At 33.9% G+C, this 72,089-nt stretch overlaps 6 protein-coding genes across 6 annotated transcripts in view; 3 read left to right on the top strand and 3 right to left on the bottom strand.

Moving 5' to 3' along the window:
- Positions 1–909: 909 nt before the first annotated feature.
- LOTGIDRAFT_163419 (hypothetical protein) lies at positions 910–3,409 on the bottom strand (the record flags this gene model as incomplete). The annotated part of the gene is made up of 2 exons (XM_009059495.1): positions 910–991; positions 3,069–3,409. The coding sequence occupies 2 exons, from the start codon at positions 3,407–3,409 to the stop codon at positions 910–912; spliced, it is 423 nt and encodes a 140-aa protein (XP_009057743.1).
- Positions 3,410–18,950: 15,541 nt separating this feature from the next.
- LOTGIDRAFT_191383 (hypothetical protein) lies at positions 18,951–30,670 on the top strand. The gene is made up of 12 exons (XM_009059494.1): positions 18,951–19,032; positions 19,556–19,689; positions 20,055–20,195; positions 20,504–20,708; positions 21,189–21,308; positions 21,521–21,745; positions 22,341–22,506; positions 23,496–23,513; positions 24,349–26,855; positions 27,420–27,821; positions 28,253–28,361; positions 30,548–30,670. The coding sequence occupies exons 1-8, from the start codon at positions 18,969–18,971 to the stop codon at positions 23,509–23,511; spliced, it is 1,071 nt and encodes a 356-aa protein (XP_009057742.1). The 5' UTR covers positions 18,951–18,968; the 3' UTR covers positions 23,512–23,513; positions 24,349–26,855; positions 27,420–27,821; positions 28,253–28,361; positions 30,548–30,670.
- Positions 30,671–34,284: 3,614 nt separating this feature from the next.
- On the bottom strand, positions 34,285–45,368 carry LOTGIDRAFT_122118 (hypothetical protein; the record flags this gene model as incomplete). Its single annotated transcript, XM_009059493.1, has 23 exons — positions 34,285–34,386; positions 34,741–34,870; positions 35,293–35,393; positions 35,674–35,742; positions 36,246–36,292; positions 36,769–36,866; positions 37,231–37,392; positions 38,082–38,186; positions 38,671–38,743; positions 38,974–39,027; positions 39,157–39,213; positions 39,560–39,604; positions 39,726–39,789; positions 40,088–40,197; positions 40,464–40,527; positions 41,011–41,127; positions 41,752–41,851; positions 42,152–42,210; positions 42,892–42,926; positions 43,366–43,454; positions 43,971–44,101; positions 44,582–44,695; positions 45,153–45,368. Coding segments are annotated over 23 exons (2,142 nt in total), but the record flags the coding sequence as incomplete, so codon positions are not given.
- A 1,665-nt stretch (positions 45,369–47,033) lies between these two features.
- LOTGIDRAFT_83213 (hypothetical protein) lies at positions 47,034–49,884 on the top strand (the record flags this gene model as incomplete). Its single annotated transcript, XM_009059360.1, has 5 exons — positions 47,034–47,325; positions 47,455–47,795; positions 48,408–48,641; positions 49,110–49,181; positions 49,618–49,884. Coding segments are annotated over 5 exons (1,206 nt in total), but the record flags the coding sequence as incomplete, so codon positions are not given.
- Positions 49,885–51,054: 1,170 nt separating this feature from the next.
- LOTGIDRAFT_163415 (hypothetical protein) lies at positions 51,055–55,250 on the bottom strand (the record flags this gene model as incomplete). The annotated part of the gene is made up of 4 exons (XM_009059492.1): positions 51,055–51,251; positions 51,509–51,543; positions 52,036–52,146; positions 55,240–55,250. The coding sequence occupies 4 exons, from the start codon at positions 55,248–55,250 to the stop codon at positions 51,055–51,057; spliced, it is 354 nt and encodes a 117-aa protein (XP_009057740.1).
- Positions 55,251–69,926: 14,676 nt separating this feature from the next.
- The window catches only part of LOTGIDRAFT_163414 (hypothetical protein), a gene marked incomplete at both ends in the record, with an annotated part of 5,132 nt that continues 2,969 nt past the window's right edge, over positions 69,927–72,089 (top strand). Inside the window, 4 exons of the mRNA XM_009059491.1 lie at positions 69,927–69,939; positions 70,374–70,643; positions 70,932–71,080; positions 71,483–71,618. Coding sequence (XP_009057739.1) covers positions 69,927–69,939; positions 70,374–70,643; positions 70,932–71,080; positions 71,483–71,618 — 568 coding nt within the window. The remainder of the gene's footprint in view (positions 69,940–70,373; positions 70,644–70,931; positions 71,081–71,482; positions 71,619–72,089) is intronic.

The following is a 72,089-nucleotide window of genomic DNA, read 5'->3' as shown; positions in this document are numbered from 1 at the left end:
ATTATCAAACAATAAGCATGATCTGACCGAAAACCCAACATTAAGATTATTTGATTGACGACATTTGACTATTAAAGGTATATTTTAAGCATCTGATAGATATTGGTTTTATTCAGGTAGAGTGGTATCTAGGAAAACGTGGAAGTTCAGAAAGTGGGATTAACTTAGATTCTGGGTGATTCACAGAATGTATGACCTTCGTGGCCAGGTTATTGCGGGGGTTGGTGTTGATATTCATCTGACGTCAGACTATCACCTGAAGAAACTATGTTGTGTATAGGCATACATCGATCGAGTCACGTGACATAGATATTTATACCAATAATTGACGACTGCATTCCAAGCCGACTGAGTCATCGCATAAAAACAACATGGCGACCGGCACAGCTGTCGAATCCCGCCAAAAATCGATAAGACATTTTCAGTTCAATACTTCAATTTAACAGGTGATATATCCTAGGCCAATAGCCGACCAGTTTTATCAACCAAAATAAACATTTCAAAAAATAATGTGAAGTTTTTCGTCTCCCTTTTTTAACTCTATCGAACTGAAATGACATGCAGATTTACCTCCTTATCTTTTTGAAACATTTTGAGTTTATGGCCTCATGTTCTTAAAGGGACGGAGGCGCCATTTTATTTGACCAATCATGCTTTAGTCTCAGAAACGGTAATTTTCTAGCCAAGCCCAATCAGTATTAGTTACACAGATCACGACCTTTCTTGTATAAACGTGGAGCAAAAATTTAAAAGGGATTTGGTCCCCCACTTTCAATTTTTTATCATTTTACATGTGAAAGCATAGCCTGTGCCCCTCTCTGGAACATTTTGTGGCCTCGGTTCGCCCCCCCCCCCCCCCAACCTCTAATGTTTCCTAGTAACGCCACTGGTGTTTTACCACAAGAAAAACTAACACAAGCTTATATTTCGTTGTTGTTTGCATTCATTTATCTTTAATATATTATGTGGTACGACTCTCCTACACTTAGGCCTACAATAAAAGGAAATGTTTGCACCGACTTGTGATAAAGATTCTATAAATAGTAACCAATTAACCTCGTTTTCGATATCTATTACTTTCGATTTCACTTTTCACACTGTATAAAATCAACTAACACCTTTTTCATATTTAAATTAAATCGTTTTTGATTGATTTTTATTGTCTAGAAATGTTGACAAACGTGCACATAGAAAATGTGTGTTCGATAAAAGTGGATCGAATTTTCAAAATATTTACGTTACCAGCTAATAGAGCTCAATATCAGCTATCTGTATAGTCTTCTAAATATTTACTTTACCAGCTGATAGAGCTCAATTTCAGCTATCTGGATAGTCATCTAAATATTTACTTTACCAGCTGACAGAGCTCAGTTTCAGCTATTTGTATAGTCATCTAAATATTTACTTTACCAGCTGATAGAGCTCAATTTCAGCTATATGTATAGTCATCTAAATATTTACTTTACCAGCTGATAGAGCTCAATGTCAGCTATATGTATAGTCTTCTAAATATTTACTTTACCAGCTGATAGAGCTCAATTTCAGCTATCTGTATAGTTATCTAAATATTTACTTTACCAGCTGACAGAGCTCAGTTTCAGCTATCTGTATAGACATCTAAATATTTACTTTACCAGCTGATAGAGCCCAATTTCAGCTATCTGTATAGACATCTAAATATTTACTTTACCAGCTAATAGAGCTCAATGTCAGCTATCTATATAGTCTACTAAATATTTACTTTACCAGCTGATAGAGCTCTATTTCAGCTATCTGTATAGTTATCTAAATATTTACTTTACCAGCTGATAGAGCTCAATTTCTGCTATCTGTATAGACATCTAAATATTTACTTTACCAGCTAATAGAGCTCAATGTCAGCTATCTGTATAGTTATCTAAATATTTACTTTACCAGCTGATAGAACTCAATTTCAGCTATCTGCATAGTCATCTAAATATTTACTTTACCAGCTGATAGAACTCAATTTCAGCTAACTGCATAGTCATCTAAATATTTACTTTACCGGCTGATAGAGATCAATTTCAGCTATCTGCATAGTCATCTAAATATTTACTTTACCAGCTGATAGAGCTCAATTTCAGCTATCTGTATAGACATCTAAATATAAACTATACCAGATGAGAGAGCTCAATTTCAGCTATCTGTATAGTCATCTCAATATTTACTGTACCAGCTGTTAGAGCTCAATTTCAGTTATCGGCAACCTTTTCAGAATTAATATCAGAAGTTTAGTTCGATTGCTATTGAATAAATAAACTGGCGGAAGTGACGACATTTTAGGAGGTCCATGACGTCCAAGTAGCCTGTCAGTAATAATATTTTGATAACACAAGGAATTTCAGACTAACGTCATGTCCGCCAGTGTGTTTTTCTTTGATATCAAACGAACATAGCCTTCGAATTCCATTCTAAAAAGTGTTATTAAAAGCTGAAATTTAGACTTTATGAACTGGGCGATAATATTAATTTAATAAATATCCATGAATTTAAACAGAATAGAAAAAAAAATGGAGCAACCATAGAAAGGCTGTTGTGACAGATGGATGTAGTCAATTTAAAATCATCTCCCGCTAAGATCGTTGTATTGCTTAATTTACTGATTGTGTAATGCTCTAAATGGGTTCGCACTAGTAGGCTAATAAGCACCCGGAGTTGACTTATAGGAATTAAATTTTGCGTGAATATTTATTCCATGACAATGAGGTTTGATGTAAAACGTGTAATGTTATTGAATTACCTTTAAGTTGCCTATCGTGTATGTAAATTAATTTATGTAAGGGGGTTGGCTCTTAGTGGAGGGGTTGTACATGATCCACAGATGAAGGTATTACGAACTTCGTCTTATCCCTTGACTCTACCTTTTATTGTATTATTGAAGATCGTAAATGCAGCAATTTGACAGCCAATCAGAGCCTTCGACAGAAAGTCTGTAAATAATAAGTTATACAGATTACAGTCTGTCTGTCAGGAGATCTGATTGGCTGTATTTACAAGCGTACAATTTCCTTTTGAGTCCCTAATGTGAAATAAAAAGAGAAACCTACCATGTCAGGCTTTTCAAACTATCATCCAAGCCGGTATTAGCATACAAATCATTTCCCGCCAAACAATCCATAGAGCTCGCGCTCTTCAACGTCTGTCGTATTTTCTCGCGAGATTTGCCTTGCATAGCCTCGTTAATTTCTTGAAAACCACGTGCGAATTCTTCCACACTGATTCTACCGTCGCCATCTTTGTCCAACTGAGAGAAGACATCTTTTAGTTCTTCCACGTCCAATTCCGTGCAAACTGAGGCAAGTTCGGTTTGATCAATAAACCCAGATCCATCCAAATCACAAGCTTGGAATAACTGTCCTAATCGTTCTTGTTCCGAACTGTCGCCCATAGTTCGAACCAACTGGGACAGTCACACGGTTAAAATGTCAATAAATCTCAGATTTCTGTGTCTTTGTTTCTCAAGTAGCTTGACTTGATATCTGAAATGGATAGAATTGAATAGATTTAAAATTTGTACATTTTATCGTTATTTATCTAATATTTTGGCGCTGCTTTTCCTTAAGGAAATATGCCCAACAGTCTTATAAGAATTAGACAAAACTTTCGTTCTATTTTTCACTAGTATAGCTTTTATATTTATATAGCTACTAACATAAAATAAAAGGTCATTCAAAACAGAACGAAAGTTTGGTCTAAATTCAATTAAACTGCATGTTCATATTCTTAAAGCTATGTTCAAATATGAAATATCTGTATTAAGGTGTAGATTGAAATAATACAGATGAATTCCTGAAAATAACAAATCAATTTAATGCATCAAATTTTAATAGGATAATTCAATGCATAATATTATCAACATTTACAACTATCTGATACGTGATATTTAACGCTTTTTGCCGCCTACAATGACTTGCATTTTGTATCGTGCAATTTATATCGAGTATATCCACACTTGAAGGTACAAAGCACTTTGTATCGTGCACTTAGTATCGTCATTGTCATATCGTGCACTTTGTATCGAGGTACAATGCACTTTGTGTCGTGCACTTTGTATCGTTCACTCTGTTTCGTGTAGTCTGCATCGTGCCCTTTGTATCGTGCACTTTGTATCATGCACTTTATATCGTGCATTTTGTATCCGCACTCGAAGGTTCAATGCACTTTGTATCGTGCACATTTCTATATTTGTCCGCATTGTGTATTTTTGGTCTTGTTAGTTTTTAAATTGCCAAAATCCGTTCCCTCTTTCTGTATACTATAAAGTGAAACATTCCCCCTAAGTTCCTCCCCTCAAAGAATTCTTTGATTTGAATTGCAATAGCCACTATTCTTGTATCACGGAATTCAGCGATTTTATAGGATTGTAAGCCACCGAATACAACCAATCAGAACCTTCGACAGAAAGACTGAAAACATTATTATTTACAGACTTTCTGTTTGGGCGTACAATCCAATCAAATCACTGCATTTACAAACTTTTGTGATACAAGAATAAGGCCTTTTAGTATTGTAATCAAGGTATAAGACGAAGTTCGTAATACCTTGACATTGTGGAGATGTGAATTCGGGTGGCATTCGACTTTGAGCTGAGTTAATAGTTAATAGAACTTATGGCAAGGAATTTTATGTTCTATTCAAACAAGTAGTACTACACTCTAGTGACACATTTTTCATATAAATGTAAATAACAATACAATGATTAATGAATAAATATCTAAATAAATAGATCACTATCAATGGTCAAGTGACAAATATCGATAATTTTGAATTTACATTTTAATTTATCAAAATTTGACACTAGAATTAATTTATATTGATTTCTGTTGCTATGGATACAGTTCTAAATAATTTGAAATATCATATATATTAGATAAACATCACAGTAATATTATAATATCAGTGAATATTCATTAATATGAATAGAGTGATACTGGTATTCAGTAATCCGATTATAGTTTGAGTAAGGCTATGGATCAATTTGTCTTGACGTCCTTTCGGAATTAATCTTAGTTTTATGATTCAAGTAAGGCGTTTGATCAATACAGTTTGACGTCTTACTGAAATAATCTTAGTTTTATGATTTAAGTAAGGCGTTTGATCAATACAGTTTGACGCTCTACTGAAATAATCTTAGTTTTATGATTTAAGTAAGGCGTTTGATCAATACAGTTTGACGTCTTACTGAAATAATCTTAGTTTTATGATTTAAGTAAGGCGTTTGATCATAAGTTTGACATCTTACTGAAATAATCTTAGTTTTATGATTTAAGTGAGGCGTTTGATCAATACAGTTTGACGCTCTACTGAAATAATCTTAGTTTTATGATTTAAGTAAGGCGTTTGATCAATACAGTTTGACGTCTTACTGAAATAATCTTAGTTTTATGATTTAAGTAAGGCGTTTGATCAATACAGTTTGACGTCTTACTGAAATAATCTTAGTTTTATGATTTAAGTAAGGCGTTTGATCAATACAGTTTGACGCTCTACTGAAATAATCTTAGTTTTATGATTTAAGTAAGGCGTTTGATCAATGTACTTTGACGTCTTACTGAAATAATCTTAGTTTTATGATTTACGTAAGGCGTTTGATCAATACAGTTTGACGTCTTACTGAAATAATCTTAGTTTTATGATTTAAGTAAGGCGTTTGATCAATACAGATTTAGGAAGGCGTTAAATTTTCCCTCGATCAAGACTTAATCTATTTAGCATTGTATCTCAACTTTTGCTTTAGCATAGCTCGGTGCGGGATGGTTGTGGCCTGAATCCCAGCTCCTGATATACTTTTATCTTCGCCATGCTAAGGGTGGCCTTCATCTCAGCTTTTTTTTAGTTGGGGTAAGATTCACCTGTATCCCGAAACCCAATATTCTTTAAGCTGTGGTGGGGCAATTGCAATTCCGTCTCTCAATAAATATGGGTTACTACGCTTACAAATAATCATTAGAACTGTCGAATAGGCAACTAAAAGCTATTTATTATTATCAATCATAATATTAAATTACGCCTACTTACTATACACGTGTCAAAAAGAAAAATGGCCTGCTTTAGAAATATAATTTTAATTTCAATACAGTTCTCATTTATCAACTTCTGTAGGTCAGATATAGTGACAAGTGTAAAGTGGAGTAAACTTTCCGTCATTGAACTGAATGCAGTTTTACGTTTTTCCTATGACAGATTAGAACTAAGTATCTGCATGACTGACAGAGGTAAACCGGGATGAGAAGTCCAATATATCATTAGGGTCCATGTCGAGTATCCTCAATAAGTTTCCGTTAGAGAGAACAATTTATTCAACAGACGCCTGGTCCCGATAAAACTAATTAAGATGCCCTATTTTAACGAATGAAATTCCAGTACTAGCTTTTATGAAGCAATAGGTATTTCATGGTATATTTGGAGTATTAATAGCTTAGAGATTCCAAGATATTACACGCATTCGGAGAGTGACATTCAGTGCTTTGCTGCGTTAAACTGTACCGCTACCAGCAAGCAGATTGTAAGCTGGTACCACACGTTTCTCCACTGTTTATTCGTAAGAAAGTGTAAAAGTGGAGCTCATTCAAGACGGAAGCGCTCTATGAAAGTTCCTACCTTTCTGTAAGAATTTTGCCACTTCCGGTTTGATTTCCTTTTAATCTACGTTAATAAATTCCGAAGTCAGATTTGTAAAAAGAAAAAGCCTAGGGCTAAAGTGAAAGTGGAGTTGATCATTACTCAAGATTAGAATACGTGTATTACATATATAACTAAATATAGATATAAAAATATAGATATATCACAGTTCAAATAAGTAAATTAGCAAGACATATAATATACTTATCTAATTACTAAATAAGTGACTGTCGAGATCCTACCAACTCTTAGTGTATTAAGAAAAAGTATGACAAAATCGGGAGTAAAAGTACTACTAAGATGAAATCAGAATATTTAAAGATTTGAAACGTATTGGAGGTTTTTAATGTCCTACATCTTGCACCTGGGTAGAATTTTTAAAAAAAGCCATAAACCTCAAGTAATATGCAATGTGGTAAATTTGCTAGGGTGGCGGCATTAAAGAACACTCTGCCTATTACCAACTGTTTAGGGGCCTCGGTTTATTGTCCCATCCCAACGATTAGACGGCTTTTCTATGTCAGCCCCTATTACCTGGGTCACTGACGGGCGGGAGGGGGGGGGGGGGGTTGATTGAGGAATCCAACGTATTTATGTGGAACTATGCCGAAATTGGACCTTCCTACCTTCCAGAATAAAAGGACAATGGTTAAAACATCAAATAAAATCCCCGTTTCAGCATTAAGAACACTTGTCAACCAAATTTATCAACATACTTACATGCATTGAGGCGTGATATACTCACAGACAACTCTTGTTTTTTTTAAAGGCCTAGGCTACTATCACCAACGTTTGTTTGATATTTTGTCGTCTTATTTTTCTACTTTGGATACATGGTTGGCAAGGGTGAAAAAATGACGTCATATGGTATCGATGATAGACAATATTAAGATTTTGATTTAAAATCTAGGTGTATATTAATGATGAAATGAAATGGTGTTTTATATCCTACTGTTCTGTATCTTATTGGACTAATGAAATGAAATGTAGTTTTATATCCTACTGTTCTGTATCTTATTGGACTAATGAAATGAAATAGAGTTTTATATCCTACTGTTCTGTATCTTATTGTACTAATGAAATGAAATGGTGTTTTATATCCTACTGTTCTGTATCTTATTGGACTAATGAAATGAAATAGAGTTTTATATCCTACTGTTCTGTATCTTATTGGACTAATGAAATGAAATGTAGTTTTATATCCTACTGTTCTGTATCTTATTGAACTAATGAAATGAAATAGAGTTTTATATCCTACTGTTCTGTATCTTATTGGACTAATGAAATGAAATGTAGTTTTATATCCTATTGTTCTGTATCTTATTGGACTAATGAAATGAAATAGAGTTTTATATCCTACTGTTCTGTATCTTATTGAACTAATGAAATGAAATACAGTTTTAAATCCTACTGTTCTGTATCTTATTGGACTAATGAAATGAAATGTAGTTTTATATCCTACTGTTCTGTACCTTATTGGACTAATGAAATGAAATATAGTTTTAAATCCTACATTTTATTGGGCGTGAGAATTTGGTGTAGTTAGAAAGTGAAATTTTAACACTATTTTCAATGTTTATGTTTTGATTAATAGTGATGAGAATAGTCAGGTGGTAATTGTACTATCACTAACAGTCAACACGAGGGTTGGATTTAATAGGCTACAAGTTCTAGTTCATGGTCAAACTTTCCTGACCTATCACTATCTTTACGTCTGTAAAGGTGAGAATAGAGAGAGATGGTATGGTGGTGTATGATGCTGCGATTGGTGCTGGATTATCGGTCTAGCTGAAAAATGGAGCGCAGACATGATGTCAGACATGGTGTCCGGAGTGGTGTGCGGTGTGGTGTCCGATGTGGTGCGCGGTGTGATGTCCGGTGTGATGCGCGGTGTTATGTCCGGTGTGGTGTCTACTGTGAAGATTTTGATACAATAGAAAGTAGTAGAAGCGCATGTAGCATTATGGATTCTCGTCTAATCGCACCTTAATGAAGAGGTTCTTTCTCCGATCCGCAAAGTAGACTTGGTGTCTATCGGATTGTACCTGAGGCTATTTCTATTTGAAAAATATGTATCTAAAATCCAAAAACAACGTCGGCTTCGTCTTTTAGTTAAACATTTGATTTTAGATTACATTTTAATTGCGTCCCAAATTTCAGTGCTATTGAAACGACTTTAAAACATTAAAAATATGCCTGTAGACAATATTGAAATATTAATGAATGATATCAGTATAAAAGCGAAGTCGCATCTAGGCATATTTGCAAATGTGTTGACGTAACCTTTTAGACGTATCATAGACAAATATACACAGACTAGACAACGCAATTCGGTCAAATATACAGAATGGAACATAATAGATAATAATTATGGAATAACGAAACTGAAATTGCAGTGACTTGATGATAAGATAGAAATGAAAATATTTTATCCCTGCGCCAGACAGGGTATGCTTACTCGTCTAGACACCTGATATCACTTTTCATTATGAAATTATTCCCCATCAATGATTGATTTCCTCATATGAAAAGTTCATTACCCTCTACCAATGTATTGCCGAAATGTTGTTTTGAATTTCGGTTTCGTTTTTCGTTTGGGTTTTTTATTTGGGTTATCATCTAGAGAAAGTTGTTGTTTTACATCAGATACAAAAAAGTAAAAACCCAAACTATGCCTTTAACATTCTTAAATCTTAATAAAGCGTGCGCCTTTTTTCTGTTTTGGCTCGGAGCAATGTGATGTGGAGGTTTGGGGCTGGAATGTCAATGAACTAAATTGGCTCTCTCCCTGGACCCATTTTCGTGAAGACCATACTACTAGGAGATCCTTAGAGAGATATAGGCGTATAAATATTTGTATCAGTTTTTGATTCAGTTAACTTTCAGCTATTCGTATCCCCTTTTAAAATTGATAACTGCACGGGAAATGACGTTTGTTTGTTTTTTAATTGTAGGCCCTCCGAGGGTCAGATTATGATTCTGAAAGATGATATAAACTTTAACTTTCGAAAAGAAAATATTTAGACGATTGCCGCTTTATACGGACAATTCTGAAGCGGCCACAGTAATTAAGTTCTGAGTATGCCAAGAATCCTGCTCACTCCATTAAATTAGATAAACAACGCTAGTTATACCTAGTATAATACGCCACATAAACATTTCTCAACTTTTAAAAAATTACCAGAATAAATTTTATTGATCCAACACCAAAACAACATAAAATAAATATTCTTATAATAAAAAATTCAGCCATCACCAAAATCTTGAAGTTTAACTTACAGTGAAAATCACTCAAAATTATTCCTAATTTGAATCACATTCTAAATCTGTCATTTTCAACTTCCTTCGTAAAAAATTATCTGAACTGCAGAAATGTTGTAGAATGAGATGAAATATGGCCGAAAGAGAAAATAGTTTGACTGAAATAATCAATGTATGTATACGGAGAGTATATCGTGTCATGTGACTTGATGACGTAGCCGCCAGCTGTTATGGTTGTTACCTATATTATGATTGAAATATACCTGGGCGATATTGACGGTATATTATATTACAAGATAGTTATTTTATATTTACATCGTCAACTCGCTTAACTAGCTATTGATTTGTTAGGCCTTTAGAGTATTAACACTCTACCAATGCAATAGGATGCATGTTTTAAAGCCTGCCCATGTTGTTTATCGATTTTTTAACTTTCTAGAGTTGACATACAATGTAACGGGAGGAATGATCCCCAAAGATTGCTCTTGCTGCATAACTACCTATCGAGTTTTTTTAGAATATCTGGTACTGACACGGCCCCGTCCCCGAATCTTTCCCATGTTGTTAATCGATTTTTTTAGAACTTTTTGAGAAGTAATGACAAATTTATTATCATTGTTAAAACTATCAAAACATTACTTAGCTAACCAGAACTTGTAAATGAATAGTTCTTGCTTTGGACCTAGGCCCGTGCTTTCTATCAGTTAAATTCTCATTTCACCTAAACACTATATATGTAGGAATTTTAGGTTGTAACATTGCGGTTAAGTAATGTTACGAAAGCACAGGCAGAGGAATGTAGGCGTATCCTCTAGTAAGGTTAAGTTTCTGGGAAAGGCTATGACGCCGTCAGGGTCACTGACATCCCCTAAAGTTTGCCCTATGTTTTGAAGAATTTCTGGTAATGTACTGTCGTTGTAATGTCCAAAGCTTGTCAATGTTGCTTCTGAAGGTTGGTCACCATTTCAAAAGTAACCCGGCACTCGTTCTGTAACCTGAAGGTTTGGCTTCCCTTTAAGCAGATTCAATATTCACGACTAAACTTTACAATCTCTCGCGGTACTTTCTCGTGAGAGAGTCAATTTGGAGCTCTCGTGGTCTAACAATTAGATTAATGGTTTCCACTAAATAAACAGGCTATCTTGATATACCAATTGGGCTAATGGTGAATCATTTGGGCTAATGAAGTCAGGTAACTCCTTGAAGTGGGCAATAGGGGAATTTTACGTTGTCAGTCATTAGATAGTTAATTTAGAGGTCTCGTGGTCTTATGATTTCCACTAAACAGGCTATAGTGATAAATCATTAGGGCCAATGAATACGGGTTACTCCTTGTAGTGCGCAATGGTGCAATTTTACCAAGACAGTCATGAGTCCTGTGGTCTACCAAGTGGATAAATGATTATCACTAAATAAACAGGTTATTTTAATAAACAAATTAGACTAATGAAGATGTCCACCTTTTCACTTTCCCATAAATTTTTGCTCAGTTTAATAATATAATGTTATCATTACAGGTACCACTATTGATACAGGGTATACTCATTCTTTCAGAATACCTGAAGTCACTCTCATAGTATTTCTTGATGTATTCTAGTATTCTTCTTGTTACCCAGGCCAGTGCTTCTATAGGAGAGTATTTCTACACTAACTCGACATCGTTCAGAGAGCCACAAAGGTATAATATTTGATAGCTGATTTATTTATGAGGATTTAATATCCTTCTTTTCGATTTCACATCTTTAGCAAATAGCTATGCAGTGTGCAATGGGGAAACTTGGTCAATATCCAAAACAAACGAAGTATTTCATTTAGCGGTCGATGACCCTCGTTTGTTTATAAGTTATATTATTTACGCCTTGTCGAGCAGATAACTCAAACAAAGTCTAGTGAAAATATTGTCATGTGAACTTAATTGAATTATTGACAGTGGGGGATACGAGGCAGCAGGGGCCAAAGGGGTTCGAAAAAAGGTGTCTTAACTTTTGGGTGTGTTTCGGAACACCTGTAAGCCAAGCTCCTATTATTCAGTCAGGAGATGAACATTGAGACATCAAAACTTCATTTCATTTCATTAGTCCAATAAGATACAGAATAGTAGGATATAAAACTCTATTTCATTTCATTAGTCCAATAAGATACAGAACAGTAGGATATAAAACTCTATTTCATTTCATTAGTCCAATAAGATACAGAATAGTAGGATATAAAACTCTATTTCAATTCATTGGTTCAATAAGATACAGAACAGTAGGATATAAAACTCCATTTCATTTCATTAGTCCAATAAGATACAGAACAGTAGGATATAAAACTCCATTTCATTAGTCCAATAAGATACAGAACAGTAGGATATAAAACACCATTTCATTTCATTAGTATATATGACTTCTAACAATTTCAGTGAAAAAAATCGCACTTTTTAGCCTAATGGAATAAAAGGTATACGCGTATCGTGGCATGTCGTATCGCCATACACCGATATATCGTGCCAAGCACTACTGGATAGTATGAGAAAATCAATTATCCCTACCCTCCTCCATCTAACAACTTCTGATGTAACATGTTGACTATATTTACTAATAATATATCTTTCTAATTCGGTTAATATATTCACTTTTACACAGAGAGAAACTGTTTTAATTGCTTTGTACAGGGTTTTTTTATATCCGGTATTTCTTATTAAAACGGGAATCTGATGACAATTTATCACTGAGAATATCCGCAAAACGTAAAAGTTAAAAGTTGATAGCTGCTCAAAATTTTCTATACCAGAATATGTAATATTATTCTCAACAAGATATTTTTTGCAAACTTTTAAAAAAATCCATGAAACGTAAATGTGACAACCGAGTTTCACAATAACTATTATTGATAACAGTATAGAAATCGGTTAATTTATTAGAAAAAAATTACGCTTGGAATTTAATACCATTTTCAATGAATTTCCATAATTAAATTTTGTAGATTATTTGTCTCAAATTAGATATGTCAGTTCTCTTCCATCTTCTCAATGTCAAGCTATTGCGAACTTCGTCTTATACCTTGACTGCAATAGCCACCTTTCTTGTATCACGAACTTCTTCTTCATAATGTCTAGCTATAACAAATTTTGTCTTATACTTTGACTGCAATAACCACATTTCTTGAAACACGGAATGTAGCAATTTGATTGGATTGTACGCCAGCGAATACATCCAATCATAGCTCTCGGCAGACAAACTGTAAACATTATGGGTTTGAATCAAACTTCCTTGATACAAGATTAGTGACTATTGCAGTCAAGGTATAAGACAAGGGTTTTCTTCTTACTGTGGGAACAGTTTAGAGATTTGGTATCGTGGGTTCGAGTCTTCCAGACTAGATAAAATCCTGCTTTCAAGACTCAAGTCCAATGTTCTCACGATTGTCTTTGACCTCTGACCCTATAGTACAGTTTCAGCAGTAGCGGTTTAAGCGATTATGTGCTAAGGCTTCGAACTTTCTTAAGATGATGACTCGATTATGTCAATAAAAGAGACTATTTGCTTAAAGAACTTTAAGAAGTTAATGTCTATATGAAATGAAGAAACATTGTAAAGTATATCATACAACTGTTACACTGTTGCTTAGTCACAAAAACTGTTTTGAAGAAAAACAATTTTAAATCAGTTAGTCCGAAACTTGCTGACTCTTAGACTGGGGGTGAAGAAGCAGAGTGGCGAAAGTGGGGTGGGGGGTTCGGGGAGGGGGGCGATAGATCATTATCTGACACATGATAGGACCAACATTTCTAAATGAATGTTTAGAACTAATTTTTGAATTGGCAAAATCCAGTCACATTATGAGGTTGCCTGAATTTCTAACCTTTTTATGAGATTTTTCACCATAAACATGCCTTCGGGGCTGCGAGGGGGGCGGGTAACCTGCGGGCTCCGCCACTGGATTTATCTACAGAGTCTTTCTAGTGAGAAGGAGTTGTGCACCTTATTGAGCAAATGAAGACGTTAAGTACTTGTCTGAAATCTCTGAAAATGGAACCTTACCTGGCGCCACACAGCGACAGAGTTCGTCAACTCAATATCCCTTAAAGAGTCCTATAGAGTGTACAACTCGGACTACGATCCACTAGTTCGCACCTCTTTAAGAGAGTCCACATAGTAAGTAAATTATATTTGGTATACTTTCCGTTACGGTTATATGAATGTAAATAGTTAGAACTTGTTGAAATGGTCATTGCGCTCTGGTAGTTAGAGGAGATAATCCGTAGGTAGATCAACCGTTTACTTTTTAAAGACGGTGGGATAGTTTTACAAACAAGCAAACTGGTGAAAAAAAAGTGAAAAAAACTTTTTTTAGCTAGAATAATGAGAAAAGATGACTTATTCAGTATCAAATTTACAACATGTTAATTTACAAATGAGTTGTTAGGCCTATAGATTGTTGAATTATATAAACAGTTGCTGGTAAGACTAAGGCTATTTCAATTAAAGAAATGATACTACCACAGATAGTATTACAGAGACATCCTTAGTTAACATATCTAATTATCTTAACCTTTGATACTACCACAGATAGTATTACAGAGACATCCTTAGTTAACATATCTAATTATCTTAACCTTTGATACTACCACAGATAGTATTACATAGACATCCTTAGTTAACATATCTAATTATCTTAACCTTTGATACTACCACAGATAGTATTACAGAGACATCCTTAGTTAACATATCTAATTATCTTAACCTTTGATACTACCACAGATAGTATTACAGAGACATCCTTAGTTAACATATCTAATTATCCTAACCTTTAATACTACCACAGATAGTATTACAGAGACATCTTTAGTTAACATATCTAATTATCTTAACCTTTGATACTACCACAGATAGTATTACAGAGACATAGATAGTATTACAGAAACATCCTTAGTTAACATATCTAATTATCTTAACCTTTGATACTACCACAGATAGTATTACAGAAACATCCTTAGTTAACATATCTAATTATCTTAACCTTTGATACTACCATAGATAGTATTACAGAGACATCCAGAGTTAACATATCTAATTATCTTAAACTTTGATACTACCACAGATAGTATTACAGAGACATCCATAGTTAACATATCTAATTATCTTAACCTTTGATACTACCACAGATAGTATTACAGAGACATCCTTAGTTAACATATCTAATTATCTTAACCTTAGATACTACCACAGATAGTATAACAGAGACATCCTTAGTTAACATATCTAATTATCTTAACCTTTAATACTACCACAGATAGTATTACAGAGACATCCTTAGTTAACATATCTAATTATCCTAACCTTTAATACTACCACAGATAGTATTACAGAGACATCCTTAGTTAACATATCTAATTATCTTAACCTTTGATACTACCACAGATAGTATTACAGAGACATCATTAGTTAACATATCTAATTATCTTAACCTTTGATACTACCACAGATAGTATTACAGAGACATCCATAGTTAACATATCTAATTATCTTAACCTTTGATACTACCACAGATAGTATTACAGAGACATCCATAGTTAACATATCTAATTATCTTAACCTTTGATACTACCATAGATAGTATTACAGAGACATCCATAGTTAACATATCTAATTATCTTAACCTTTGATACTACCACAGATAGTATTACAGAAACATCCTTAGTTAACATATCTAATTATCTTAACCTTTGATACTACCACAGATAGTAATACAGAAACATCCTTAGTTAACATATCTAATTATCTAAACCTTTGATACTACCACAGATAGTATTACAGAAACATCCTTAGTTAACATATCTAATTATCTAAACCTTTGATACTACCACAGATAGTATTACAGAAACATCCATAGTTAACATATCTAATTATCTTAACCTTTGATACTACCACAGATAGTAATACAGAAACATCCTTAGTTAACATATCTAATTATCTAAACCTTTGATACTACCACAGATAGTATTACAGAAACATCCTTAGTTAACATATCTAATTATCTTAACCTTTAACTTGCACCTTGTTTTATCATAAATTTTTACTTTGTGACCCAGGCCAGTGCTTTCCTGAGACTATGTTCTCATCACCATATAACACTAAGAGTATTGTTCAAACATTTTTGTGCATTGGTAGAGTCTAAATCGGCTTTAAAAGCTCAAATATTTTCAGTAGAGTGCATAACTTTATTACTTTATGCTTTAAGTGATCTATTTTAAGTTTTAACATTTCTATTACCTTTAATTAACCTTTTATATATAAAAAAGGGTTCGGTTTATTCAACTTACATTTATTACAACAAAGACATTGAATTTTTCCCTTTAAAAGTTGATAATAAAAGTCGTATTATAACGTGTTATTATTGGCCTAGTATAGTGTATTATTATAGGGGTTTATTGTTAATAGAGCTGTTGTATAGACACACTATGTAAGTAAATCTCTTCAATAATGGGAAACCCCCTAATACCTTTCACTCTAGGTTATTTAAAGGGTCTTATTGATTATTTTGTTGTGAAATCGAAGTGTCAATCCACTTGTTCATCTTGTTCCTAGATACATTGTAATACACGTTCAGTTCAACTTGAAACCATTCAAACAATGAAATTGCGGCATTCACTGACATAGAAGAAATATGTCGAAACGTTGCATACAACCAGTGAATATTATTCAATAAAGCGATATCTATATTAATAATGATGTCCTTACCTGACTATAATCTTCAATATATTCTATTGCTGATTTCGTCTCAATCTGGTCAGTTTGGGGTCTTTTCCGATGATTTCATACACCTTTACAAATAAAACACTCCAACTTTCCACTTAGTCTGTTTAATTCTAGTCCACAAATAAAACAATGAGACCCTTTACAGATAAATAAAAACTGTTCCTCTTGCCAAGTCCATTTAAAAACAAAACGTGAAACTGTTATGAAATAAGCCTTTAAAATAATTCACAGTATGGCTTTGTTTTTATGATGGCCCGCTTACACAGTTCATAAAAATTGTCAACAAGCCAAGGGACAATCGGGAAGTAAAAACATCGGGTTTTATATTACTGAAAAAGGGTGGAAACAAAGCAAAGAGGTCCAATGATAATCAAAATTCAAAAGTTGGCTATTGCTGATGACACAAGAGAGAGTTTTCGTAGTCCACGTCCCTTTTTCAGTTTAAAAGATTAAAAAACATCCAAAAATTGTCAAATTAAAAACATCACTTTTAGGACCTATACCACAAGGTTCACGGAGTCACAAAATTGGAATTTCCTTCAAAATCCGAACCTGAGCACCTTCCACGGAACCTTTTAAGTCCTTTGGTGAAAGAGTTCTGTAAATGAGCGAAAGTTATCCTGTTACGGAAGTTATCCCTCTTCAACTGGTGTAACAGGATCTAGTAATACAGGGTTTTAACTTGAGTTCACGTGGAAACCGCAGTTCAGGTAAATCCGTTTAATTGAATTACCTGTACATTGAAAATACACCTGAGTCAAAACTGACGAATCCTATATAGTAGAATTCAAAAATGGCCTGTCCACACTGTTGATAGAATTACTGTTCCTTCCCAAGGACTAGGCTACCTTCAAAACCTCAAAACATACACTCCGACGTCAGTTGAAATGCCTCACGAATAGAATTAACAGTTAAAAAACGATCATATATCGAAACTACCGTTCACAAAAATCGCTCACACGAGTCCCAATGAATATAGCTCCTTTCACTGCAGTGTAACATTTGGCAAGGTGCCCGGTGGTTGAGGGGTACCAGTGATTAGGGGATCAGGTAGGGGTCTGATTAACAACTATAATACAATGTAACACAATGCAATCAAGGATAATCAATGATAAAAGAAATCAAGCCTTTTAAAACCCTTATTGACCCCCGTGGTATTGTGTGTACAGGGTGCTAATGGATATAGCAAGTTGTGTTTAGGCGGATCCCAACAAGGGCCGAACTTATCACAAAAACCTGTTGTGTTGCAAAGTTTAAGGCAAAAAATGATAAAATGAATCGAGTTACATGTAAAATCCAAACAATTTAATCAATACATTCATTAATAATAACCATCGCGTTTTGGGTATGTACCCATTCGTCAATGACATCTTCAAAAAGTTTATAAAACAAGTATTCCAATAACTATCCTAACTACCCCAAAGGTGATATGTTGAATTCGGGGCTTAAATGCGTATGTAGTTGTTTTGGGTGGTCAGAATGAAATCGGAAATGGCTCTCTGTTAGACAAAAGTAATATTGGTCCGATAGATGGATCCAGAGTTAACTCCTCGTCTCAACGATTTAGGGGTATCCGCCCCTAGTCTTTGATCAGTTATAAAAAGTAAATTCTGGTTGAATGATCTGATTGGACCTGTCAATTTCTTCATACCTCATTGGGTCTATTGTATCATTAAAAATACTAACACTATATTGTTACAGTAGCTTATTACAATATAAACATGGCTTCTCCTTTTATTATGGTCAGACTTAGTTTCAGACTATAAATTACCCCCTCCCCCCTTCCCCTCACCCCCTACCCCGCACCCTTTCTAAAAGGTAAAGCGAAGTGTCAGAGCCAGTTATAGTTGTTCATAGTTGGGGAAACGCTTGCTCTATTTGCAGGCTCCGACAGATTATTTTTATGGCGAGACTCTTTGGAGAGGGTCAGAGAGTACATGACGATGTAAGTGACAGAAACTGAATGCAAAATTGTCCTTCAAAAGCCAAGGCTGCTTTCAATCCAGTTTTTTGATATTTGAGATGTGGGGTATTCCACGAAAATGGTTCATTTCTCTAAGACCCTCTCCAAGGAGACTAACTGGAGTTTCTCGGACGTATATTTTCAATGTATTTAATTTCTTTTTTTTAATCAAATGTCTCGGCCGAGTAATTTTAAAATTCTAAAACAGAAAAATCACATATGTTGCTCTCTCGGTTGATCCTTTTTGTAATTTAGCAGAATTAACAAGAAAATGAATTAACTGTGGTCTGATATTAACAAAGCGTTAAATAGAGTTATTTCCCTTACACCAGATATTGACAGTTAACGCTGTTTTCAAGATGGCGCCTGGAACACCAACCAGCAGTCCTCAAGATGAAAAACCTAAAAGTAGAAGGCCTAAAGGTAAACTAATTTTAATGAATTTACAGCTGATGTAAAGAAAGAGAGTAGGTCTTCGAATCTAGCTAAAATTGATGGAGGATATCGCCATTTTGATCGTGTTTCACATGATTTTCTTCCTCAAGTTCCTGTTTGTTTTGATGTTGTTATTTCACAATCAATATATGGGCTGATAGAGTCCTAGACACTGTCTCATCATTATGGTTATTAATTCATGATGCTTAATGATTAATAGCTAGATAATTTTTTACTAAGCCCACTCAAATTAGGACAATATATTGGCATTCATTTGCTCAGATCTTGAAATTATTACAAGTTATAATAGCCTATTTGTTCTTGAATCTAGGCAATGGATGGCCTGTGTAATCTGGACCCTGTTTCAAACAAAAAATATTGTTGTATGACAAAATTGATTGAATAATTTGTGTAAAAAGGGACCTTGTAGACTACTGTATCGGTTGAGGTCTAGGTAATTATCCTTTAAATTCATTCATTTATTCATTCATTCATTCTCCCTTTCTTTCAGATACAAAATTCAAGCAGCAGAAACTTCCAGCATGGCAGCCTATTCTAACAGCTAATACCGTACTCCCTGCTTTCTTTGCTATTGGTATAGCTTTTATACCACTGGGTGTGGCCCTTCTTGTTACCTCTAACAATGTAAGTTATCCCAATATCTGAAAGGGATCTGTACCCTTTTTTAAAGGACAGATAAGCTTGAGTCTTGAGCTATCTTAGTCCAATATGGTACATAGCAGACAGAAAAACTCCATTTCATTTCATTAGCTCAAACAAGTTGATATAAAACTCCATTTCATTTCATTAGTCCAATGAGGTACACAACAGTAATAAAACTCTATTTCATTTCATTAGCTCAAACAAGTTGATATAAAACTCCATTTCATTTCATTAGTCCAATGAGGTACAACCAATAAAATAATCAACAGTAGACTGTTTAACTCAATACAGTCAGAAAAATTGGATAATTACCCCATTTTTATTTCCAGTTTCTCTAATAATTTCAGATAACAGAATATGAGTTAGATTATACAATGTGTAAGAGTAAAACCAACCCTAATGAAACTTGTGCCGAGTTTTTTGATAATCCTAACAACACTGGGCTAGTCTGTCAGTGTGAATATTTGGTGAATCTTTCAGAATTCCAGGTTTGTACTCGATTCATATCTTATAGTTTCGTCTATTTGACCAGAGCTCCTCTCATACTGCAGACACATGTTCCAGATACAAAATACTCATCAGGATAGCTACTTTTGGAAATGGAGGTAAATTTTCCACTACACAGACATAGAACTTGAGGTATATGAGGTATAAGGAACTGTATTGGTAGCTTTGAATCTTAAAAGGATTTTTGTGTTATATTTTATTTACATTGCTATGTATTTTTAGGGAACTGTGTATCACTTAGTATAAAAGTATTTTTGTCATAAGCTTATTTTATTTATATTGCTTCCAGGGAACTGTGTATATGTATTATGGTTTAAAGAATTTTTACCAGAATCATCGTCGCTACGTCAGATCTCGAGATGATAACCAACTGAACGGTCAGGATGTCAGCGTAGCTAATTTAAACGATGATTGTGTACCCTATAAAACACTGAAGGGAAATTCAAGTTTTGGGTATGCACCATGTGGGGCTATTGCTAACAGCTTGTTCAATGGTATGTACAGGAGTTGCAGGTTGTACACAGTTTGGGTGTCAGCTACATGCAAATTGGGATACAAATTGAGGGACAACTCTACTTAGGTTGAGATTCTAACTGTGGAAGCGTTGTTTAAGCTTCACAGATGTAAACCTGTCTTGGCTCTTGTGTTGGCTCATCTATAAATATTGCCTCTATAAGATTTAACCAAAAATACTTGTTAACTGTTTACTCTACTTGTTAACTGTGTAATCTACTTGTTAACTGTTTACTCTACTTGTTAACTGTTTACTCTACTTGTTAACTGTTTACTCTACTTGTTAACTGTTTACTCTACTTGTTAACTGTTTACTCTACTTGTTAACTGTTTACTCTACCAGCTCGATCAGGTTCTCTCTATACTGTATAAAGGTAGATGACTGTATTGGTTCTAGTAGGATATTGTTATGAACAGTTTTGACAGTTATGAATTTATTTATAACTTGTGTATGTTTTCAGATTCATTCAGTTTAACATATCGTGGTACGACTGATAATCCAGGAAATATCTCTGTCAACTTGTTGAAAACTGGTATAGCTTGGATCTCGGATAAAACTGTTAAATTTCAAAACCCTGCCAGTAAGTTTTATATAGTTTATACTTGGATTGGCTGAAACCTTAATAAAGATTTATACATTCACTTGCTATTAATGAAATTTTCAATCTTAATTGAATATTGCTCTCAAAACTCCAAAAAAAAATTTTTAACAAAAATTTATATGTTTGAAAAACAAAAATCAAAGACTTGATGTACTTTAATGTACATGACACAATGTTAATTTTACTTTCAGGTTGGGGCAGTAATCTTCTCAAGCCACCAAATTGGAAAAACCCAGTGTGGGAACTGGATAATACAACAGACAATAACAATGGGTATGTTAACGAAGATTTGATTGTGTGGATGAGAACAGCAGCGCTACCTTCATTCCGTAAACTCTACCGACGTATTGACCACTCCCAGTCTGAGTTTAAAGATGGTTTAAAAGAAGGACAATATTTGATCTCTATTAATTATGGTGAGTCTAGGTTCTTGTTCATAAAGAACGAATTATCGGGATCACCTGTAGACTAGCTCATCAGGACGTCTTGTGAACAAGTATTCCAAATATTCCCAGATCATTCCTAGTGATAGGTAATCAGAAGAAATAATAATTGGAGAAGCATAATCGATTGTGGAATCAATTGATAATAGAGACACGCTACATTTGATGTGGTTTATGTAAAGTGTTCACGATTAAATAACAATTTATAAATAATTTCAGTCAATACTCAACACAAAGTGCAAATTTATATTTTTTTAATCAACGCAAAATAAACAAAAAAACAACATGAACTGTCTTTTTGAATTATTCGCCAACGATCGATTTTTAGCACGTTTTGACTTTCAACAACCGGTAATTGATTGTCAACAACAATTGGAACATGACTAATTATTCCTAATTTATAATAGAGTTATCATGAATCACATTGGTGGTGGGAGAGTTATTTAAAAATCCTAGTTTATCTCAAACTTAAGAGATAAGGTGATATGAATTGGAATTTCTCTCAATAAAAGAAATGCTGCTATATGTTTCAACAAGGTTTTAATAACTTTATTTTATTTCATTGTAGCATATCCAGTAACAGCTTTTGAAGGAAGTAAAAAGTTTGTTTTGACCACTACCTCATGGTTGGGTGGTAAGAACCCATTTCTGGGTATCGCCTATCTGGTAGTGGGTAGCTTGTGTATTATACTAGGGGTGGCCTTCCTCATTATTCAACTGAAATGGGGGAAAAGGTAAGAGATATACATGTACTAATAATTTTCTTCTTATAGTGATTACTAGTTGTTTATGTTTGTGAACAAGTATAACAGTCATAAGTTAGGAACGTAACTCTCTTGTAACTGAGCTGTGAGTTGTGTTTAGAACTCATGACCACTACTATTATTCACAACCATAAACAACTAGTAATCACTATAGTGTGAGAGAATCTATAAGTGTTAAGAATGTAAGAATGGATAGCCTAATATTTACTCTTTATTTGACGTCTTAGTAATAACAAAAGCAGGGAATCTAGTCTATAGTTACATAGAACTGAAGGAGATACTACAGGTAGCCATCAGAGAGGATGTGAAAGATTACAGTGAGCAAGATTTAGGGAATATAAAGGGCCATATATGAAAGATAGCATCTAAGAGATACAGGCCAATTTAGAGGGTGTATTGGGTTGTAGTAAGCCAGCCTAGAGGATGTAAAGGACTGTTAGATTGCCAATGCCAAGGCTATTAGTACAGCCAATCTAGAGGGTGTAAAAAATTTCATAGTAAGTTTGCCATTAAGTCAACCTAGAGAGGAACAAGTTATCAGTTGTAAAAATTTGGTCAGATAATAATGTAGTGCCGGGTAGATGTCTTGTTTTGTTAAAACATATAGTCACCAATTTCTTCTTGATTGAACATGATGTGTATTTATGTTTCCAATAACTTTGTAAACTAGGAAATTGGAATGGGATACACGATTTGAAGACCAAGGCATTGTTTACTAACCTAACACAAGTAGGCTACTAATACTAGGGTGACTGGCTTCCTACCTGGTCAGGTGCCAAAAGGGTTTTAGGTTTGGAACTTGCTGTGGGCTGTGTTTTATATGGATCCAGTCTTGAGGGCATCATCACTATGTCAAGCTATTACGAACTTAGTCTCATACCTTGACTGGCAATTATGTTTATTTTGCCCTTTTAACTTTTTTTTGAATGGAATATTTATTTATTTATTTTGTAACCTAGACAACAGGCATGGTAAAGGTATGCATTCCTTTAGAATTTTGGTTTTTGAAAAGCACTGAGTGATGAAGTTGAATTTGAAAATTGTTTTTCTTCACAATTTGCCATTTTAATTTCAATTTTTGCACAAATTTTAAAAGTTGATAATTCTTATCTTTTATTGATATGGTCCCTGTGTTACAAAAATCTTATGATCAGAAATTATTGGATAAAAATAAAAATATTCCAGAAAGAAGACTGTCAACAAATTTTGATCTACACAATGATTAATATACAGTTCTGGATGTTTTGTAAAGTTTTCTACAGGTTATTACACCTGCCATCTATGATCTGATGAAATTCTAAAGTGACCTAGAACACAAAATGCATAACAATTTCTTCAGATCAAGACTGGGACTATAAAACACAAAATGCAACATTCAGATTTGTATTTTGATAAGATTGTGATCATATGATTTTTGGTGAAACAGGGAACTGTATTCTGAATTCTTGAGTGATTTTATGATCTACTAATTCACCCAACTTATTTCTGTTCTTTTAAGATGTTTTGTTAAAAGATTGGGATTAATTTCTTTCATTTCTAGCTTACTTTCCCTGTCTGAATTATTTTGGGTTTTTTCCTTATCAAATATTTATATAGAAGATAATTCTATGGTCGTCCTCAGGCACCGAACGATAAAAATTATGATATTAAATTCTATAAATTATATTTAGCAATTGTGAGTAAGATATATAGACATAGCTTTATAGAACAATAATCACTGGTTCAAGTTTTATACAACGTTTTAACATGTTTCTCTTGCCCTCCTCAAGGCAAAAAATTATAAAAATTACGATTCTTTTTTTTTTATTCCAGATCTGTTGAAATGGTAGAAGTGTCTAATAGGGAGGCTTATTAACCAAGACTACTGTTATATTTATGAGACTGGATAAAAGAAGCTAATGCTTTCAAGGCTTATTAATCAAGACTATTGTTATATTAACATGGCTGGATAAAAGAAGCTAGTGCTAAGACCACATTGACAACATTTTTTACTCAGTTTTTTCATCTACAATTCGATATTTAAAGCTACATTTTCTACCCAAAAGTGATCAAAATTATTCAGTTTAGTTTAAGACTTAAAATCCTACAAAATTTTCTACGAAGGATGAAACTTTATAGTGTTGTCAACATCTGATTGGTCTATCACTAAACTGATATCAAACCTGCTTAGCTTTCATTTATCATAAAAAAACGTATTCTCTTGCCTTCAGTTATCTCTTGGTATGACACAAATCTCTAGTAAACACAAAACACTATAAAACATTTTGCTAACTGAACACAGAGCAAATTTTGTAAATAAATTAAAATGAGATGAAATATCTGTGGTCTTTAGCCTTTCTGGATTAAATTTTTCTCGTGTGATACTATACATGTAGCACTAACAATATCTACTTTTTACAATTCAAGCACTTTTTATCATTAGAGATGGTTTTGCAAGTTTGAAGTCAAGGGAAATCTGTATTATACCTTGATTGTTTTTAACATGTACATGTATGTTTATATCATCTCATCGTGTTAGTTTGTACACAAGAAGATTATATTAAGTTGTATATGTGCCCTGTAACGGCTGTTGATCTTTAAAATCTTGAAATAGCCTATATTCTTACCTTGACAGACTTGAGCTTGAATTGCTTGGCTGATTAGAAAACAGGCATACTGAACTCTATATAGTTTAAAACTGTTAAACTTCAGAAATTATTTAATACAGAGTTCAGTTTACCCGTGTTTCAATGGTGGTATATAATCTGATTATTATAATCTATTCAGTTTGTGTAAATATTCATCAACATTCCTTGTTCCGCTGTTTTTTTTAATAAATGTTAATCGTGTTGTGTAATTAAGAAGTCAAACCTAATTCTATATACTTTGACAGATTCAGATACATAAGGAATTGATAATGGATGTATTTTTTTTTATCATTTTTTCAACTTTCTGTATATATTGTATTTTTGTTAGGGTGGGGACCATATCAATCTCTCCAGGGTAAAGAATTTGGATGTGCGAATTAGACCTTACCAGTAATGAAAACATCTGGAGACATACAAGAACATTCAGTACTGGTGTTGCAAAGCATGCTTACTTGTTTAAAACACCTTGTATCAATCTATTTTTCCACCTCATTAACATTCTATTCTTTTGAAACATCTTTTACCACTCACCAACTGAGTTGGACAAATCTGCATGTTGGTTCAGCAAGCCATGGCATGCTTACCCTCTTATAACACTTCATATAAACATTTAATAGTAGTTTAATGATGGTGATAAGGTAGAGAAAATTGGAAGGATGCAAACAGGATCTAAATATAACACATAGAAAACCTCTTTACCATCCATAGAAAGATCAGATATCTGAACTATTTTTCAACCCTGGGGATTTTAAGACCTATTTTGACCTGAAATATAATTGATTACTACTTGTTATTCTGTAATAATTTATTTATTGATTGTTATTATGTACATAATTTTACAAATATTTGAATAATTATATCTTCTTTAATCTACAGCACTCAGTTTACTTTGTCCAGTTTGCCCCATCCACCACTGACTGTGTCAGTCCAGTCTTGGAGCTTTATTTTTGTTTCAACTGACTCTTGTACCATGTATTCAGGCTAATGCTGCTGTCCTGGCAAAATTTCCCTCATTGTACCCTGCATGGCGTTGCCCGTCTTCATTAGACCACAATGTGCAGACAAGTAGTCATTTGGTTTCTTTTGTACCCTGTATTTATCTTCCTCGTGTGTAGCCTACCCACCCACTGGTAGGTTGGTTTGAATCATTACGTGGGGGGGTCAAGTAAGGTCCACCGAATTGACAAGGGTACTCACATGTAATTCCACCCTTTTTGAACTTGAAGTAATAAGAAATTTGACAGTGGGGGAGGAGGGAAGCCAGACCAGCCTTAGTTCTTTGGGTTATGAAACGCCCCAAAGCCCGGTAGAAACGCCACTTAGTCTACCAATATTGCAATTTATTTCGCATTTACTAACCAGCTATGACAAGTACCGTGTATTTGCGTGTATATTGCGCACCTTTTACTCGATAATATTATGCCATTGTGTTGCCATAGTTGCACACTGAATGAAGTTTCTAGTCTTCTAGGCACTGGTGTAGGATGTAAAACTCTTATTTCATTCAGTTGACAACAGATGAGGGGGTTTCTTCCGATACACTGGTCGTATCCAGATTAGGGAGTTTTCGAGCTTGACAGAAAGCTCCCACGAGAACAATGAGCACAAAACTGATAAATAGAAATGATCCACAAGCTATAGCGATATAGTCTCCGTATCCCTTTTTATCTTCTAGCTTACCAAACATGGGAGCTGAAAAAAAGCAAAAAACATTTTTAACAGTTTATACATAGGACTATAGTCTTGGGAACTAAAGCAAGAGTAGTGCTTTGTATCGGAGCTCTGTCTTTACAAATTCATCTAATCGATATTTCCAATTAGCATTTAAAGGGATTGTAAAGAGGTTTTCTAAAGAGTGAGCACTGCCAAAATAATGCCGACAGTTTCTGAAAGAAAGCTTAATAAACTGGGCTGATTACAAAGGAAAATCTTAGTGATTCCTTCACTTTTCTTAGGAGCATTCTAGCATTTTGTCGTAGGTCGAACGCAACAGCCGGCAGCCTCTAAAACCCCTTAGTTTAAAGCCCTCGTTCCCAACCTGGGTTGTTTTCCCCTGGGGATGTGGCCAACTAGTGTAGTAGAATTTATTTTGAATTGAGAGAGCACCTCACATCATCACATGCTGAAAATGTGGATGAAACAAATTTTTGGGGGTGTGAAAGATCCAGGTGATTGCTCCAGGGGTGTGAAGGCTGAAATAGGTTGGAAACCACTGATTTAAGGTTAAGATTAGAGTGATGACTGTAGCCTACATACCTGGATTGGTTTCACAAATAAAAAGATTTAAAGAGTCACAATTTTCTAACAACCAATCCGATCCTCTGTCTATTTTTACACACGATGACATCAGAGATGATGTTTGAAACGTGGACGCTAATTGGCCAAAATTTGGAAAGTCAGTCATGTGACGTGTTTTAGCGTCCATAACGACGAATACATTATTAGACTCATTCTTAAAGAACTGCAAGTTTGTCCAGATTTGTGATGCACTGATGTCAAAAGCATTTCTCAACTCGTCTAATGATTGGTCCGTTTTCACGTCTGCTAAATAACCGCCATTTTGACGACACGATCGCCTGGCACCTGGTAGAGTTTCTGGTAAAACAGGAAAAAAGAAACATCTTTCTTTATATTTTATCCAATTGGACTGACAGGGATCTGAAAAAGATTATTTTTGCTAATAAATAGTCCATAGATACTATTGGCATGGTGATGATCTTGATAACAGTAGCTAGGCTAATGGTTTACGCTCTCGTGAAGATAGATATGCTACGGTAGGGAAAATGGAAAACCAACGAAGAGTCTTTTATAAAATAGTCTCTGATGCCCAGACTTCTCCTCTTTCCCAACGAGAATATAGACAAAGACGGGCTCGATGATAGAGGCTATTTATAATCATAGATTCGTTATGAAATCACCATCGATTTTGAGTTAATAAATACTTATGAGAAAGTTGTTTATTAGTTATCATACTGAGCAATTATGGCTGCTAATTCCTGACAGGCCTCTATATCAAGGATGATCACGCACATGCTACATAATGACGTAATATGTTATGACGTCATAATGGAAATGTGGATTATACTTACATGATACTATGATATTAATTCTAGTTGCCATGGTAACCATTATTAATAAAGCTTTAATTAATACTTCCATCTTTAAAATAAGTATCTGGTGGATTACTGCTTCATTTATCTGGAATTAGATAGAGATATGATCAGGGGCGCCGGATATATTTAAGGGTTGTCGAAAAACACCTCTAACAAGTCATATGATAAGCGTTTACACCCATTGTTATGAGTATATCGGAATTCCCCAGGAGGAAACCGTCTTATGAAAATAGTTGATCCTAGTTTCATAAGTTAGGATGTTGTTTAAAATATTTTAGGAACTAGTGTATAGGTTTCACATCATATTTCTTAAATGTCTGTTTGTCGGTTTGTTAATTATTCCCTCCTCTTATTTGTTAAATTCAGGAAGCTTAATGTCATAAAACTCATTGTATTTCTGGTGAATCTGTCTGATTAAAAACTTTTTACAGTTAAACTGAATTATAATATATGTAGTATGTTTTAAAATGTACATAAACCCATTGTATTTCTGGTGAATCTGTCTCATTAAAAACTTTTTAAAGTTAAACTGGATTATAATAGTACGTTTTAAAATGTACATAAACCCATTGTGTTGTTTTGTGAGATTGTCAGTATTCCCCTCTACAATTAATTGTAATATCGAATAGAGCGTGTATTATACAAGCGAGGTAGCTTAATGACAATACATCAAGGAAGGTGAAGGGATATAGCCGTCGATAAACATATATTTAGACTTCTATTCAGATAGCTGAAATTGGTGCTATCAGCTGGTAAAACATATATTTAGACCTCTATTCAGATAGCTGAAATTGAGCTCTATCAGCTGGTAAAACAAATATTTAGACCTCTTTTCAGATAGCTGAAATTGAGCTCTATTAGTTGGTAAACAAATATTTAGATGACTATACAGATAGCTGAAATTGAGCTCTACCAGCTGGTAAAGTAAATATTTAGATGACTATACAGATAGCTGAAATTGAGCTCTATCAGCTGGTAAAGTAAATATTTAGATGACTATACAGATAGCTGATATTGAGATCTATCAGCTGGTAAAATAAATATTTAGATGACTATATAGATAGCTGAAATTGATCTCTACCAGCTGGTAAAGTAAATATTTAGATGACTATATAGATAGCTGATATTGAGATCTATCAGCTGGTAAAGTAAATATTTAGATGACTATATAGATAGCTGAAATTGAGATCTATCAGCTGGTAAAGTAAATATTTAGATGACTATACAGATAGCTGAAATTGAGATCTAACAGCTGGTAAAGTAAATATTTAGATGACTATATAGATAGCTGAAATTGAGCTCTATCAGCTGGTAAAACAAATATTTAGACCTCTATTTAGATAGCTGAAATGTCATCTCTATCGGATGGTAAAGCTAATTTATGACCAATGGCGGCTCCATTGTGGGGGTGGGTAAACCCCCTCCAAATCCAAAGATCTGCGGTGGTCGTTGATTTAGAGCACTATATCACTTACTAACATATATAAAGTTGTATGTAATTGTTATAGCCCTGTTTCTGTCACTTCCTTACTCTAAATAAATATATCATCTACTAGTACAGTTAAATATAGTCTTGTCTTATACTAGACATTTAAACAGAGTTTACTGTCAATCTTTATAATGGGATGTGAATTTATATTAGACCAAATCTAGAAATATTAAAAACAGAACCTACAGCCCATATCTACTATAGTTTGTCGGCTAATATGAATTAACTTAGACAATATATACTTACTGACTTTAACTGTAGTTTAATGACAATATATAAATTGATATCTGTATTAGACCTATGTTTGTATTAGACCTATGTTTGTATTAGACCTATGTTTGTTTTCAGATCCCTTACTATATTGTGTATGTTGTAATAATCAAAAAAATATTCTAAAAAGCAGAAATTATGTGGCTTCTGTGGAACCGTATGTTCATAAGTTATAAAACACAGAGAATTATGAAGACGGAAAAATATATTGTAAAACGCAAGTTTGTGGTTTCTGTATGAAGGTGGGGTCGTCTTACATCCATCGTCAGAAGTATAATCCTCTCTACAATATCTATAACATTAGACTAATTATATAAGAAGAAAAAAAATTAGTAAACATACCATATATGACATCTGTGATACCTCATTGTTCTTATAATGAAATAAGTTAAATTTTCAAAAACTTTGTGATTATGTGAAGAGTTGGGTAGACCCCGAATCCAACATCAGAATTATAATAATCTTCAATATTTATTACGTTAATATTAAAAAAAGAAAATGACTAAACCTACCGTTTTGTGACATCTTTTCTCAGCGCATCTTTTTTCTACAACTGTTATATCATTTCAAATACATTGTCTTCCTCTTCCTTTCTGAATCACTAAACTTCATTGATATCTGCAACCTAGTCCGTCTATTTGTCCTCCGATACGATATCCTGTGGTCTATAATGGCATTATTACATCCTTCACAATACTACACTTGAACATCAAGACAGTTACAGTCAGTGTTCACCTATCCATATTCACCAGACTGGTATAATCGCGATTAATTGATCTCGATAATTAAACAGACAAGTTGTCATGGTGGCACGTTCTTGAAATTTTCGACTTCACAATGTTTGTTGAATTTTTTTTTTTGAAATCTTAAGTCTAAATATGGGAGTGTTTTGAACTGATTTAAACTAGAAAATCGATTCTTTAAATTTTGATGGCTAAAGATAAATTGAAACTTCCTAAATAAACGGGAAATTCCAAATTCCTTTCTTTTAATCGTACATTATATACATAAATAGGTTTTAAAGCTTGAATTACATGTAAGGGGGGGGGTCTGTTAGCGTTTTCCAGGTTCTACTCCTGTATAGGGACGCTTAATTATTTTATAATGATGATAGTTTATCTACCTACTTCAATCAAGTACTAGGCGAGTCGGAAGATGAAATCAAGCGGCATTACCCATTGACTGTGCTATGGTCAAGGGTCAACGTGGAAAGTCGGTCAATTAGTGTTAGTATTACTCGGTTAGATATTTATACCGATTTCACCGATAATACACCATTTCATCATTCACAGGAGTAATCTAGTTCAGCACGTCTCTCATGTCATCAGGAAATAAGTCCTCCGTGACGTATTTAATCTAGGTCAGCACGTGTAAACTATGTCACTGAGAAATAAGTCTTCCGTGCCGTATTTAATTTAGGTCAGCACGTGTAAACTATGTCATCAGGAAATAAGTCTTCCATGACGTATTTAATCTAGGTCAGCACGTGTAAACTATGTCATCAGGAAATTAGTTTCTCATGCCGTATTTAATCTGGGTCAGCACGTGTAAACTATGTCATCAGGAAATTAGTTTCTCATGGCGTATTTAATCTAGGTCAGCACGTGTAAACTATGTCATCAGGAAATTAGTTTCTCATGGCGTATTTAATCTAGGTCAGCACGTGTAAACTATGTCATCAGGAAATTAGTTTCTCATGACGTATTTAATCTAGGTCAGCACGTGTAAACTATGTCATCTGGAAATTAGTTTCTCATGACGTATTTAATCTAGGTCAGCCGTGCAAACTTTGGTTGGGTGATTAATATCAACCTGGTATATAAGTAAAATGGGACCATAATAATGACTGGGTAAAAGAAATAAAACAACACTGAATACTGATCAATATTAATATAAAAGTTTTCGGAATGTACAAAACAATAACACAAACTACTATATCTAAATAGATAATTTCTAAGACGACAAATTAAAAAATATGTTCGATCAAATTTGTTCAAATATAATACACACTGTATCTAAACCTTCGTAAATATCAAAAAACATTTAACAAACAATCAAACAACCTTTGACCACAATTATTGATGATTATGATTACCAACTCAGTCTTATACCTTGACTGTAATAGTCACCATTCTCATATGATGGAAGATTGAATGATTTTTGATTTGATTGGATTATATGCCAGTGAACACAGCCAATCAGAGTCCCCGACTGAAAGTCTGTACAAAAATAAACCATAGCGGCTGCAGTCTTTCTGTCGAGAGCTCTGATTGGCTGTATTGGCTGTTGTATAATCCAATCAAATAGCTATATACTAAAAAGATGACTATTGCAGTCAAGGTATAAGATGAAGTTCGTAAAAAGTGATATTGCAATCAGACCCGTGTTTCGTAGAATGTAGCTAAACATACAAAGGCCAGAAACCTCTTTTATCCTTTTTTAACAAACTTAACCTGAAAGACTTGGTATGACAAAATATTATAAAATATTATATACATTATAACAAGAAACTGTGACTCAATCTACAGGTCAGACAGATGATTTAAGACGCCTGGGAGAGAGTCAGAGAGAAAAATATACCATTATCCTAGGATATTATACCAGGATAACATCTTGGTAATCAGTTAAAAATCTTGTCTACTAGGTGGACCTTAGCCTAACCTCTTGATCTTATCCGGATTACCCGTACCCATTTACAGCTGGGTCAACTAGAATTATGAGTGAAGATGACTTATTCAAGGTCATCAGACTTTCACATGTCAACGGAGATTGTAGCCCACAACCACCATGTGTTCAGATAAACCAAGCAAATGACATCATGTAAAGAGCCAACACTGTAACGGACTGGTGTTATAGAACCTCATAAAATATATTGCACTTTGATGTAGAAACTGACTCCCTCCCAGTCAACCAACCAAAATTGAGTCTTAGAACATGTAGATAGGTTTCACAGACTTTATACTACATAATTATGTACATTTGCACACAGCAAAAATTGGCTGAATACCAATGGGGTCATCTTCACAATTTAAAGCTATTATGAACTTCGTCTTATACTTTGACTTCAATAGCTGCCTTTCTTGTATCACGAAAGTTTATAGGCTAGCTAATACAGCCAATCAGAGGCATCAACAAAGAGTCTGTAAACACTACATGTTTACATTCTATCTGTCGAGAGCTCTGATTGGCTGTATTCGCTTGCCTACGATCCAAATCGCTGTATTCCGTGATACATGAAGGGTAACTATTGGAGTTTAGGTAGAAGACTTGACATTATGAAGATGTAGTTTGTAATAACTTGACATTATGAAGATGTAGTTTGTAATAACTTGACATTGTGAAGATGAAGTTTGTAATAACTTGACATTATGAAGATGTAGTTTGTAATAACTTGACATTGTGAAGATGAAGTTTGTAATAGCTTGACATTGTGAAGATGTAGTTTGTAATAGCTTGACATTGTGAAGATGTAGTTTGTAATAGCTTGACATTGTGAAGATGAAGTTCATAACAGCTTCACATTGTAAAGATGTTAAGGGTATGACCCAGTCTGATTAGCACCATAGCAAGTTAAAGAAAGGTGATAATTAATTGATAAATTATCTGGTAACTAGTTTGAGCACTCAATATAAAGCAGGTCCTGCTACAAAACACCTTCAATGTTCAGGAATTCTGGAAATGCCATGCTCCAGAATTCCAAGCATGTCCTGCCACAAACCAGTTTAGGTGGACCCATTGGTTTGTTGAATTGCATATTATGAAATCTGTCCCATCCACACAAGCATGTCCTGCCACAATCCACTTTAGGTATTCATGATTTACAAGCATGCCCTGCCACAATAAAAACCTAATTTGTTCAGCATGCCGAGCCCTGCTAGCAAACCACTTCCATATTTGGCAGTGAAACATCTTCTAGATTTACAGAATTAGGGCGAGGTCGAACTCTCATTTCTTCCATTGTTTGTATACAGTCCTGTCTTTCTCTCTCATTTTCTGCCAACCATTCCTGGAACAAAACAGACAGTTATGCCAGGATGCAGCCATCAGGGCACAAATATTTTAAACACATGTCAGTAAGACACGCTACTTTAGGCACAAGGTCAGAAAACGTACGAGCACACAAGATTTTTGTCGCCGACTCGAATCGAGAGTAAAATCTCGCGTGTGCTCGTGCTTCCACGACAAGATTATCGTGTCGCCAACAGGGATACTCCAAAAGGGGCACAAACACGACAAAACCTAATTGGTGTCAGCTTATTGTTCCTACCTTGACCTCATCACCATACATTCTCATACTGAAATCATCTTTAGTCCTTGACCTTTCACCTTTAAAAACATACACTCCCAGATCCTGAAAAAATATAAAATACATACCAAACTTAAACACCAGACCTCACTAGCTATATTAGATTGTGTCACAATAGCAGTAAACCACCATTGATCTTAAAACTGGCATACAAACTTCTGTGATACAAGAAAGGTGGCTATTGCAGTCAAGGTATATGACAAAAAGTTGTGTTATAGACTAATCATCCGCACTTTTTTATGGAATAAAAGGTATCGATACATGACCTTGCGATACGATACGCGTATTGCGATACATGAATTCCCTGATATGCTGGCACCAATGCCTACCTACAGTAGCCCAATCTGGAACTGAAATGAGAGATGTAAAACTCTATTGTATTGTTGTATAATAACTTACAGGTTGTGAATACTGTCGTTGTAAAGTTGACTGATTCTCAGTTTGTATATGATGACTGGTCAGATTACCTACTGGACTCTCACTCATATACAACTCATCTTCTGACAGGGAAACCTCAACTTTAAACACACTATCATCTACAATACAACCAGAAGATTGACATTTTCAACAATTTTATTATCACTATTGTAAAGTTAAATTTTGCTGCTATATTTTCTCCTGCAATTTCACTACAACAAAATGTTTTATGATGTCATTGTCGCAAACACTTTGACTAAAATTTATGGACCTTTTTGATAGTGATGTCATAAAACGCTTAGTTTTAATGAAATTGCAATAAATGAACCCAAATACACACAACCCGAACCGCAAAACAAAATTCAAAATCCAAAATATAAGGAAGTATATCAATCATAAATGCAAAAGTATTTCATAATGAAAAGTGGTATCAGAAGAACCACAGACATCTAACTTAAATTAGAATGATGTAAATTGATGGTATAAGTGTCCCCGATACACATACAATAGAAAACCTCTTTACAATCTCTATACAAAATCTTACCGTCCATATCAGCAAGTTTCATCTGTCGTCGATATTGAATACGAAATAAAAACGATTCTAAAACAAACGCTACTATAATATTCATGACCACCTGTGAAAAAAAAACTATTTTGGGCTCAAGTCAATTCATCAAAGTCAACATGAAAGAATCGCTTCTATCAAAACATCAACCATTTCTAGCCTCTTTAAACTAGAGGTCAAGCTACTAGTTTTCCTTTCGTCTGTACGATTCTGCCTGTTGCCACCCGTCATTGAAAATCCAGTTGTTCTCTGATTTTCTTCATACTAAATAACTTTGCTTGTTTCTCTTACAGCCGTAATGGACGCTGAAAGTCTCTAAACTTGATCAGAAACATTAGAAAGTGTCTTACCATCATAACAATATAAAATAACATAAAATAAACTCTAGTCCATTCACTAACTTTACTAGCATAACCTTCCTGTATTAAATAAATATTAAAAGATGGTGTTTAAAGAACGATAGATCATTTCAATACAATAATAAAATATTTCACTGTTAAAATTACGCTTAATGCAAAATATAAATTAATAAATTGTTGAAAAGAGGAAAAATAATTAAAATTCTGTCAACAGGAAGATTAGACAATTATCAACTCAACACAAATCAATTTTACGGGTGAAGCTTCATTTTTTCAAAAAAGCACACTGATATAACCTAGGTGACCATAGTGATCACTAGTTGTGTATGGTTGCAATAAGAATATCGGTTGTTGATTACGAACAAAACTGAGTTGTGAGTTGCAATCAAACTTATGACCCCTTTAATTAGTCGCAACTGGTAATAGCTATGGTGTGAGGGCACCTTAAGGTTTGAAAAACTGAACCATAAAAAGGTTCACCTGTTTGTTCGAGAAACACCCAAGATGAAGGGGATGTGGGGCGGAATTAAAATTTGAATTATGAAGAGAAAGTTTGGACTTACCATTATAATAAACCAATTATTAACCACAGTCAGTTCAAATAATGTCACTAAAATAATAAACAGAAATGATATTGTGTTTTACGTCCATTTTGTTACTGCGCATTTTTAACTACTTAGGAAGGTAATGCCATGCAGTGTGCTGTGAGGGAAATTTTTGCAAGGGCAGCAGCATTAACGTATTATTTTTTATTTCCCACTGTCGAAAGATCTTTAACAAGCAGTCTATAGCACAGGTTTATTGTCCTTTCTGAATGACTAATTGTGGGAAATTTTGTCAGGACAGCGGCATTAGCCTACCCCTTTTTTATTTCAGGTGTCAAGGGATCTTTAACATACACAGTCTGTTGCACCTTAGTTTATTGTCCTGTCGAAATGATTAGACCCATTTTCCATGTCAGTCCCTCAAAGCAGCCATGACAGCTCCAATGTCATTATGGAGAAAAACTGAGTTGACTTGAGTTGAATATTAGAAACTGTATTAGCTCCTATCCTAGGGATTCAAACCTATAAGCGCTGTACTTACCACCAGATAAAAGGATATTATCAAAGTTGTTGAGGTAATAATAACCTTGAAATCTGGAGTTGTTGTCATATTTATAAAAATCACTTACAGTTGTATTTCTGAAATAAATATACCATAGACTTTCACAACACTAGTATATATAATATCTATAAGTAAAATCATTCCAGTAAACAAAATTCTCGTCAAAATTGAGAGCAATACATGTTTAGCAGTGGACTCCCCATCAGGTGTAAGAGTAGGCATGGTCTGCTTCACGATCTACACCTGCCATTAGGCTCCTAAATATACTGCAGGTCAACATCATGAGATACAATCAGATCGATTTTCATTCAAAAACTCACAATGTCAGTAACACACATAGATTTGAAGGCTCAAATTTCAACTCTGAGCTGTGAACACTATTACTGATTAGATTAGCTAAAAATTGCCGTTTCTGAGAAAAGATACGAAATCTCAACTTACTTGCAACAATCTTTGAGATTTACACCTAGAAATATCTCCATGCCGATAATAGCAAAGAAATAATAAACTAGAATTATAACGATGGCAAGACTGGTTAATTTATTAAATAATACAAACAACGTCCCTAAAACATCTCGATATCTTTTCTTTACTTTAAATAACCTGTAAAATATAACATAGGTACTAGACGGTGAAAACCAATAGACCTTAATCACGCTTCATTTTGGAGACACTGAAAGCGAGGTTCGTAATACAAATTACGTCATATGAATGAATAGCCTATTCGACGTCATCAAACATCCGCTGCACAGCAAGAAAATGGTTTTAAAACTGCTCTTTCTCGAAAAATTCATGTTAAAGTATCATTCAATAGTTTAATCAATTCCAAATTTAATGATGTAAAATATGATCAGTTTCAAGTTAGTGAGATTGGAGAAGGAGGCTTTAAAGACGTCAAGGTGGTGATTTTATGCAATGACATAACGTTAGCTTTTCAAGGTTTGCGTTATGAGCCTTGTTCTGGATTAAATATGGCCGACACGTGAATCAGGTCTATTAGAGGTTGAAAGCCAACACCAGGCCAACTCTTGGTAGGTGAAACCATGTGATGTTAATACAAGGGAGATAATAAGAACTGTTATGGTCGCTTAATTGATTCATTTTGATTTTATGGGAGTGTAAATATAAGGTGGTCACTTATCAGTAGTAAAGTATATTGAAAATCCAAAGAGGGGAACTTTATTGTAGAAGATGGTTGCTTAATAGAGGTGACCAGGATTCATTGTAATATAGCAATACCCTAGCAAGAGTTGAATATACCGTACATACAAAGATAAAATATATAAACTAACCTGAGCAGACGGAATGGTCTAAGTACAATCACATAATAAAAACTACCTTCAAATCTTTCTCCTAATACCCCTATAACACTTACTACTGTAACTAGGAAATCAAACCTGTAATATAACATTTATCGTACACAAACTAGATGTTGGATTTTAATTTACTAAAGTGTCACAGATGGCTTAAAATTAGCTCTATGCTCTGTGATCAGTATTTCATTTAAATCTAGAAAATACGTCCAAATAAAATAGAGTGAAATATACAAAGATTGACAAATTTGATTAAATAAAAAGTTTAACTTAAAAAGTGCCAATTAAAAATGGCAAATCTCCTACTGCCTTAGTGACTTAGGCTAGTGTTTCTGTAAGAGAGTTTCACCTAATGCAACTTACTAGTGTTTCAGATATATAATCTTCATCAGGACAGCTAGTTTTGAAAATGGCAGTTTCTCATATCTGTCTTGAGGCAAATGAGAAAATCTCATCTAAACTCTATCTGATACACAATTTAAAACCTTTCTTTATATATGACTACAAATTTAACAGTCCATACAACTTGACAAAATACAATCAACATACAAGAATATAAAATACTTACATATCCCAACCTGTGGTAAAATATTCCAGTGGACCTTTCCCTAATAACTTGATTATAACTTCTACAGAATATACTGAAAATAACAGAACAATAGAATTAGTTTATAATACCATAAATCTCTCATTGTTAGAACCCTAAAGAGATTGAGTCTGAGATTTTATATTGAGTTTTAATTTGAAGCAATTAAACGAGAAGCCACTTTCATGTCTTTCTGGCTCTAAACCTAATCACTGAGCCATTATCTCCCTTCCTCCATCTTCAATGCATTGTTTTAATTTTCACAAAGTAAATAATTTAACTTACTACAAACAAAAACAATGGAAGTCCAACTAGCTGTAAAATCATAGCCTTTTAAATCTACAGCATTGGCTGAAAAAACAACAGAGCACAACAAAAATAATCCCAAATCAAATTAATAAATAAATAATTTAACAAAGATATTGCTTTGGCTCCATTATCAGACAGTAGAAATAATCTTCAACTTACCTGAAAGTTGTATTGTTTCTATGAGAATCCACAGAAAATTAACACCAATAACTAAATCTAAAATATATAGAAAAATAATCAATTATTTCTTTCATAAAATCAACTAATTTATCTGAATCATGATTTGGACGAGATTTCTTGTCACTGGAATTGTTTTGCTTGTATATATTGTTATCATCTAAATCTATTTGTAAATTTCAGAAGTTTGAAGAGTTTACTATTATACACTTATTGATTCTGTTTAAATTATAGATTTTTGGTTATTGGAATTTGTTTTGTTTGTACAGATTTTTCTAATCTAAAGCTATCTTTGCCATCAAAGCAAATTACTTTTTTTAATTTTTTATGATAGAGGAGAGAGTACGGGAAAGGAAAAGAAAAAAAAAAACACATAAAAACTTACAAATAAAATAATCAAACCATTTTAAATTTACCAGTTTATTGAAAGCTGAAAAATAAATAATAAATTTTTTCACAAATTGAATATTTTAACCTAATATTACATAAATACCACCAAAATAAGTTGAACTATTATTGATTATTTTGATTAAAGAATGGACTGGACATACCTCTAAATATTTTATCAAAAGGTTTTTTAAAACTGGAAGACCAAATCTGATCTGAATACTTCAACTGAAATATAAAAACTTCATATCAGTATAAATCATCTTCACTCATAATTCCAGTCAACCCAGCTGTAAATGGGTACAGATAATCCAGGAAAGATCAATGTCAAGAGGTTTGGCTAAGGATCAGCTGGTAGAAAGGATCCTTAACTGTGAACCTAAGTTCTTATCCTTGTAAAATATAGTTGTTTCTTTTCTGTTTTTTTTTTGAAAAATTATTCCATTGTACCTGTCAATCATTAAGTGGGTGTGTCATTAGAAGAATACTAATTGATTATTGATTAATCATCATTAGCTGTACTTACCTTCCAGTTTAAATCTACCATATCATAAATACTATAAAATTCTTCTAGACTCAGACTGCCTGTTTTACTGGTGTTTAGAGATTTAAATATTAAATATGTATCACGTTTACCTGGAAAGTAAACATCATTTTCTAATAATTTGAAGACAGTGAGTTAGAAAATAAAACATTATATACCCTGAACTGTAAGTAATATAACTTAAATATTATAAAAATTGGTACAGGACACTTTACATGCTGGAAATATAAGTTAATATGGATATCCTAAGGATGAATAACATGATGTATTCCAGTATTTCACCAATGTCTGGATCTATAGGTTAATAAGCAAGCTGTTATTTAATTCACAGACTAGAATAATAAGAATTTTAACTTACTTTTAGACGAATGATAATGAGACATCATACCCATAAAATGTTTGAGCTGAATTTTATTGGGACTCTGAAAAAAAAACAAGTTTGGATGTTTATAACAAAAAAGACATGAAAGAATATATGATGGTATAACTCACTTCTTTAATAACAAAGTATATAACATTTCAACACAATTTACACGTGTTGTCATCAGATGAAATGAAGATGGAGGAAGTAAACATGAGAATATATGATGATTATTCACAGCTAGATGGTCATTATTATAGTACCGTTGATAAAGGAACATGGAGAATATATAGCAAGGGGGAAGCTATAATGCTTGGGTGTATTCATAATATTCCATAAACCCCTACAGATTGGACAAATTAATTGTAAACTGCGATTCTCAAAAATATTTCGATCCAACGTACGTCAAAGGGCTTTATTGTAGATGGCGCTTTTCAAAAAATCATATGAAATTATTGTGAATTTAGTGTAAAACATCAGAGTTTTTTTGATGGGCCGGCTTCATGACTCCTGACATGTAAATAATATAAGCCCCACCCCCTACCTGTTTATTAAGTAGAAGTTTAAAGGCATGTTGACAGCCCTCTCGTTTATGAAAAAATAATTTCTGAAATTTTGTTTTTTCTAAATTTGAAAACGTATCATAAACAACAGCTAATAACTGAAAATAGAAACAAAATCATTTTATAACACAAAAATATTTGTTTTTGATATTTTGAAATGAAATTTGATTTGACATTAATCTCAACATAGGGAGTAATGCTTGGTTATGACCTTTTTTTGCTGAAATTTAAAAAAAAAAAAAACTAGTTTGATTTTTGACCATTTGCCTTATATCCAACTTTTTATTAAAACTATCATATAAATATAATCTTTTAACAACATTTAGGAGTAGAGATAACATTAAATATCATTAAATAACAGAACACAATTGTATTGTATGTATACTACTCCTACTCTAAAATACATCTAACAGACCCACGTACAAGGAAGTTAACAATAGAAGAAACCCTACACAGACTTCAAACAGACCCATGTACAAGGAAGTTAACAATAGAAGAAACCCTACACAGACTTCTAACAGACCCACGTACAAGGAAGTTAACAATAGAAGAAACCCTACACAGACTTCTAACAGACAGGAGTAGTATAATAAAATTGTGTTCTATTATTTTATCTCTACCACTAAAAGTTACTAAAGGATTATTAAATATTCTGGTAACAATATAAAACAATATAAAACAATATAAAACTTTTAACAAAAAATAAAAAATCTAAAACTCACCAAATTCATAAGAAAATATAATTCTAATGATAAATATACAATAAAAAATATAGAGTAAAACATATTGGCTGAATACGCTGGCATCATTACATCAGGAAAACTGAAATAGGAAGTAACATAATTTATAAATTATCTATTCTAAATGTTAAACTACATTCAAATTATCTAAAATTAAATAACAATTTCCGTTCTTTTTTGTTTTCTGATATTTTTAGACTACATTGTAATTTCGTAAATTTTTCTCTCACAATCCTGTTCCAATGATGTTATTTTTAACCAATCACAGCGTGTCATGTAAGATCTGTTTCCTGATGAATTATGGGATAGTGAAACTCAAAGATGCTGTCATATTGTTCTACTTTGGATTTTATTCAACTCAATAGAACACCCGGAAACTTACTTGGCTGTTGTCAACAAAACAAACAAACTAACAAAACTTGTCTGTAGATTGTTAAAATACTAAAATAATAAAAACAGTTTATATTAATTTCATTTCATCTTGACAAAATTAATTAACAGTAACTTGTTTATGTTGGTTTGTAGGTGACAAGTTTACTGATATCTCTGACTATCCTTTCCTATAAAGGGATGTAGATGTCCAAAGATGTGCTACACAAGCTGACAGAGCTCAATTTCAGCTATTTGTATACATATTAAGAATGAAATTTTACTCAAGTCCATATTAACCTTTGCACATACACAGTGGTGCCGCTAGTGGGGTTGGCCCCCTAAAAAAATGGGTTGCACCCCCAATTGTACCCCCACTTTATTTTCAACAAATCTAAATGTCTACCTTTTTCTCTAAAATATATGTCAGAATGCACAAAATCAATTCATTTTTTATAAAATATTCTTGAGAGAACTCTCTAAGACAATCTATGAGAGGCTTGCGACTATGATACCACCACAGAGTAGCTATAATTTGAATTCAGCCTCAGCAGTTGTCCCCCCATTGAGTCAGTCTGCCCCCCTATTTGTACCCCAAGTCTCTGAAGGCTTGCCCAGCCACTGCACATACAGTTATTAAACTTAACTTATCATCGTATTAGGAACTGTGGTAATATACAGAATAGAAAAAGAAATATAGAATGAGGCCACAGGTTAATAAAATAACTATTAATATATAAATAGGGCACTTACTACATCATTGGGAACTTGTGAAAATAAGTAAAAACCTAAAAAAAAACATAAACTATTCTTCAAAAACTTGTAAAAAACATGTTAAACTATCGTTAATTTGAAACATAGGAATGGAACTCTCCAACTCTCGTGGCATCTATCAATAGTTGTTGATTAAAAATTTGTCTACAAGAAACCTTAAAAGGATAATTTTGGTCATTTTCAGAAAGCACTAACAATGCTGATCAATGCGATACGGTTAATGGGACAGAAAGTTCAAAGTTTCTATATATTATATTAATTCATTACTTTATAATTGTGATATTTGGTGAAATAGTTGATAGAAGTGGTTTGCTTCCACTTTTTTTTTGTATCGCCAAGTATCGATACAAGGCATCACAATACAATACGATCGTGTCATGTCATATCTCGATACATTAATTCACCGATATATCATACCAGTAATATTAACTAGGTAATTTAAAGATAACTTACCAAATATAGAAAATATGAGCATAAAGAATATTAATAATATAATCATATCAACAATCGGAGGTAACGACTGTAAAACTTGTCGTGTTATTCTACAAAATATTTAAACAAATTAGTTAATGATAGCACTAGTTACTAACACTGATATACACTCTCACATATATAATACAGGGTGAATACTGCATGAACTAAATAAGTTTATCAGCTAGATTATAAGTTAAGACCATGAGTAATGTAAAAAACAGTAAACAAAAATATAACAAAACCAAATTTAAACAAACCACTCAGTATTTAGTTAGGGCTGTTTCTGTTCGAAGAAAACTTACAAGAATTTATATCTTCATCAATGCAAAGTCATTTTAAGACTAGCAGTACTGCTTTTGATCTGGTATTTCATCTTAAAAACATTGAATAAATTTGATTTGCCAACAAATGTGTGAAGACAGAAGCCACAGACAAAATTCTTTTTTACACGGGAAGACAGTGGTCACAGAATTGGTCACTGTTTGGCATTCGAACCCAAGATAGAAGACAAAGAGAAAGTTCACCCTCGTTCACAGCGATTCAAACTTAAGGAATGAATTATGATATAAGATAAAGATACTGACCTACGAACACCACGACAGTAATAGGAATGTATGAGAAATAATGGCCGTAAAGATCGTGTGACACGGAAATGGTTGGTCTGTCGAACTAACACTACAATTGACTCTATTAACATTATAAATACAGCCAACATCTAAAATAACAATAATTATATCATTTTAACTTGAACATTATAAATACAGCCAACATCTAAAATAACAATAATAATATCATTTTAACTTGAACATTATAAATACAGCCAACATCTAAAATAACAATAATAATATCATTTTAACTTGAACATTATAAATACAGCCAACATCTAAAATAACAATAATAATATCATTTTAACTTGAACATTATAAATACAGCCAACATCTAAAATAACAATAATAATTGAATTATTCACTTTTCAAGATAGCCATAAAAGAAACTGCAGGATAATCTGATCTCTTATTGAACACGAATTTCTTGGTTTTATTTTTTTATATTGTGACATCATTTTTCATTCTTACTAATAAAGTCAATAGTTGATTTTTGTTTATTGTTCACTATGTAAAAATCAATGTTTTTATAACTAGTTTTATGAATTTTGATTGATGTGATTTTATAACATGTAAAATATAAAACTCACCTTTATAACTGTACGTTTATGTTTAAAATACGCCTTCCAACCAACCCATTTAAATCTGATACCAAGTTCTAGACTTAATATCAATAAACATAACATTTCTAACGAACCATGAATCTAAAAACATCAAAATAACTAAAGAGATTCACAAAATAAAATAACATAATTAACAAGGATTCAGTGACAAGAAATATAACAAATAATATCAAGTAAAGTTTCCAATTTTCTGTGCTTCAGAAACCTTTCAAACAGGCTCAGAAAAAATACAATGAGAGCAAATATACAGACACAGAAAAGAAACATCATATTCTCATTGAATTCTCATTGAGTAAAAAATAGGCCATATTTTTCAAAATAGTTTATAATTTTTCATGGAAAATTACTGCAGAAATGAAGGGAAAGGAATATTTTGATCATATTTTTGAAGAAGGAGAAAAACCTGCATCAACAGGCTTGAAAGAGGCAGCATTTATAACGATAACATTAATGATATTCTTCCGGTTGAATGCATAGCAACAAATATCCTTTGATGTGAGTACTTTTTTGTGAAAAATACTGAGAAATTCACACTTACGCCAACAGGAAGGCTAAAAAAAGAGACAGCAGGTCGTTCGCATAAAGCCAGTACAAGTAACATAATGGCGGCCACCATGTCCAATAAATGAAACCACATGTTGTGAGCCACTTCGTACGCTGGTAAGGCATTATGATCTTTAGGATGTGTGTCGAATTTGTCGTTGTTTTCACCTTCTTGTAAAAATATTGCTGCCTCTTGATAATTGAGTTGCCATTGTCGTTGTTTCCGTCGGATGTTGATCTCCTCCTCTAGATCTGTGCTACTGGTGTCTGCAGTATTTTCTGTCAGTGCATCTGTATCATTGTCATGTATTGTTGTGTTGTTTACTGTATCAAAATTTATATCATCTGAAGGAAAGAAAAGAATGAAATGAAGATAATTTTACGTCACATTTGTATATACTTGTACTTCATGTTAAAAAATCTCAAACTTTGAGTACTCTGACACTCACGGTCATCTAGACCAAAACATCTGTCTCTATTCCAGCCTCTGATAGCTATTTGGACAGATGTCAGCTGGTGTAAAGACAGAAAAAATAGACCCTGTTAGATGGGGAAAATATCCATCAGAGGCTGCAATAGAGGCAGATGTTTCGGACTAGCAGTTTAACAGTCCCAGTTTATGTCGGATTACACAAAGTATACTGTCCCTGATCCGTGGCTAATGAAGATGGGCAACACTGTACAGAGGGGGAAATTTTGCCACGGCCGTGACATTAGCCTACTCTTTTTTGAGGGATGGCCTGTATCCCAGTGCTTCAGTTTATTATCCAATCCAAACAACTAGAGGTTTTTCCATGTTCTAAAGGGAAGAAAATTCTGTTTAATAAAGTATTGCGCATCAGTAAGGATTAACAGAATAGATTAGTAATCAGATATTTTTCACAAGGAGTTAAATGTTTGTTGTAGTTTTTTTTTTTTTTTTTTTTATGCAAATTTGAAGTGCACATAAACATCCACATGTGTGGGAGTGGGTCAGAATGGTCTGCTTAGAAATTGAGGACCAACCAAACCTCTTAAATTCCAGGCTATGCCTTTGAACATTAGATACGTGACAATCATAACATGAATAAGGGTAATGACATAAGCAACTGTCTTTTAAATAACAATAATAAACCGAAAGTAGGCCAGTTGTCAAAATGAAAAGCACAATATTTACGATCTTGTAAATAAAATTTATATCAGGTGAACACAAATTTGTAAAGAATCGTGTTCTGCATCCTAACAACCCAAAGTTTAATTTATTTATTAGTTTGAAAACTCACCAGGACCGATTGAACTTGATCTGGGAGGTCTGCCATCTCCCAGTGTTGCCATTTTGAAGAAGCGCCATCTATGAATTGACCTTTGACCTTGACCTTGATGGAAACCTGAAGTAGTACCTGACTACAGCGTATGAACTTGGAAATATGAATGTTAAAAATTCTTACGATTTGTTTTGCTTTTCCAATATTTTGCTTCATAAAAAAGATCTTTCAATTATCAAATAACATAAATTTCAGCAAAATATGTCCCCTTCAAATTAAAAATTCAAAACTTGTTGAGAGTTTTTAGGACTATTTGTTGCTAGTGGATGGATAACATAAACAATATCTGCACACTCCGTCCATTGTCACAAACCATAAACAAGAAGAGTTGTGTTCTGAACATTTTTACTGTTTCTGCCACATAACGGGATTTTTGGATGATGATTTGTGTTGAGTAGTTGTCAGAACTAACAGAGACTGTCAAAATGGCGTCCTCAATAACGGAAACGTTACGCCACGGGCCTACAGGCCATACAGAACCAACACTTCATATGAATTTGACCCATAACCAAACCCTGAAACCAGCACCACCTAATGGACCCCCTCTGCATTCGACCAGAAAAATTAGATTGGACCCTTCAAGAGCCTTGGAACCTTCCAGAAAGAAAATTTCCACCATTGAAGCCCAGAGGGTAATGTCAGTTTTTGAGGAAACAATAAGAAGAGTTGAAATTATAACTTTACTTCCACACATCATCGAAAATTTAGATCGATTCCGAATTTCTCTAGGATCAGATTTAGCAGATCTGCTGCAACATCATCAAGTTATTCAAGAAAGTTATAATGAGATACGAGCAGAACTTGACAAACATTTAGCCAAACGTACACCAACACAGAGTGCAAAATCCAATGTATCAAGAAAAAGTCGAGATTCTGCTCAGAATGAAGATGATGAAGATATTGATGATGATGATGATGAAGATGAAGATGAACTGAAAAGTCCTCCACCATCACGAGCATCGAGTGGTCTGAGCAGACGCTCAGATGATGAAGCAGATGCACAGTTGGAAGAAATCATTAGAAATTTATCCCTTGTGGCTCAACAACTGAGTTTCTCGTGTAAAAATATCCTACGAGCTTTTCAAATAAATCCGTCTGCCTGTAATTCTGTACTGGGTGAATTCCGAGTACGAAATGAAAACTGTAATGAGATGGTCGTCTCTATGCAGGAATTACGAGATATTTTAATGGGCAAGTTATTAACAACGCCAGAAGAAGAGAAAGAAAGAATGGCGTATTTAACAGAGATATCACAGCGTGAACGTTATAATGCTGGTATCATTCAGAAATTAGAAGCTGAATATAAAGCTGGAATGGAAGATAAAGAGGAAGAGGTAAGAATTCTTACATTGATTTTTTCAATTAATTTGATTTATTTATTACAAGTAAGCTTATTAGTACCAGTATTATGTTTATCTATGCTTAAAGAAATTTTTTTTTTATTCTTTATGGTCAGTGATGGGCTGTCTGGTTGGAATGACAAGTTTATGTTTATGACATCACAATAGTATTATTAGTAATAGTAATAGACTTAGTAATAGAAATGTATGTTTTATTATGACATCACAATGGAACAATGAGATGATATCAACTGTCGTTAAAATATAATCTGATGGCAGTATTATAACATATTATGTATATATCTATTGTTTATTATGACATCACAATAGAACAATGAAACAACATCATAATAATCATGACAATCATAATCTTAAATTATATCACAAATTCCCAAAAAGGGGAAACCAATTAAAACTATATTATTGTCCTGTTATTTGACGTTTCGGCTTACTGCCTTCTTCAGAAACACCTAAAATAGATCTCAAGTTTTTGACAACTTATTTGCATATATCAAGCAATGGTATCTAGAAGATCAAATATTCAAATCTTAATTTACATCTAAATATTGTAAACTACAACTCTTATTTTATATAATTATTTTTAAGATAAGAAAAAAGAATGAAGTTATTAGAAGATTACAAGCAGATTTACATCAAATTGAGAAATTTTCAGAAGAACATATCCGCCGAGTTAAAGCTGAGGCAGAGAAACAGGAAACATCAGATGTTAAAAATAGCGAAGGAAAACGGCAGAAATTACAACAAGACATTAACCATCTTCGTACTCAGTTTCAGAGTATGACAGCAGAACATCGGGAAAATGAACAGGAATTAAGAAGGGTAATTGTCTTTTGAAATGTTATAAATACCTTTATAAGGGCTATATCAAAAACAATCTGAAAATTTCCAGTGTGCTACTTATATTCTGCCAGTGTCATATAGAATCATATCTGACCATAGAAAACTATCACTTGCCAAGCATAATCTAGCTGGATATTTTCATATGATCAAGAACACATTATACATTCATTTGAGATCTTTGCTTTTTTCTTGTAAAAAAAATACAGCTTTTGAATTAAATAGTCTACTGTCTGTAAAATTCAATCTTGTTTTGTCAGATTTAAAGTAAATTATTTACCACAAACATCTTTCTTTTAGCTTTATGAATTGAAAAATTGTAAGAAATGCATATCATTCTTGCTTCGTGAGATTCATAGCTAAAATATCCATATTGACAATTTCTATTGACAATTTCTATATTCTGATATCCATTCTTTAAACTCATAATTATTCACATTATATTCACAGAGGAAGTTTAAAGTTGAAACTGAGGTAGAAAATTGGATCCAGAAATTCGATCAGGATATGGGAGAGAGACAGGTTGGTACAAATTTACATCTACATTTTCTATTCAGTCTATTTTCTATTTTGAATGTTGTAGGCAAGAGCCAAGTGTGCAATGAGGAGAATTTGACCCCACTCTTTTTTTTACCTGCTTCTGCAATTCCACTAAAATTAAGCATTTAATGACGTCACTATTGCAAGAAGAGCTGCTATTGATGTATAAGGATCTTTGTGATAGTGAAGTCTTAAAACGCACATTTTAAGTGGAATTGCAAGAACTACAGATGTCTGATTGAAAATTGAAATTGTGATAATTGTTGCTATCAGTGTTCCCTAATCACATACTTAAACTTTTTAGAAAACCTCTCTACAATCCTTTTAACCAGAAATGGTTAAATATGTTTGCCCTATCTTGACTAAACCCTATAATTTGAGGACCATATCACTTTACTGTGACAATTTCTACTTGCAGGATGAATACGAGGAGATAGATGAAATTTACACGGAAGAAAAGAAACAACTTCACGAACTCGAAGAGAGATTTAAAACTCTTGAGGCCGAATACAAACAGATACAAGAAGAAAGACGATTGGCTCGTGAAAGACGCGAGAAGGCAGAACAGGAGATGGCACGTATGGTTCGAGCTTCGACAACCATTCAAGCTTTCTGGAGATCATTCAAAGTCAGAAAAGCTCTTAAATCTAAGAAGAAAAAAGGTGGTAAGAAGGGCAAGAAGAAGAAATAAATTATTAAATTTTTAAAATGTGGGTGAAATTTATTGCTTTAAAAATCTTCATGAATCTTTGGGAAAAATTCTAATATTTATAAGTAAATCTATTGCTTCAAAACTTTTCATGAATTTTTAAGGAAAATTTGATTTTAATGAGTCGGTCTGTCCAATATTTCATTAATTTAATGATCTAAGATTCTGTTGTATTAAATTATTGGAAACAAGAATGCATAAATTGCAAATTGAAGTAAAATAATAATGAAGTATATATTAATTTTTTAGGGGGAGTTTGAGGTCCTGGACTGGTCCAGTTTGTGATACTTATGTACTATAATGAACAAGTGATTTTACATGTATATTTATCAAACGAACATTAAATTATTATTTTTATGTTATCACTTATTTCATTATGTAGAAATAATCTTTTTAAAGATAACAGTCATAACCAGCTCAATTTCAGCTATCTGTATAGTCTAAATATTTGATAGAGCTCAATTTGAATAGTTATATAAATTTTCAAATTACCAGCTGCCTGCGCTAAATCTCAGCCAGTTGTAGCACTAAAAAGAGCTTAAAATGCGTAGCTGGGATAGAGCTCAATCAGCTGGAATTTACTGAGACATTTGTGTCCGTTTAAATATCTTTTAATCACATATTGAGTTTGTAATCAATTTCTCATCTTTCCCAATATATCTTGCAAATCAAAATGTAAATACAGGATACAGTTAATCCAACAAGACCATTGCCAGAGTTTTAGCTCAGAAATAACTAATAGACAAGATCATCTGAGTCCAAGTTTTCATTCTAAAACAGCAATAATTTGTTTAATTGTTTATTTAAAAAAACAAGAGATTCATGATGTAATCTGAATTATTTACATTATCATTGTTAACCTTCACATAATATGTTTCATAATTTACAACAGATATAATGAGATATAACCAAAATGATCAATATTGAAACAGTTAACAAAAGAATAAGAATCAAAGTTAAAAGCATCGTGTTATTTTGTATTAAAAAACGGAATTAAAGCTCAGAGGGAGGTAACCTAATTCAATTATATACTGGGATATCTCGTGTGTTTTTCTGTAGCTGGTAACAACATTAGCAGTCCTTATAATTATATAATAAATGAATAATGAAATTATGAACACTTTGATAGCAGAGCTAGAATAATCACTACTTTTCTATATATTCTGTGTATTTTTCACTTTTACCGTAAACTTTATCAGCTGGATATTTGAGTCTATTTTGTTCTATTTTATTGAGAACGGCTGTCGAGAGATCTACGTGACAACGGTCAGCCAGTCGAATTAAATATACCAAAACATCACTTAATTCCTGACCAACATGTTCTTTCTCTTTTTCTGTGAATTCTGAAATTAGTAAAGTAAATGACTTATTACTAACATCACTATAAAAAATAAAAAAATCAGAATACAACAAGCCATTATAGAGAATTTGATTACAAATATAATTGAACCAACATGTCTTTTTTTTTTGTTCTGTGAATTCTTTAAATGGTAAATTAAATGACTTATTACCTACATCACTATAAAATATACCAATTGTTTTTGACTCAAATTTAATCATGTATATGAGATGATAAAAGATGATAGATTGAAAATCTTACCTGGTAAACCTTTCTTAACCTCACCTTTCCATTGACTGAAAGAATATAAACAGTTGTCACTTTTAAAACAAACAAAATTTTTAATAAATGAATAAGAGTTGAGAAAAACAAGAACTAATTATTCGAACAGCAAAATGTAACCTGAAATTCAAAATAACAGGAAAGGACCCCATCCTGACTTTCTGATAAACATTAATTTATTTTAATGATTTCTGGAAAGAAAATCCACTGACTGTGGTTACATTTCAAATAATTTATTCCAAATCACCATTGGTAGTGATATTATCAGTTTTAGCGAGGGATGCCAAGTCCAAGAGGCATAACAATTTTCTGGGGGAGAACAATCTCCCAATAGCCTCAATTTGATGCTTGCGATAAGATGGGCGTATCCACATTTAGAATCTCAACTCAGACATTTGTCCACCCTCCTACTCCATTAAGTTGGTCTACCCCCTATTTGTACCCCCAATACCAGGAGGATGGCACCACCACTGAAATAAAGAAAACCTCGCTTATACTGTACTTACAATATTTCAGACAACTCTCCCACTTCCCCGACCAGTGCTAGTAAAATATTCCGTGGAGAATGGTACTGATTCCAATTCCTCTCCTCACAAAACTCTTCCTGAATTTTACGACTAGAAGAGAAAACATGAGATGATTAAAAGCCTTCTCCTCTGGGAAGTGGTTTCTAGGAAATATTAAGTGAGGGGGGTGAGGGGGCCAAGCAGGGGACGCAAAATTTCCAAGGGGACCACAGGCAATTCTTTCACTATGTAAAATGATAAAAAAGGGGGTGAGGGGGCCAAAGCCTGGCCAGCGTCTTTTTATTTACTGTATTTCTTAAAATCTGGAATATATACAGGTTACAATAATAAAATATATTTACTGTTAAAATAGTTTGATATAGAAATGTCAAAACAAGTTATAGTCAATTGACTCCGATTTGGTCAAAATGGCCCCAAAAATTATTATTTCATTTCATTGAAATTTTCAACTCAATCATACAAAAAGAAGTCAAAAAGGACCAGCCAAAAATACTGTTTATAATTCTATAAGATTGTGTATTAATTTGAAGTATTTATGTTGAAATAATCAATGAATAACGAAGTCAAACTCGAGCCAGGCATCACAAGACTTTGGAATTACTCCATGCATCTTTTTGAAACTAATAAGGAAAGATGTTTGTGGTAAATGCTTTACATGCAGTCTCTGCTGATAGTAGATGCGTGTTTGATTCTTACATTTTCTCTAAAGAAAGATCTGTACTAAATTTAAAACTCTCTCCATTCTGTTCACCGACTCCATCTAAATCCGGATCCATTTTGGATTTTTTCAAAACTAGTTGGTTTTCTAGATTTTCAGCCATTTTTGCTTTATCTTCAGATTTCTTTGAATTTGACAACCACGTTGTTTACATGTCAAAGTTCATAGGTCATAGGTCAGGGTTTATTAAAAATCGAATTCTTTAGTCAAGAAGTGAAAAAACTTTACAATAACTTCTAATTCCATTATACATAACGTATTCTTCTAAATGCAAATTCTATTTTGGAGCAAATATCAAGATAAAAAAATGAAATATACCTCCGTTTCGTTAATTTATGATAATAAAATGTACGAAGCCAATAAAGAGGTCAAAGGTTATTATGTTGTTTATATCGGGGAATTGACAGCTGACTGCAAATATTGAGTACAAAGTTCACATTTTAAACCAATTAAACTTTGATTTTAGTCCAGAAAGTGTGTTTCTAGCCAATGTAGGAGTATGTTCGAATAGTTAGGATTATTGGACGAATTTCTTTTGGATTCAATTTCAATAAAAATGGAAGCAAACTTTTGTGAGTTGAGACAAAATGGAGATCAACAAAGACGAACTCATCCAGGAAATGTTGATGGTGAAAAAAGACGAAATTTTCATGTCGACGAGAAAATATGGAGTGAATTAGGTCACATGATGAATGTTATCTCTCAGAATAAACTCTTATGTGTGGTTTTAGTGTTATTATTATCAGTATTTACACCAGTTAGGTAGGTGATCTTGAAAATTATTTCAGATTTATTGGATAGCTAGCATCTAATCCAAAACATCTGCCTCTATTCCAGCCTCTGATAGCTATTTCAACAGTTGTCTGCTGGAGTAGGCTGGAATAGAGGCAAATATTTTGGACTAAGCCTCTTCATCAGATTAAATAATAGTAGTTATGAAAAAAGAAGCAAAAAACGAAGTCCTTAAGGTTCATGTCTAGGATCCTTGATCAAACCTCTTACCAATAAGTTCTAACCTTTTTAAAGACCCTGTCTACCATATGTCCCTCAAACCTCTCTCGGCAATGCTTTTAGAAGTATAACAACTTAGGTCTTTTAAGGATCCTGTTATCTGGCCCTTGGTCAAACCCCTTGGCATTGGCACTGGTTCTTGATAGATTAACACCATTTATGCAATTTCGAAGATCCAGCATGACAATCCTAACAGGTTTCGAAAAGGGAGCCGTTTTTTCAGTCGTTTCAGGCAGCTTGGGGTTGGTTTTCCAGGGAACAGGGCCCTTTTTTTGGGTGGGTAGCCCGAAAGTAAATCGGTTTTTTTTTACAAAGTTTTGACTGTTAAATTTTTTCAACTTTTAAAGGGCCCTTTGCCAAGTAACGGTTAGGGTTAAGTTATTTTACTTAATAGTTCAGGCGGGGTATCCTTATTTTTTTACACATTGCCCCCCCATTGAAAATTTTTTTCCCCCCCCCCCCCCCCCCCCCCCAACAAATTCTCAATTGAAGCTGAATGCAGTCTCTATCAGCTATTGCCCTCAATGCAAATGCGGCACAGTGGGCTGGTTACGGGCCTCGTTTCACACTATGCAATCTTCAGTGTAAAACTCTCAGTACCCAAAACTTTTGTTCCGATATTTCTCAATACTCTCTTACACACCATATTTTTCAGAAACAAGGTAAAGCGTGTGTTTGATTATTTGATACATTCTGTACGCAATCTTTCATTTTTTCTTAAACTTGGATATTTTTTTTTGCAGACACACGTACTGCGAGAGGAAATATAACGAAACGAAAACATTTTATTCAATAGTAACAGAATGTTGTCCTGGTTTTAAACAGCTACCAAATAGAACCTGTATAAGTAAGTTGATTTTTAACTTCTTGTAGTCTAAAAAAACAAATATATTTTATAAGTTTAACAACTTAATTTTACAAAGGATTCTTTCTACCAGCTGGTCCTTGGCCAAACCTCTTGACATTGATCTTTCCCAGATTATCTGTATCCATTTACACCTGGGTCAACTTAATTTAACTCTAAATTTATATCATTGTTATATTGTAGACTAAAACTAGTATCTGGGCCAAATTTCCCTCATTGCACACAATACATCTTGATAGTATTGATAAGGCATCATTGTCATATTTTAGGGTCCGGTGATGTGGGTGAATTAAACCAGGAAGAGGATGATGGGATACCTCACGGTGTATTTGCTGGAATAGCGTGTGGAGCTGTATTTATTATTTGTATTACTGTGCTTATTATTCTACATGTCAAGAAAAAGTAAGTATAATCAACCTGAAGCTATGTTTGTATTTAAGGAATGGTGAAATACAAGCTGGTTTATCATGTGACAAGACGTACATGACCCAATGGGGCGAGTCATGTACGTCTTGTCACATGATAAACCAGCGTTTATATCACCATAACGATAACAAGGTCTACATTTATTCCTTATATTTTCATTGACCTGTCAATCATAAAGTGGGTGTGTCATAACGTTTTCAGCCCTTGTTGGGTCATCATGATATCAAGATGGTTGGGTATATTGAAGAACAATCATTAGTTCTGTAAATTTTCATATACAATGATTCTACAGAGAATGTTTTGTGGAGACTGGAGAGTGAATGAGAATTATAAAGTAGAAGAATTTGATATTGTAACATTATCAATTAAGTATTAATGATTAAAGAGTTATCTCCCGTTAATACTAGGCCTAGACCATGATTGGTAATTTGTAAGCCCCGCTTTATATATATGACGTGTTGAGGGATACATCATTGAAGTTGAACACAACTTGTCGCCCTTTTATTCATTTCTTGCGCCTCACATTGTTACAGATATTTTGATTAATGATTGTAGTTTGATATTTTCTTACTAAATAAAGTTATTTCCCTTGATGTATAATTTTCCATCTTCTGTGTTAGGAAAACACTAATATCAATTACCAGAATGCAAAAAAACTTGAGATTATAAATTCGAATGAAAAAATATTTTATCTTATGGTCTTTCTACTTGAATTCCATGTTTTTATTTGTATGGTGAATGTCAATCTAAAGCATGAAGTAAATTTTTAAACTCCAATGCATTTAATTTCATCTGAAAAGTTCATTAGTTGCTACCAATGTATTACTAGTCTATTGTGTATGTGTTGTATTTTGGGTTTCATTTTGTGATTCAGATCTTTAATACTTTGTTTTTTTTTATTTTTCATGTTTTTTTGTTTGTAAAAGAAGTAAAACTCCATGTGACATTTTATTTTACAGTGAAAAGAAAAAGATCATTATGAATAAAGAAAATATCAAGTATAAAGACCAGAAAGTTCATATGATAAACGTTCGCGAACCGACAACACCGGCAGAGGACAGCCAAGATTTACCATCAACTGATTTCTTAACTAAGCCTGATTCGAAATAACTGAAGTTGATGTTTTATTAAAGGTGGCAGCTTTTGATTTTCTCCATGACAAATTTGATGACAAATTATGCAGGCATATATAAAGGCATTAATTTATTCATGACAGTATTTTTGTTAGTAATTGTGATGAAAGATCATTGACTGGGCCGTAAGTACATCAATGCTCTACAAAAGGCACAAGGTGAATTTAACAAATCATTTAAGCCAGAGAAACCTGGGGCCTTTGGCTACCACCAGATCCCTCAACTAATGATTTTTGTCTTGTAGGAAAAACCCTAGTTTACGACCCTGTATTGATGTTGAGATGTGTACATTAGATATTTCTGAGTGTTTTAGGCATAAAGATTTGTTAAAATTGGCAGAAAATGTTCAATATATTTTGAATGATTGACTGCATCGATTATTATATAGGCAATGAAGTACATTTTTATTAGAGATCAGATAGCTATTTGGAACTGTATCAGAGTCTGTAGAGAACTTTCCATCATTGCACACTGCATGGCATTCATTAACTCAATCGGCTGTAGAAAAGTAGGATGTAAAACTCCTTTTCATAGACATCCTAGTATATTTATGCTCCCTTCATTCATCCCTACTTAACTCTTTTAACTTTCATGACTCAAAGATGTCGTCTCAGAAGTTAGATTTGACCAATTAGTTTAGACAGCATCCAGCAATAGGAGGAACATTGTAGAGAATTACAGATTATTTGAACTATTTTATGTTGTTAAACCTAGTGTCATTATCTGTATATATCATTTTGAATTTGATAAACAAAAAAAGACTTTTTGACCTTTCTTGATTGGTCACTTATTGGAATTCTGCTAATTCTCTTCTAATTTAGCTAATTATGAATTAATTATGGACATGTGAGACAAACTGGCATTTTTCCGAATCATTAGAACACTTCTACTTTCTATTTATATAAGTATGAACATTTTCATAAATGAAAATAAGGGAACCCATCTTCAAATCTTTTGATTTTAACAATCTGGTAGAATTCTTTTTCAATATCTGTTTGGTTGTATGTATTTACCTAGTGGCTCAACTACCACTACTACTACTACTGGTTGAACCAAGTGTACAGTACCCTTAATGCAATATTAAAAAAAACTGTATCAAAGTTATTATCTAAAAGGTTAACACACTTATACTGGGGCCCTATCAAGGCCGATATTATGTCCTTATTTAAGAAAATGAGGTCTTATGTCAGCCTTGACTGGCTGGGAGGGCCCTAATACATGAAAATTACTAAGTCCTTTCCTTTACTATAGAGGGCAGCATAGTACCAGTGCCTTTAATCCACCTACAGCCTCTGACTACTCCAACAAATCATTAACAGGCATTCAATTGTGACTATAGGATCGCAGAATGCAGAGGATATGTTAAAACAAAACCCCTGGGGGGGGAGGCATCATCTGGTTGAGCCACTGTTATCAATCATATCTGTAATTATGTTTGAATGTAGTTTTAAGATGAAAAAGGTTTAGGAAATATTTTTAGTTTTTCTTTTCTTTGCTAAAATTATCATATATTAAGATTGCATGATTTATAGTCTTTCTTCTAAAATTGTAAAATAGCATGAATTATATACTGTATATTTTCATACATAATGCGCTAGTTTGTATAATACGCACTTCTTAAAGTTGAATTGATTTCAGTGGATATATATATATATATATTGCATGCAGACAGGCATTTTCCTACTTGGCCTGACTGAATTATAGATGGATGAGATATACACTTGTTTGTATGATACAATTACATTTGTTAGAATCTTAGTTCTTAAAATTCAGAAAAACTCTCTGGGCGTCTTCCTCAACTTGTTGATGGATGTGATATTATATTTATTTTGTATGATAAATTATACATTGGATAAAATCCTTGTAAAACCAATTCCAGTTCCTGATGGCAGTTTAAGTTTGAGTTTGTTACTATAGTTGTTTGTGTTCAGGGTATAGACTTACATTTTCTCTCAGAAGCTCTTAGAGATGTTTTGATGGCTTGTAGTGTCGGAGATAAATGTACCATTTTCTTTGAAGACGTCTCAATTAGATTCAAATGACAGAATAGAAAAGACTTAACCTTTGCTTAGATCTCGCCTTAATCTTGTAAATAAATGTATTGTAGGTCAAGGATAGTTCTACACGTGCATGCCCCAAAAACTAAGAACAGTCTACTTTGTTAGGGTGGAATAAATGGCAAAAATGATAATTGGCGAAAATCTCGAATAGATGGCAACTTGGGTGAGGGATGGACTTTCCTACAGCTAAGAGAGAGGGAGAGAGAGAGTTTACGCCGGTGTACAAATTCTAGCAAACTTATAGACCGAAACATCTGCCTCTATTCCAGTCTCTGATAGATATAGTGCAAATTGTCGTCTGGTGTTTCCAATAACTGTAAGAATATATATCAGAGGGTTGTATAGAGACAGATGTTTCAAACAAGTAAACTTATTGCATTGTTTTTTAACAAATGCACGTGCATAAATACAATTGGCCTGTATATTATAGAAGTAAAATTGTGATATGATGTATATAATAATAATTACAATATTTATATAACTTTCATAGTTTGATCCCAAACCTTCATGTGCAATTCCTTCTAATGTATTCCATATTAAAAATTTGTTAGAAAATGTGTTTTTATTTGTGTGTGTTGTTTGGTCTCCTACTTTCAAATTTCATTTTTATTGTCTAAATAGATAGATCAGAGTGTGACCCCCCACTGATCATTATACGTACCCCCAACGAATGATTCTTAGAAAAGGCCACTTAGCTTTAGTGTTTGACTGGACTCATCTTCACAATGTCAAGCTTTTACTGTGTCTTATACCTTGACTACTATTGCCACTATTCTTGTTTCACAGGTTGTAAATGCAGCGATTTGATTGGATTGATCGACATAAAGTCGAAATATTGGCTATATTCGCGAGCGTACAATCCAATCAAATGCTGCATTTACAACCTGTGAAACAAGAATAGTGGCAATAGTAGTCATGATACAATAAAGGTGACTATTGTAGTCAAGGTATTAGACGAAGTTCGTAATAGCTTGACATTGTGAAGATGCGGGATTGTGCCTTTAACCAACCAGAAACGAGATATACACCGTCGTATTTACCTTTTCTATAAACAATATAATTATATATATTGACACTTTCCGTGTGTTTTGTCTTCTCAATTATCATCTTATACAAGGCTAAGTCTATTATACAACAAACAAATTTCCTTGAAAGAACGAAAAAACGCAAGAATACCACTCTTAGGTCTAAAACCACTTGAAAATAGTTGTTGACGTTGAAGAACGCATAAATGTATGGAAATATTCATTTTGGGATCTTTTAGAGTAAATTTGATATTATACTACTGTGGTATTTTAATTTACACAACGTTTCAACAAATTACATTAGAGTAAGTTTTATGGATTAATTACATTGAAACCATCAGCTATTTCTGGGTTTGCCAACATTCTTATGATCGAAATTTACTGATGAAATGTTTCAACAAGTTTCAGTTTTAAGGATTAAAAAGTTCCGATATGTAAGGAAGACAATGTTTCAACAGTTTACAACGTCATCGTCAGTTTTATGGACAAATATTTCTGAATCCTATTGAACACAACGTTTCAACAGATTACATTGTTAAGTCCTTGAGGATATAGTTGTATTGTTCCATTTCCACATTCCGATTTTAAAACAGTGGATTTGCAGAGTTAAATTTTGGAAGCGGTTATAAACTAGACATTTACCAACCAAGCGATTTGACATTTGAAGATGTTTGGTAAGTAAAACTGTTTCTTATTTCCGCGGATTCAATGATATTACTATCATCGTTACAGTTAACTTCTGATCACAGAAAATTGTTATATCATATGAGTATCAGTTTAGACATTATAGCTTTATAGAGGCTTCTACTTTCAGTGAACATATAAAAAATACGAGTCACTGTCGATAATGTACACCATCAGTTCGACAAGCCCCGTTAAGGGTTAAAAACTGCGTAATATACACGCAAATATATATCAAATACTACAGATGAAGGAATGTGTGGGGGACAGAGGGTGGGAGGGGGCAACGGACCTAGATCCAGTGGTGACGCCATCTTCCCGAAACAAGGGTACAAATAGGGGGCAGACTGACTCAATGGGGGTTCCAACAGATAACAGTTAATCTAACCAAACCAAACCAAACCAAACCAACGACTACAATCCGACTACCAATCAACAAGAAATACCATGATCAGAACGAGTTTGGAAGAATGAAGGAGATCGAGTAACTCACGCCACACCATCCAGGGCCGAGTTTCACCGCCATGTCATTCGACCCGACCAGATCTAACGAAAAATCAACAACCAAACCAAAAACACAGAATCATCCAATTTGAACCAATCCAACTACCAACTACTACGACTACCAACAACTACCTAGTTTGCGATATTAGCATCCGCTGGAAGCAAACGTTAACTTGTCATCTACCTACCTACCTACTCAATGGGGGGACAACTGTCGAGGTTGAGGCGGTGGAGGCGTCATATCCGCAAGGCTGTCGTAGAGCGTGTGGTCCGGGGCATCCACCTTTAAACCACACAATACAGATTTCAGTTCAAAAGAAACAATATGTGAGAACATGTCAATAAAGAAGTGTAAACGAAATTTGTGTTAAGCGCCATTTTAATAGGATGTATTGTCTGCTGTTGACTTTCTGTCGCCATTAGACATTTGACATTGAAAACTGTAGAGGTCACGTCAGGTGTAAGGAGGGTTATTCCGTCAATGTTAAAATGAAATGAATAGAGTTTTACTTCCTGCTTTTCTGCACCTAATTGAAGCTATGTTGTGCAATTGTCGAGAGATCTTTAATATGCACAGCCTGTAGAACGCAATTTTCACAATGTCAAGTTATTACGTCGTTTATCTTAAGGGGCAACTTTGACTACAAAAGCCATCATTCGTGTATCAATGCAGCAATTTGATAGGATAGCGAATGTCGCTAAGTTCCGTGATACAAGAAAGGTGACTATTGAAGTCAAGGTATAAGACGCTTAATAGTTTGAACATTGTGAATATGCGTAATGTATAAGGTGGGTTTCAGGCTAACATCCGGTAATTCTAAAAAAAAAGAGACCCTACGTCACTTGTGCGAGCCCTAGGCCAATGATGTCAGAATTACAGGAATTTAAAAGTGTCTATTTTATTGTCCAACCACAGAAAATTGCCGATGTTTTTTACTGGCTGGTCTTTGGTCTTAAAAAGAAAAATATATAATTTTCAATTGATAACCAGGAAGATGTGTATCTTTATAAAATGGTTGACAATGTCCCTTTAAACGACAGAAGTTTTATTGTAATTAAAACTGTAAATAAATACTATTGTTTGTTTTCTTTGTACTTGAAGTGTCAAGACAAAACCCGACCTTTTATAGCATTACAGTTTAAAGTCTACATTTTACAAGGTCTGGACTATTCACCAGTCTATAAGTGACAAATCTGGTGTCGGGATGTCGACAAACGTCAGCCTGGCTCTTTCCGAGCTCAACACCAGCTTAATAGGGAGACAACTGTCGAGGTTCAGACTCAAAATGCAGCAGCTCGTGATGTACCATGCAGCGTTTGAAAATGTTCTCCCTCAAAATTTGGTGAATTCTGACATATATATTTTATGCCCTGTAAGCTTCTAATGTGTACACACTGTTAAATATCTGATTGATGAAGGAGTTACTCCAGATAATGTCACACATGATAGTAATAGTTCGGCCAGTTCTCTGCCATTCGGCAATCTTAGACAGTTTCTGTAAAACTAATATTAAAATAATAATAATAATAGTTAACTCTTTATCATATCTTACAGAGAGCTAGCGTAACTTTCACGGTAGGTCGTTTAGTGCTCTGTAACATAAGCTTTAGGGAACACTCCTGTGAGTTGCCGGACATTCAATTAGAGTATAGGATATCAACTCTTCTCACCTAAACTAGTTTTTTGGTCGTGAGGGATTGTCGGGGAATGTTTTATCAACATTTTTTATTATCGTTGGGACCTATCCGTTGGCTATTGACATTGGGTCTGTATGTCATGCCCGTGGTATCTGGTTTGAACAAACCTCTTGGAAATATCAAGTTGTTGGTCCTTACTCATCACCAAGTCTCTGTTTTGAAAATTGTTGACTGGAGCAGATCATAATCTGTGACGAAATCAGAGATTCTTTTGAGATTTGGAAGGTGCCTTAGATAAATCCAATGTGATATTTTTTATTAAGATGCAGAAAAGATACAATTATATCATATGACATTATACTCCTCTACGTTATCTTCTACAGCGTCATACCATGTTGAGGTACAGTGTTACATCTTGTGACATCTTTGGAGCTGCATTAAAAATAAAGAATTCGGCCAATCAAGAAAAAAAAATTGACCATCTACTTGCAAGCAGTTATTGATATAACCTTATGCCTTTTCGCAACTGAGATTTGTCAACTCAGTATTCAGTCAATATAGCTTATACATGAACACATGGTATGGAGCAATTGAGTTTGTCAACTCGGCATCCCTTTCAGAGAGTTCACAAAGCTTTTATGTATGAATAATGTTTTAGTTCGTTTTTTCTTATCATTGTTGTTTTGGCCTTTTGGTTTATCAACTCGGCATCCCATTCAGAGAGTCCACAAATTAAATATTGTTTATTTGGTATATTCATCGTACAAGGCTAATTCTCCCAAAAAATGTTATCCCTACTTGTAAAGTAAGACTAACAACTAAGGAATTAGATTAAAAACACGAGTAAAATGGCGTCGTATGAATTTAATATCTTGTAATAGTTCACACAAACCAAATATGGCGTGAAAGAAAGGAAGAATATTTACTTTTTGAGTTTATCCACCCAATTTTAATCATTCATATTCAAACACAGTCCTTCATCTTCAACTTCAGAGAACAAACACTCGACTTGTTTCATCCATTCGACATTTAATACTCGCCACTAGGTGTCACTAGTCCAATAACATCACGTTATTCAAAATGGCCGCCATGCTCAAACACCGACGTCTCCTCTGTTTGAATTATTTCGTTTTATTTTGTTTTTGGAATTTATTTACCTCATCGATAGCACAAGGTAAGTTTAAAGGTCGTCCTCTATTTGACTGGAGTTTGATATTCTCGGTCTCGGTCCTGGAATTTAAAAAGCAATTCAGAATCAGATATACGCCTACTTTCAGGTTACAATTCAAGGAATTTTTCATTAATTTCATATTTTATAAGTAGCTTCGCCACAATGAAATCTTCAGCTAAGAACCTTATTGGATCATTTCATTGGGATTTAGTGTTCAGTTACTTTCCATACTGTTAGTATTTTACTTTTCACTGAAACGAATATATATAGCCTAGTATTTATAGCCCCCCCCCCCCCTCCTCCCTTCTTCCACCCCCCATTTTTTATTTTAACAACAAACTCTACAATGCGGATTGCAACATCATATATATTGATGTTTTGCCATAGTGAAATACATAAAGCAAATAGCGTTCTGAAAGGTAGCTTTATCTTTCACTGTTATGATCTATAAAAGTTTTGATAAAAAAAACCCCCCCCCCCCCCCCCCCAACACACACACACACATACACACACACTTCAAACACACTTCAAATTTCCTATTCAGGCAACACCCTTGATGCTGTCGCCAAGATTGTATAGATATTCAAGCAAAAGTATTTGATAAACTCTGCATTGTTGATAATACGCCTGCAGAAAAACACTAAACGGAACATTTCAATCAGGGCTGTTACTTTTGTTTTATCGTTTAAAATATATCAATAATAATATCTTTCATATTAAAGAATATGCATAATCTAGTATTGACTTTATACTGAGCAAATAGACTTTATATTAGCAACTACTCTTTATAATACACATGTACTTCCGGGTACATATGCACGTGTTTATTTAACCATTATCAGGTCAAGGTCATTGGTTAGCAATGAACAAGGCATGATAGAGAATGGCATCCATAGTCTGCCGGAAATATCTCAATACTGTCACTTGATCATGTGATATGTCTGTCTATGGATTCTAGTCGGTCAAGACTACAGCGGTTTATAAACAAAGTCAATGAAAACAAAAACTTCGTGAGAAATATGGATTCAAAATATTTCATTGGTAAACCAATAGTCACAATACTGCACTTAATGCATTAGTTAGTGTCAGAATTACCCCTAAAAGCTGTAAAACTAGGGACTATATTCAGGTCGCAATATTACTATCCCTTGACAAATCACTGTTAAATACTGGAAGTAAAATGCCAAAAAGACACTACGAAATCTACATTTCATTACTGAGACAGGTTCAGCTTTACGGATATGCCGTGGATTGCCCAGATCTTCCAATCAGCGAGTTTCACCACAAAATAACTCCATGTTGCTAACTGTTTATGCGATTAATGTGAATACAATGAAACCACGCCATATAATGTTTAGTTTTAGTGGAATTGCAGGAACCACAGATGTCTGATTGAAAATTGGAATGGTGTAAATTGATGCTGTTAGTGTATTATTACATCTTAAAGATATCCATTCACAAACTGGTATTTGGAAAATGGCTATATTGCTTATGTATTTGTTGATTATTTTATTTTGATTATCAACTTCAAAACTATATTTAAAAAGATTGTAAAGGGGATTTCTAAAATTTTTGTATGTGTATTGGGGACAATGATAGCATCAATTTACACCATTCCAATTTTCAATCAGACATCTGTGATTCCGGCAATTCCACTAAAACTCAGCGTTTTATGAAATTGCATCATGGGACTAAGTCATTTATAAAAATCAAGAAGCAGTAGGCAGTAACATACGGCCCTGTTTGAAATCAGCTATGCGCGTATTAGTTTCTGGTATTAGATATGTTAAAACAGAACCTGAAACATGTTAGTACTCAGAGTTTCACGCAGTGTATTCTTTAGACAACTGACCTATTTCATCTTCTAGTGGAGAAATGCAATTCTTAATTTAGTTCCAAAATCACAGAGTGAGATCATGTTTTCCATTAGGATAAGAAGAGAGAGTGTTAGGCTTTTCTGGCAATGTTTCAAACACTTCAACACCAACGTATTGTGAATACTGGTTTTGACTCACTTGTGTTACCATGGCCCCGAGGAACTATGACGATTGGGGGTGTGGTTTGGACACGATGTATTAACACATAAACAAACGTGTTGATAGTTGTTTACTTTGAAGTTTTTTCTGAATTCGACTAAATGACAAAAAATCTAAAAAGATACTAAGACCCTCGGGGTTTACTCTTTTGTTGTTGTTTCGAATAGAAGACTCTTAAAGGGATGCAGTCCTCTAAATATTTGCCTTTCAAGTTAAAGCAATAAAGCTAGTACAGTAAATAGTTAGAAGAATATCTCCCTTTATAAGAAGAAAAGGAATATTCCTGTCGTTTTTATATGCACGTTGAAATCACCGTTGAAAGAAGTGTTTTATTAAAACGATTGATTTTTTAACAAAATACTATTATACTATAATTTGTAAGTTTAATTTTAGACAGACAGTTGAAATAGAATACATGTACCTTTAAAGGGGCATTGTGGTCAACATATTTGCTTTTCAAGTTAGAAATGAAATGAAATGAATGGAGTTTTACGTCCTACTTTTCTGCACTATGTGGGCTAATGAAGACGGGCAACGCCATGCAGGGTGCAATGATTGAAATTTTGCCAGGACAGCGGCATTAGCCTGCTCTTTTTCGATTTCCAACTGTCGAGGGATCTTTAACGTGCACAGCCTGTAGCACACGGGGCCTCGGTTTATTGTCCCATCCGAACGACTAGACGCTTTTTCCATGTCAGCCCCTCTTACCTGCATCACTGACAGGGGGAAACCGGGTTGAGAAATCCGAAGGTATTATTTCGACCTAGTTAGAGCAATAAAACAAGTACAGCAAATATTTAGACGACTACCATCTTTAAAAATAAGAATATTAGAGACTATCTATTCTTCTAAACCATGTAGTTCTAACAATAGAAGAAAGATACCTAAATATTGTATAATTCTGATAAGGAAAAAAAAGAATGAAATAAAGTTCCCTAAACAAACATGGCGATCTTCGTCGCCCTCAAAATAAACGCGAATATTTGAAAAGTTTGATGAAATAAAATGACATTCTAGATATAATATTGACAATAGACGAATATTACAATTTCAAGTGACCTTACCAGTAGTATTGTTATTTTTGAGACGAAAAAGTCAGTTTTTGAAGAAGTTTTATTATATTAAGTCTATTTTCGTGATCTCAGATGAATAAGGAACATAAGTTTCGGAATAATGTGCATTATGGACCGTTTGTATAATATTTTTTTATTATAGTTTTTTACCTTTTTATTCATATTTTTTTTAACCTCATTGTTCGTGGTTTTTGAATGTTTTCAAGCTATATTTAGACGGACTGGTAAGCCTTATTCTATTACGGAAACGAGTCGCAATCTAACTGTATCACTGACCGACATTTTGACATAAAAACTGTGACAAGTTCCTTTCTCCCAGTGTTCAACAATTTAAAGGTTTTTGTTAACAAATTACTGTAAGTAGAGGGGAAATAATCCTTTCTTTTTGAAAAATTCAAAACTGACTTATTTTGAAACAATTTTCACCATGACATCCATTTTAAACATTGCTTTTAGATTATCATATAGATATTTCCAAATAACCAAATAAATGTGAGCACATTATCACTCTATCATATTGCTTTGGTCAAATGCTCTGTTCAAGTAAAGATTTCCGAATTATAAAATAAAGTATTAATTGTCAAAAATTAGTTTTACCACCTTTACCAGTGTTTTGATTGCTTCCTTTAAATTGATGATGTTATTGGATTAAAACCTTTCACTAGATTAATGATAACAAATAAACCAGTCCATGCCTTTATCAGATTGGTTATCTATAAAGGCCAGTTTATACCCCGCTAAGAGAAAGAGCGAAGCGAAGATAAAGAAGCTAAGAGAAGCTAAGTGGAACTTCTCTTAGCTTTGCTATGACAAGACAAATCTGTGAACGTCTGTCTCTGATTGATTGCAAAGACCAAAGCGAAGCGAAGAAGTAATACCACATCCTACTCCTTCGCCTAGCTTGAAAATAAACTTGCAAAGGAGCAACGAAGGTGAAACTTCGCTTCATAGATGAGCTTTGAAGCTTGCTGCGTACGAGCAAAGAAAAAACCTGCGCTTTGCTGCTTCGCTTAGCAGAGTATAAACGGGCCTCAACACACAGGCTCTTTATTTTATCTTGACATTTTAGCATTGATGTTTACCGGATTAACAGCATCATTTTACAGCTGGGTCGACTGGAATTATTCTTAAAGATGAACTTGAATAAATCACCTTAATTCATAATTCCAGTCGACCCAGCTGTAAAATGGGTACGGGTAATACGAGAAAGATCAATGTCAAGAGGTTTGACCAAGGATCAGCTGGTAGAAAGGATCCTTAACTGTGAACATAAGTTGTTATCATTGTAAAATATAGTTGTTTCTTTCATTCTTCCATTCGAATGACAAAACTTTTCTAGGACCTGCATGACTAGTCTAGGACGGTATGACCTCTACCTCACGAAATCTGACTCACTCCAGCCCCATCTTCACAATGTCAAGCTAATACGAACTTCGTCTTATACCTTGACTTCAATAACAACCTTTCTTGTATCACAGATGCAGCAATTTGATTGGATTGTACGCCAACATTCAGCCAATCAAAGGCCTCGACAGAAAGTCTGTGAACATAAACCCCATTCTTAGTCCTTCTTTTCTAAGGCCTCTAATTGGTTGTATTCCATAGCGTATAATCAAATTGTCGCAATTCGTTACACAAGAAAATGTGGCTATTGCAGTCAAGGTATAAAGACGAAGTTCGCAATAGCTTGACATTGTGAAGACGAAGTTCGCAATAGCTTGACATTGTGAAGATGAAGTTTGTAATAGCTTGACATTTTGAAGATGAAGTTTGTAATAGTTTGACATTGTGAAGATGAAGTTCGCAATAGCTTGACTTTGTGAAGACCTAGTTCGCAATAGCTTGACATTGTGAAGATGAAGTTTGTAATAGCTTGACATTGTGAAGATGAAGTTTGTATTAGCTTGACATTGTGAAGATGAAGTTTGTAATAGCTAGACTTTGTGAAGATGTAGTTTGTAATAGCTTGACATTGTGAAGATGAAGTTGGTAATAGCTTGACATTGTGAAGATGAAGTTTGTATTAGCTTGACATTGTGAAGATGAAGTTTGTATTAGCTTGACATTGTGAAGATGAAGTTTGTAATAGCTAGACTTTGTGAAGATGAAGTTTGTAACAGCTTAACATTGTGAAGATGAAGTTTGTAATAGCTTGACATTGTGAAGATGAAGTTTGTAACAGCTTAACATTGTGAAGATGAAGTTTGTAATAGCTTGACATTGTGAAGATGAAGTATGTAATAGCTTAACATTGTGAAGATGAAGTTAGTAATAGCTTGACATTGTGAAGATGAAGTTTGTAATAGCTTGACATTGTGAAGATGAAATGTAATAGCTTGACATTGTGAAGATGAAGTTTGTAATAGCTTGACATTGTGAAGATGAAGTTTGTAATAGCTTAACATTGTGAAGATGAAGTTTGTAATAGCTTGACATTGTGAAGATGAAGTTTGTAATAGCTTAACATTGTGAAGTTGAAGTCTGTAATAGCTTGACATTGTGAAGATGAAGTTTGTAATAGCTTGACATTGTGAAGATGAAGTTGGTAATAGCTTGACATTGTGAAGATGAAGTTTGTAATAGCTTAACATTGTGAAGTTGAAGTCTGTAATAGCTTGACATTGTGAAGATGAAGTTTGTAATAGCTTAACATTGTGAAGATGAAGTTAGTAATAGCTTGACATTGTGAAGATGAAGTTTGTAATAGCTTGACATTGTGAAGATGAAGTTTGTAATAGCTTGACATTGTGAAGATGAAGTTTGTAATAGCTTGACATTGTGAAGATGAAGTATGTAATAGCTTGACATTGTGAAGATGTAGTTTGTAATAGCTTGACATTGTGAAGATGTAGTTTGTAATAGCTTGACATTGTGAAGATGTGCCAACGATATGGGGGGCAGATTATTTAAAAACAAATACTGCAACTCCAAATCGACAAAAAAAAGAATAACCCCAACACTACAGAGCGACATTTGAAAATGTGCATAATTATACTTTTTCAAATGTTTCCGAGGGTAATTCGAAACTTAGACAATGTTTGCTAACTTCACCCTCGTCTACTGAAGGTGGGTCAAGAATCCTTCAAAACCTGTTTTTAGGAAAAGAAACGCAATTAAGTCATTTAGGATGGAGAGACATAAAAAGTTTCTTTTTATTTTTACTGTCACGAAGTAACATTTTGTGAAATACCACGATTGTTTAGATGGTTTGTGGATGCTACTAGGAGAAAGAGTTGATTTCTTTTATTGTAGAGGATATTACACCCAATGCTGGATAATTGGACTAGAATATTTTATCAAAACTGATTATCAAATCACAAAATATTTTTATCGGCATTCCTCTGCACTTTCCGTAAAGCTGAATCTTGCAGAGCGCCTGATGAACTTTCACTGGTTATTTGAGTGTAATAAAACAGAACGTACAAAATTGATAATTTGCGTCCAGAATACGAAATATTGTGGATTGTACTGGTTAAATAGATTAGACTTGTTTTTTTTAAAGGTGGATTAATTCCAAAGCTAAGGAATCATGTCTATGTTTGGTAAGGATCACGTTCGAGTATTCTGTTCAATTAGCCGGACAGGAGATAGTAAGGAATGCTCACTCGCTAACAAGAAGGTCCGAGATTCGATTCGTGGAAAAGTTGAGTTTTCAACCATTATGGCTAGTCCAACAAATCCGGACGTGATATAAAGATATATCGGCCATAAGACGCTAGTTTTTGAGAATTTTCACCGTGTTAAAAGTAAATTTTCTCATCAATATTGGTATATTAAGCTGAATCATTAATAAGTCCAAAAGGACGTTGCCGACTATTCTACAAGATCCATGAACCCCACACGCAACCAAAAACAGTCGAAAACCATATCCCTTGATTAGGGGTAGATGAAGGGGAAACCCTACCCTGTTTTTTAGATACCGTCTGGGGTACAGGGACATCAATAACCAATGATATAAGTATATTTTGTTTTTCAGAAAACGAAGATCCATGTGATTCGGAGAACGCCATTTTGTTGCCCAGTTTAAAGACCTGTCTGGTGTACAACAACCGAGCAAAAACATGGATCGAGGCGGCCCAGGAATGTGAACGCTCTGGGGGGAGTCTGTACAGATTAGAAGATGGCCGGCTACAGATGGAGAAAAACGTCAGGGATTGTTTGGGCTCTCATCCCCAAGGAGCAACTGACATGGCTTTCTGGATCGGTGCTATCGGAACCTGGACACCCCAATGGTATTGGGTAAATGGTATGTTAATTTGCTTCTAAAATGTTATTTCCAATTTCACGTAAAATGTAGACAGATTGTGGGACAATATAGGATATAGGTGTCTTAGGTTCGAATCCTACTCAAGGAAATAAGTCTTTATCCAATGCTTGTGTATTCTCTATTAGTCGATCGAATACTTTCTACCGTCTAAGCCGTCCAAACAAACCCCGAAAATATCAGATTCATGTGCATGTTGATTGTTTGTGTTGTTGCAGTAATCCCCCCCCCCCCTCCCAAACTTCAAACTGTCTATTTTTATGTTTTAAGGTTCGTATTTAAGTCCACTGGATACATGTGCCGTAAACACTACCGGCCTGACATCACCCAACTCAAGAGATATTTGTAGTAAATACCTTAGTATTGATCACTGTGTGGCCACATGCAGGTCGGACGGAGCAAAATATTCTGTTGTTACGGTAAGATACGTGTGCTTTCTATTTTTATCCAGCCAATGACATCATCATCCTCCCGAGACTAGGGTTACAAACAGACAGACTTCGGATCACTGGGTAGGTTTAGGCATACGAAACTACGTATGGTTCTTACATGGAATAACACACGCGAACATGGTTTACAAGTCACAACGACTTAATAAATCGAATTTTAATAATATAATCGGAAGCGCCATATTCACAAGCATTCCAATTCAGAGAGCCTTTTCCGTCACGAAATTTGATTTGGTGCATTCTGACACATATTCTGGGCAGGTCCATATAGCTACAAGGAGAGGAGGGGCCAAATTTTAAAATTGTGAAAGCAAATCATCCAGTTGCAAATCAGGCGACTACTGCTAATGATCGTCTGTTTTTAACTTTCAGAATCAACAAACGTTTCCATGTTGTTGGTGTAGCAACCGGTCTCCGGAGTACCCTAAAGTATGTTCGTCTGAGAGAGTTACATTCGGTCAGACCGCCCAGAGACCCATCTGGGTTTATAACACATTTTCACAAACAGGTAAGTGGACAGACGTAAAACGCCAGTTCATTTTACGTATTGAGAGATGGTAGAGAAGTCTGGGTAGAGAACTAGGATATAAAGTTCATACTTCAAACCGATATAATGTAAAACTCTGTTGTATTGGCCCAATCTGGAACACTGAAGTCTTCATACAAAGCCTTTTCTTGTAAACTCAATTTCATTTATTTGGATTATGTTAAGTTAACACTATGTTCCCGGTGGCCGCGGTAATCATGGTTAAGGCCATCGCGGGAAAAACGGGATCAACGTGAGGCAACGGGGACGAGATAGACAAACGTGACAGACGCATCAGACCTGGATGAGACTGGAAAGCAACGTACATGCATCTCAGGTAACCGCGGCCCCAACCTTAGTGCAGGAGGAGCCGCTTCATCGCCCCAACGGCCTGTCACATATACCTCCACTTCATTTAATATACTGCTCCATAACTTAAAAATGTTTGCTGTT

The sequence above is a fragment of the Lottia gigantea genome (genome assembly GCF_000327385.1).
Source record: "Lottia gigantea unplaced genomic scaffold LOTGIsca_39, whole genome shotgun sequence".
Taxonomy (NCBI): Eukaryota; Metazoa; Mollusca; class Gastropoda; family Lottiidae; genus Lottia; species Lottia gigantea.
This window is presented reverse-complemented; position numbering and strand designations above follow the sequence as displayed.

What these genes read in the sequence shown, in the direction of transcription:
- LOTGIDRAFT_191383 (XM_009059494.1), top strand. Translation starts at nt 18,969, where the DNA reads ATGGCGCCTGGAACACCAACCAGCAGTCCTCAAGATGAAAAACCTAAA. An exon ending in TAAAAGTAGAAGGCCTAAAG is followed by an intron (nt 19,033 to 19,555) that starts GTAAACTAATTT and finishes CCTTTCTTTCAG; the next exon opens with ATACAAAATTCAAGCAGCAG. An exon ending in TTCTTGTTACCTCTAACAAT is followed by an intron (nt 19,690 to 20,054) that starts GTAAGTTATCCC and finishes TAATAATTTCAG; the next exon opens with ATAACAGAATATGAGTTAGA.